Source organism: Daucus carota, chromosome 1, assembly GCF_001625215.2.
Source record: "Daucus carota subsp. sativus chromosome 1, DH1 v3.0, whole genome shotgun sequence".
Taxonomy (NCBI): Eukaryota; Viridiplantae; Streptophyta; class Magnoliopsida; order Apiales; family Apiaceae; genus Daucus; species Daucus carota.
The window spans coordinates 5,493,539-5,565,627 of NC_030381.2; the positions used below are offsets into that span (position 1 = coordinate 5,493,539).

At 35.7% G+C, this 72,089-nt stretch overlaps 4 protein-coding genes across 5 annotated transcripts; all 4 read left to right on the forward strand.

Annotated features, from left to right (window-relative positions):
• Nucleotides 1-2,306: 2,306 nt before the first annotated feature.
• On the forward strand, nucleotides 2,307-3,104 carry LOC135147131 (uncharacterized). Its single transcript, XM_064079979.1, has one exon. It carries the CDS (start codon nucleotides 2,307-2,309, stop codon nucleotides 3,102-3,104), a length of 798 nt encoding a protein of 265 aa, XP_063936049.1.
• Nucleotides 3,105-3,645: 541 nt separating this feature from the next.
• Nucleotides 3,646-11,274, forward strand: LOC108198036 (uncharacterized). 2 transcript variants are annotated; one of them, XM_017365819.2, is made up of 13 exons: nucleotides 3,646-3,795; nucleotides 4,310-4,937; nucleotides 5,749-5,933; nucleotides 6,483-6,563; nucleotides 6,645-6,686; nucleotides 6,795-6,839; nucleotides 7,663-7,749; nucleotides 8,060-8,186; nucleotides 8,277-8,357; nucleotides 9,406-9,528; nucleotides 10,154-10,218; nucleotides 10,540-10,645; nucleotides 10,993-11,274. In XM_017365819.2, the coding sequence occupies exons 1-13, from the start codon at nucleotides 3,754-3,756 to the stop codon at nucleotides 11,091-11,093; spliced, it is 1,713 nt and encodes a 570-aa protein (XP_017221308.1). In that variant the 5' UTR covers nucleotides 3,646-3,753; the 3' UTR covers nucleotides 11,094-11,274. The 2 variants fall into 2 exon arrangements, with proteins under 2 accessions (XP_017221308.1, XP_063947332.1); XM_064091262.1 differs by lacking the exon at nucleotides 3,646-3,795 and adding an exon at nucleotides 3,958-4,058.
• Nucleotides 11,275-23,772: 12,498 nt separating this feature from the next.
• Nucleotides 23,773-43,682, forward strand: LOC108203711 (vacuolar protein sorting-associated protein 54, chloroplastic). The gene is made up of 19 exons (XM_017372829.2): nucleotides 23,773-24,697; nucleotides 26,766-26,828; nucleotides 27,311-27,390; nucleotides 27,959-28,085; nucleotides 29,885-29,959; nucleotides 30,851-31,007; nucleotides 31,511-31,599; nucleotides 32,523-32,779; nucleotides 34,230-34,401; nucleotides 34,514-34,597; nucleotides 34,707-35,101; nucleotides 37,785-37,938; nucleotides 38,418-38,499; nucleotides 39,856-39,935; nucleotides 40,052-40,213; nucleotides 40,841-40,908; nucleotides 42,230-42,310; nucleotides 42,414-42,651; nucleotides 43,427-43,682. Exons 1-18 carry the CDS (start codon nucleotides 23,930-23,932, stop codon nucleotides 42,550-42,552), a joined length of 3,033 nt encoding a protein of 1,010 aa, XP_017228318.2. The 5' UTR covers nucleotides 23,773-23,929; the 3' UTR covers nucleotides 42,553-42,651; nucleotides 43,427-43,682.
• A 3,979-nt stretch (nucleotides 43,683-47,661) lies between these two features.
• LOC135147264 (uncharacterized) lies at nucleotides 47,662-50,007 on the forward strand. The gene is made up of 3 exons (XM_064080299.1): nucleotides 47,662-47,854; nucleotides 48,584-48,781; nucleotides 48,938-50,007. Exons 1-3 carry the CDS (start codon nucleotides 47,662-47,664, stop codon nucleotides 50,005-50,007), a joined length of 1,461 nt encoding a protein of 486 aa, XP_063936369.1.
• The last annotated feature ends 22,082 nt before the right edge of the window (nucleotides 50,008-72,089 follow it).

Consider the following 72,089-nt stretch of genomic DNA (forward strand, 5'->3'; position numbering starts at 1 on the left):
AAGAATATCTGATCAGCTCTCTCGTCGGCCAATTACTAACTTGTACTAGCCAGCTGCCTAGATTCTCCTGTGAAACATGAAAACAACCCGAAAATCTTACAAGCATGCAAGTGTGCAACAGTTGAATAGAGTATATGAATGGGAGTACTTGTTACGATTATATTCTCTGCTTTACAAAAAGACAGTCAATGTTGACCAGATGAAATGATGAAAGTTTGACGACACAAACATAGAATAAAAAAAAGGTTGATGGAAGAAGCGCCTGGACTTGTTTGTGTACCCAACTTCATCATTGTGTTTTAGCTTAATCCCATGTATTACGCTTTAATTAGGACTATCTTAATCATAACTACTGATTACATACGTTGGTAATTAACAAGCTTGGGATGATAATGGCAAACAACTATCATGCAACTTAGGAGGGCCGTATTGGATTGGAATTTTAAAACATTTTTTTGCATTCATGAAATTTAAAGATATTCGATTTTAAATTTGTAAACAATATTTGATGACGTAAATTGAGTGCATCAATCTAAAAGAGTTAAAATAATCTTTTGTGAATATACTCCCTCCCTCCCCTCAATTTTTTACATTGAATTTGGGCACGGAAGTTAAGAAATATGTATAAAGTAGTGGAAAAGCGAAAGAAAAGTGGGTGAAGTGGTGGGACACATTGATTTTTAATATATAAAAGAGAGATAGTAGAGTAAAAATAGTGTGAAAAGGAAGAAAAATGGGATAATGATGGGATCCATTAGCTATTATAGGAAAGTTTTGTAATGTAAAAAAATGAGTGCAACATCTAAAAGAGGAAACCGTAACAAATCCAGAAAGACAGACAGAGTATAAAGAAAAAACAATCCTTAATTTTAACCTTATTTGGGCTCTCCAAAAAGCCCAACAGTTTCTGAAATTGTTTGTATGTAGAACTATCACAGGCTTCACACAAGGCCATCGGCGATAAGGCCCAAGAATTATTGCGCGTGTTTTCCTTATTCTATTTTCAGGATTCTTGGAAGAAAACCGGTTTTCTTTTCGGACATTAAAGTTTTATTGTCTAAATTTCCCCGGTCATCTTGCATGTCCGACGGTTAGATAATAAGCTTTCTTGAATGAAAGAATTATCACGGTTAATTGCCGAGTCATATTCGTTGAGATTTATTCTCATTATCAAAAAAAAAAAAAACGTACATTTTCAAAATGTCAATATTGACAGGCCTTTAAGTTGCAATCAGAAAATGAAATCACTGAAATTGAAGGGGGTGTATTCGATTGGGATTTTAATAGATTGTTTTTAGTCTATGGATTTTAATGGATTGTATGGGATTTTGATTTTATGCGGATTCTTGATAAAATGTCGTAGAGTTGATGGGATTTAGGTACAATGCTTCAAAATCCCATTGATTTTGATGGGATTTCAAAAAACTTAAAATACACTGAAGAATGCCACAAAATCCATCATTTTATGAAATGAAAAAAAATCCATCAGCATTTGAATACCATCAGATTTTAATGGATTTTAAACAATCCCAATTGAATACCATCGGATTTTAAAGCATAATTTAAAATCCCAATTGAATACCACCAGATTTTGTAGCATAATTTAAAATCTCAATTGAATACCTCAAGATTTTAATGGATTTCAAACAATCCCAATTGAATACCCTCGGATTTTATGAATGCAAAAAAATGTTTTAAAATCCCAATCCAATACACCCCTCTGAGTTATTGTATTAGACGACATGATTCAATAAACTAATACTAAATAATTTCGATTTATCAAAAATTTAAAATACTGATTTGTTTACTTTTTATGTATTAATAATCATTATTAAATATGCAGTAACATCTATTTATTTATTAACTTATACTACAAACACTATTGTTTAAATTTAATAACTTATATTACAAACACTATTGTTTAAATTTATTTGTGATTATATATTTTTCTGAAAATATTCATAAATATACGGGTAAGCTACCGAATACTTGTTTCTTGAGAAAAGGTTACAATTATTCTTTTCAATTACATTTTTGATTGATTTCTATTATATTGTTTTGTAAAGTAGTTTTCCTCCGTTTCACTCAATTTTGAACACTTTTTTAACATAACTTGACACATAATTTAAGATTTTTATAAATTATTCGATAATTTATTTTAAAAATATAAAATTTTATAAATTATATTATTCATTGAAGAAAAAAATAAAAATAAATTATGAAACTACGATCGCACTCAAATTCAGACCTATATAATTGTTTTGGATGTGATTACCCGTGACATTCAAGCTCCGGTGCCTTGGTGTATGCTTTTTGCTGATGATATTGTGTTAATCGCCGAGTCTCGAAGTGAGGTTAATGTGAAATTGGAACAGTGGCGTATATCATTGGAGGGTTATGGATTGCGTCTGAGCCGTTCTAAAACCGAGTATCTCTGGGCCAATTTCAGTGAGGAGATTCATGAGGCGGATGTTGCTGTATGTATTGCGGAGGCTCGTGTACCACAAACTAATACATTTAAATACTTGGGTTCTATTATTCAGAGTAATGGTGATATTTCTGCGGATGTTACACATCGTATTTCTACAGGATGGCTCCGTTGGCGGGCTGCTACAGGGGTGTTGTGTGATAAGAATGTACCTTTGAAGTTGAAGGGTAAATTCTATCGTGTAGCAATCAGACCATCATTATTATATGGTTCCGAGTGCTGGCCATTGAGAAAGGCTCAGGAGCGTAGGCTAGAGACAGCGGAAATGCGTATGTTGCGTTGGACCTGTGGTAACACCATGACAGATCATATACCGAATGATACTTTTCGACGTCTTTTGGGTGTTGAGTCTATCTCTAAGAAGATAAGGGAGGGACGTTTACGTTGGTATGGACATGTTCGGCGTAAATGTAACTCAGCACCGGTTAGGAGAGTAGAACACATATCAGTTCGGGGTAAGAGAAAGAGGGGTCGGCCTCGGCGGACATGGGCTGATCAATTAAGTTTGGACATGGGATCCTTAAATCTCACAGGTGATATAACAGTAGATAAGAATGATTGGAGACGGCGTATTAGAGTAGTTGAGACTAGGTCTCGTGGCTCACAGAGATTATGAGGGTTATGGTGTATGTTTTAAGGGAGGGTTCAGCTGAGTCATTACCAGATGCATTAGCGCCAATTAAAAATGTTTGGGTAAGTCCCATGTGAAGAAGGCCATGGGCTAAGGTATTCTATTCTTATTATAGCACACACTATTTTATTTGTTGTGCACTAAGCCGGGGGTCTTCACGGAAACAGCCTCTCTACTTTAAGGGTAGGGGCAAGGCTGCGTACATCTTACCCTCCTCAGACCCTGCTCTAAGCGGGATATAATGAGTATGTTTGGTTTGGTTTGGTTTATAATCCAGGACAGAGACGGCGGGAGTATATCCGTTTTTAGAAATCAAATATTAGAGGAGTAAACCCCGATTTCAACGAAACCTCCGTGACTATCATGAATCATGATGAAACTACTCACTTGTGATTTGTGAAGATCCGATGGATTTTAAAGTATTTAATATTAATAAAATACCGTACGCCTGTTTAAAATGGGGGTACGAAATTGGCAAGGAGATGAAGACAAAGAGCTTAATGGCGGAATGAACAATTAAAACAATAACAAGAAAAAGGTGCAACAACAGGAATAAACTGTTTAGTGTTTGTTTCTTATTAGCTATGCCGACTCTTACTTTTCTCCTTCTCTATTATGCCCATCATCTCTCACCATGGACTCGTTACCCTCCATTCCATTGCCTCCTCCTCCTCAGGTACCCCAAACTTTTCTTTGCTTTTCATTATATTCTTTGCATGCATGTTTGTTGGTATTAGTTGGTATGTTTAGAATTCTCGACTTCTCGTAAAAGTAGCGTGAGAGATATTATTGGACCAAGAAACCGTCTGTTTACCTTTTACTTTGTGTGGTTTGAAGCAAAGTAAAGTATTTGTGTTTGGTTATTAGTACTATGTAATTACAAGCCAAAGTAACTCATTTGGATAATAAATAGGATCAGTTGTCCGAAAACCTCAAGGTGTAAGTGTTGGGTTACGAGTTTACTAGGATCATATCATTTTTTCTTATGAGATTGTACTTTGAGTTTTTATGTCCAACTTGGAATTCAGTAAACTTAAGATAGTATAATATATAGATAACACATATAATTGCGAAATTTGTGGGGTTTTAGAGTTTTGATGCACATTTTGGCAGCTTCACATAATGTTCTTTTTTTCAGGATTATCAGTGATTATATTTTTTATGAATTCAACTTTTAATATTTTTTGCAGGAACGATATATTCGATCTCGTGATCACCCCCTTTTCGACGGGATGAGAAAAAGCAATGCTAATCGAGGCACTCTCTTCAACTTTCTAGGAAGAAATAGTAAACAGAGCATTTCACGGTCAGTATCAGAAATCAGTGACATTAAATCCAAAAAGACCCTTACTGATTTTTCCGAAAGTGCTGCTTCTGGTCCAATCAAAGATTCACTGTCCGATATTATATTGGAACCTTATCCACGATCTTCATCTGGGAGATGGTCGAAGGATTCCAAGAGAACTTCTGCATCCGTAAAAATTCAGTCAGAATTAAGTATCGACCTTGGGGAAGAAGACGAGTTTGGAAATTTTAGTCCAAGGGCCTCCAATGATGAGTCTTACACTCGAACTAGCATGGCATCACCTACAACTGAAAGATCATTTAGCATGAATTTTGAAAGCACAAAACTCTCCAAAATTCCATTGCCTCCATCTGCAGCATCCTTCTATAGTGGCCATTCACCACAAATGGAAGTTGTGGAATTGTGCAAAGGCATTCAGTTGATAAATACGTATTTGAAAGCTTGCAAGGATGATGTCAGTGCCGGTGTACCTGGAAAATTCTTGCATGCTGTACTCGGACAGGATGCTTGCGGTAATACCAATTTACAAATTTCTTTGACAATTTAAATGGTTTCTCTCGTTGTTTGTTTCCTGTATCTGTTTGTCATTATTAGTTCCTTTTTACTTCAGTTCTTTATTTAAAAACGCATATATTTTGAGTAAAAACCTGCACTTGTACATAGTTCAAATTTAAGATAGTGTGTGTCTGAACTTTAATCTCTGCCTCTTATTAAAAAATTGCAGGTGTGTTACATACTGTTCTAGAAATTCTTTCTAAATGAGTAACATTATTAACCAGATCAGATAGCAAAAATAAGTGTGCTTAATTGATCTTTTAGGAATTTGAAAGCTTTTACACTATTGTAGACATCTTGATGTGCTCAGATCATGCGAAGTTTACAATATGTTCAATCCAGTGCACAACTATACTTATAAAACCAGTTAACTGTTAGTGCACTGGAGTGGTGTGTTTTGTAAATTTGGCTCTATATTTAGGATATAGAACCAAGTATGGATATGCATTGGACTGGCTCCAACATTATTCTGAAAGAAGCATGTGGAATGTTTACCGAAGCTGTTTGATATGTTTAAGAATTTAAATGCTCAAAGAAAATATACAGAAATAGAAGTCTGGGAAATGATAATTGATGTTTGTCTCATGTGGCAATCAACAGGTCTGCTACAACCAGAAAACTCAGTCCCAGCTCCATATACATAATTTTCTTGAACAAAAATAATTATACAGAATCTAAGAAATTTGTATCTTCTACTTTGTTAAGAAGTTGTGAATTAGTTTTCCAGTAAATATGCATCTAATAAATATGGATTTTTTATTTATGCAGATGTCGGATCTGTTGTTTCAACTATCATGTATTCCTTTTACTTGCATTCATCACTTAAGAACGACCAATTCTGCACTGTTCCTGTTATAAACATGAAAAGGGCAGACTTGAACTCTCATGCTGAGTTAAAATGGCTTCTTGAGACATGTAATGTGGACCACTCACAATTGATTTTCATTGATGAGGTATGTTCTGCTTGACTTCAGGAAATTCTACCTGAAAAATAGTTCCTTGTCTGCTTATTCTTTATCCTGATGCATATCTGGTCAAACAACTGTACATATCAAAAGAACTTAAAATTTTTGCATTTTTCTGAATACACCAACAGAACACAGCACATCAAAATATGGTGTAAATAATTTCGGGAAGAATGTGTCAGTTTATCCTTGGGGATTATAAAGCTTTTGTCACAATTATATATTCTTTAATAACTGATTACATTGTAATTCTTTCCACAAATGAATTTTCAGTCTGAGGTTTGACAATGTTAGATCCCTTGTTGAAATGCTTCATCTAACCACACAATTAAAGATAGACTTGTTGTTTTCTGCGCCAGTTCACTTTGTCATCTCATGCATTAACAGATGCTATTTTTAATCCTTGTTGCAGGTTAGGATGTTTCTGTAATACAAGTATACAACCCTTTAGTTTGGAAAATTAAATTCTTATTCTGCTAACAATCTGTAATCCCTGCATCCTAAAAATACTTTTATTTTTGTTGGAACGCTAAACAGATTGACCTCTCATATTATGATTTATTTGGGAGCCTCAAGCTAGTTTTCCTGAACGGAGACAATCTTCCAGAAAAGCAAGAGGTGAGATATTATTAATGTTTTTCTTGCTAGCCACTTAAGAGTCACTTGTAATTAGTTGCTGCCTTTGAATTGTTGGAACAGGCGTTAAAAGGTGCCCTTGTAGAGATTTTCAATTGCAAAAAGGTATACAGTACATGGCAGCAGTTGATGCACTCATCTTACTAGTATCTACTTCAAGCATCCGTCTTAAATACTAAAAGCTTGTGTAATGATTTTTGTTTTATTTTACAGGGTGATTCAGCATACCGTTGGGTTGATAATGTCACTGTCGGAGAGGTACTGTACTTTCAGTTTGATAGTACTCTGGCTTTCTATAATTTTCACTCCGGGCTCAAAGTTACTTTCTCATTTCTAGTTCTTTTGAAGTATATTGAATGTAATATCTCCTATTTACCGTTAATTGGAGGAGATTTGCGTTCTTCCTTCTGGTCGCATATTTCTAGGTATAAATTGATCTAGCACTGCAGCAGCATGAAAGGCCGTAGATAAAACGACATATCGAATGAACTGCAGCCCGTAGGCTAGTATATTTTTCCATAATATAAGTTTGAAAATTAAGATTTTTAAGCAAATTCTTCACCGCAAAATGGTGCAGACCTTATTTTCCCACAACTTTCCCCACTCAAGTTTGACATCTTACTTTTCCATTTTAAGCTTTATAGAACATCAAATTATTAAATTAATACAACTGGAAAAGTTGTGTATTGCTCAGTGTCGATTAGGAGAAATTAAAAATATTTCCATATATAGAAGAATATTATTCATGTATCTTTAAATTAGAGCACCCTTCTCTGGAACTCTTTTCAGATGATTAGTTACATAAGGAGATTTACAGGACAATACCAATTTTGCCTTCCCCTCACTTCACTTTTGCCTAAGTATAGTACAAAATATTAATCCATAAGATTGTAAGGCCTTCATGCATGGCTTTCAGCATGATACATTTTGTTTTGTTCTTCATCCTTCCTTATTGTTAACACTCCACGACCCTTTTTCTCTGTCAAGTTTTTGTCCATCTTATCCTGATAAAAACACTGGTCATATATACATCAAGGTTGCTCCTTCGGTGTCTTATAAACATGCTAACATTCCGTTGCAGGACTGCTCATGCTGTACAGTGATTGCTGAAAAATTTGTGCATAACTCACCTGAGATATTGGCTGGGAGGGGATTCAGTCGGCTGCTGGTATTGCTACTTCTATATACTGTTTTCTGAAGACCTTGTTCAGTTTTATCAATATTAGTAATAACTAGAAGTACAAAAACTCAAGCTCTGCTTCTGTTATGTTATAAGTAGTAGATTAAACTGGCGTGACAACTTTGTAAGCCACTTTTGAGACTATAATATGAACCTTTTAATTGCATATATAATATATTTCCCTACTTCCCGCTTTGACAATACTAATGCACATATGCACTTTTACTGTCATATCCTCCCTAGACTGATTACTATGTCTTGTCAATTTCTTTTTTTTATTAAAAATATAAGCATGCAGCTTGCAGGTATTCTCTTGGATACCCGAAATATGTCTAGCCCTCGTTGTACCGACAAAGATAGGTACATGGCAACCTTACTGATTAATGGAGCTGGCCGTTTTGGATGCACTGGTCTCCATCAAATTTGTATGCTCCTCAACTTCAATCTCACTGTATTAGCTAATATTCTTTTTCCAAATATATTTCATATCTGAATTTAACATCTTTGTTCTGCAGTGAAGTATAAAATGTATGATGTAACTGATCTAAAAGTAGGACATATCTTACGCAAAGATTTCAAAAAGTGGACAAGGATAGGTAAGGATGTAATATTTTATCTTTTTATCTCTTACATGTAGCTGGCTTTTGTATCAGAGTAAGATCACATTCCTTCCAAATATAAGAATTGATGGTAACATATGAACATGAAACTAACCATAAAAGATTAAATTAAAATTATGAGCGTATCTTGAATACAATGCAAATAACCAAAAAGTCTTACTATATTATGTTATGCATTTGTAGGCTTTAAGATTAGTCATTCAACCTGTCTGCCGTTCCTGCGTGAACAGAATTTAATACATTCTCGTGGAAATAGAATTCTCGATTTGACTCGGAAACTGTCATCAAAATCAAAATATCCTTAAAACAACATATTATATTACATTCATATCCACATGTTAATTATACATTCATTTGCGCTTCTCATCATCTTCACCTTTGAGTAAAAAAGATTCCTCCTGATTTTCTCCTAATCCAATTTTTCATCAACTATAATTTCTGGCAACTGCATCCACAATAATGTAATGGCAAGGTAAAGTGGTGGTGGTAGATATTACAGAGAAGAGTATGCATGAGAAAGTTAAATATTAAAATAGGTTGAACCATTACCATCTTGAATCACTTGATAATTAATATTATCGATGTCAATGTATCTTTAAATCTATCTGGAAAGGCGGTTGGTGATATTCAAGACTGTGTTGTCAACTGGAGTAAGGACTTGGATGGTTGAGTATCTAGCGAGATCTATAGTAGAAAAACACATGGGAGTAACAAGATGGAATAGTTTTACTAAAAACTATAAGCTTGTTAGTAAGGGCTAAACGCTTATAGCTATAAAACACATTCCCCCTTTTAGTCTGTTTAGTATAGGTTAGTTTAACCCAGGTATTAGGGGCACTTGCATTTCTGACACTCAGGCAAATTATTACTGAAGTTTACTGATAGACATCTTATCTGGTTTTGTAGCTAGTTATCTACTTATGTTACACTATTTCGATGATTGTGCATTTCACTGCAAGATACATCAGATACATGCTGCTTCCTACCCTGTTCAGGTAACCTAGCTTCAAACTTTTGTCAACAGGAAAGTCGGACAATGTTGCAGCAGAAATGTTATCATATGTGGGGTTGACTTCGATTGGAATATCAATCGCGCAACTTTTGGCACATGATGAAACTTCAGCAGAAGAAATTATGCAGTTTCAACGTGAGTATCTTCCAAGTTCAATCTTTTTCAAATTTCATAGATATGTTGCAAATTTGAATCATTTACGGCCTACGGGGGGATATAACAATTTCATATCCGTTATCATATCTTAGTTGAAAGCTTCACCCCCGTTTAGTTTTCGTTTCAAGCTAATGTAATATGATAACTTACTGAGAGCCATTTCCTTGGTTTTTGCATACATGAATTCTTTGGTTTATATCACTTTGCTACTATCCTCTGGATTTTCCTACAATCACTTCAAGCCTTTTATTCACTTCCTAGTGTTCTAGTAAATAACACATACATCAAACATCAATTTGCCTATATTCTGAGCTCCATCTCCAAATGTTTCAGATATGTACTTTCTAAGTTGTGTTACTACTAGCTTGTACATTTGCAATGTTCACAAAAGGTTATTCAATACTAGACATTTAGACGTGACTATGGCAGGGAAAAGTGGTTCTGCCTGGTCTTTTTCTTGTGTGCTTTAAGAGAATAATTATATTACATTTATATAATAATCTGGTGCATAACTGATTATGCATAAGATTGTAAATTTGGTAGATTTGAATGATGATTAGCTTCTTCTTATTGAATAAGTAACGCCTCTGGTTTTAATATGTAGAGGTGGAGAAACTTCGCCTGTTTGTGATCGTTTCTGGCTATTATGATTCCCAGAAGAACTTCAAGGTTAGACTTGCATATAATTATATCTAGTTATATTAAATCTATCTCCGGAAATTGTTGATTTTGATTTTGCAAAAATTTGTTGAAAATTTCAGAGGAAAATATATTAATGTTGTATCTTAAAGTTAACTTCAGAATCTTATATAGAAAAATGACAGAGGCCTTGTCTGAAAATGAAAAGCACTTGATCCAGTAAAATCATGAGTGAAATTTTGCTTATTTGTAATGAATCTTGATCTCTCTGATATGTCAATTTTTGTGTTATAGAGAGAAATCGTGAAATTTTGCTTACATGTCTCTGACATGTCAATTCTTGTGTTATAGAGAGAGATCCTGGTTTCTGCTGAATCCTCTGAACTTATGAAAAACCTTCTTCAATTTTTTAACTCAAATGCCTCCCAGCTGCCCCTTAAAGAAATGCAACAGCCAGGTTTGATCATTTTCTGCTTTAAAATTTTCTACTGCTACTATGTTGTACTTTGTGATTGTTTCCGGTTATTAAACTTTGACAAAAAACTATCCCTTGGGAAGTCAGAGGACTAACGGACCAACAATATTTGATTGAATGTTGCACTGTACCTCCATATAAGCTTAACTTTATTACCATTTTAGACATTTAGAGTAGACGGTATAGGTTAATTTGCAGGCAAATTAGCTATTCATATCAAATATTGTTTTACTATTAATGTCTTATATGAACAGCCAACTAATTAGCTGACTACTATTAGCTTAGTATGTGAAAAATCAAATAAGTAACTACAATGCTGGTGGCTTCAGGTCTGCTAGGCGAGATGAGAGCATTTGGGATCGACAAGGTTACTTCAAGGAGGACCATTGAGCGGCTGCTAGAAGAATTTGGTAAATTGGTGAGACGCTGATGTTAGAATTATCAACTACCACAAAACTTCTCTTTGGATCATTTATGCAATAGGCTGTTGAACGAAAATAAAAGCTTTTGATTCATGATATTTAAGGAAGCAACAATGTTTGTTAATTTTTTTAAATCTTTGTGTATAACAACATTATATATAGTGCGAATGAGTTTCTAATGACTACTGAGCAGTTCCCAAAACAATAGTATTTAAGGTGCTAAGAGGCCACATGTGAGTTTAAATTTGTGACTTATGTTTAAGGCGACTTAATACTGTAAGTTAATAGTTTAAAATGTCTCTTTAGTTAATTTTGACTTATTAATTATTTACTAGCCTTTAACCCGTGCAAAGCACGGGCGCATATATAACTCGTAATTTATTAATTATAATTTAAATCTCAACACCATTTTATTAGTATTTTAGTATTAATAATTTGGATTTTAGTTAAATTATATTAATCAACTGATTATATATTCTAATGGAAATTTAGCTTTCACAAATTATTATCTATCTATAATTATTTTTCTGATATTAATATGTGATAGTTTATTATTCAATTAATTTTAAATCAAAATTTTCATATTTCATATATCTTCATATGTTACGTAATGGTTCGTGTTTGTAATGAAATAGAACACGTTAGAGTTAAATTTCGAGTAGAATACGTTATAATTAAAAAGTAGCGTCTCTAATTATTTATATGTATTTTAGACAAAAGATATTCAAAATTGTATATTTATAATTAGTTATACATTTATCTATAATTTTTTTTTAATATTAATATATGTTATTAACAGTAGTTTCATCTTTTTCAACTAATTATAAATTATATTTAAAAAGATATTAATATAGAATGTTTTTAGTATATGAAACTGTTTAATAGCTATCTACATGTTGTAGACTTTTAGTTTTAGAGGAGAGTACCAAACCAAAATTTTGTACGACTACAAATTATACCTATGTTGGCTTTTTATAGTATAGTATAGATGGGTTATTCGTCCTTAGGCTGGGGAAGAATCTTTCCTTGTCTTTTCTCTCTTCTATTTTGAGTTCGAAAATTCGATTAGGGTATCGCGAGCAGTTCTCACTACATAGGCAGGGAGTAGCTCGACGATAAGTATCAGAGATGAAGCAAACTCCTCATAGCATTCTCAAACAATAGAGAATAGAAGAAATCATACTTTCATAAAATACCTTAATTTAATTATATGTAATGATCAATGAATTTGGTTGAATTCTATATCTACACGCGGGAAAATGAGGAAGATGAAGAGAATCCAGAGTTCAATGCAAACTTTGTTCCTGTTTAGTCCCCTTCGTTTAAGAAGCTGTTTCTATTTCTACATCTGTTTCTTTCTCACTTTCCCACCCTTCTTTCGTTTGTGGATTCAAACAGTAAGAACTATAGCATTCTTATTGAAACTATAACTCATAGGGAAGAAAATATATTTATGGATGGAATCAAATATGCAGTATTTACAGACAAAAGTATTCGGTTATTGGGGAAAAATCAATATACTTCTAATGTCGAATCAGGAACAACTAGGACAGAAATAAAGTATTGTAAGTACTCTTATTATTAAGTATATATAAGTATATTTTAAAGTCTATTTTAAGTATATAAAGGCTCTTCCGGTCTTTACACAACTAAACTGCTAATTTAATTAGATTTCGTATCTGTCTATCCAACGAAATTCAAGACTCAGCCAGTATACACGGTTCGAACAGGAGGAGTACGCCATGCTAATGTGCCTTGAAAAATGTAATGTTACAAATAAAATTTATTTACGGATAAATAATGACTTATGAGTAACTTTTATAAAAATCGAAAATTAAGCTACTGAAAAAAGTATTTTGAAATAATTTTTGACTTTAAGTCAATTTCCGACTTATTTTTGATTTTAAGTCAATTTTTGACTTATTTCGTACTTAAAAATCAGTTTCCGATTTATTACACAAAATAAACATTTTTCAGTTTAAGTCAGAAACAACTTTATATTACGACTTTAAAGTCATACAGACCGTAAATTTAATACACATTTCAAAGTTGATCAAATAAAAATTTAGTAGAGTTTAAAATTTGGTAACATTCATTTGGTGGGCAATCCTGTAAACAAAGGTTGATGTCTAAAGATGTATATAAAATATTATTATATTTATAACTAATCGGTTATGTGCCTGGCGATGCTGATGCGGCTTAGAATCTTATAGAAGCATCTGGTTAGAGATTAGTGTTTTTTTTTTTTTTTGCTAAATAGAGATTAGTTAGTTGTAACCGCTTTTGTGATCTCTTTTGTTATTTCATCGTTTGATTATTAGGCTAAACTCATCTTCTTTTTGTATTCTTTTGGTGTAATATCTAAAGTTTGCTCTAATATCTTCATGCGACTTTTCAATTTACAAAAGTTAATACTACACATTTATCCTATTAAAAGTGTGCCTTGTCCTAAATTTCAATTAGTTAAATAATTAAAACTCATAAATATAATGCACAAATGATTTATTCATGATCATGCCTCTGCCGTACTATTTATGCGTTTTAGCCATTAAGAAAAACTAGCACTGTAGCCCGTGCGAGGCACGGGCATGTTCTCGTATGCGGGGATGGATGTTACTATTCTTGTTAAATTCTGAATCCTTGTTGCAATGCAGTGTAAACATATCTTGATTTTTTAGCATGCACTAATTATTGATTTGAGTTAGATATAGTTATCCTTAAAACAATGTAAGTAAAGTAGTATAATCATAGTCCTATACGAGTGGAGTATAAACTTGATATTCAACTGGTTGTTACATATCTTCCTGATTCAACTTCGATAGTGGAGTATCTTATGGGTAGTTAGGGTCCCTTTCAACTGACTATTTATGTTTTGATTAAATATTTTTGAACGGTCGGAAATTCGCCTGAGAATTTAATTACACTTATAAATATGTTGTTTCGCTCCCAGTGGATTATCACATTAATACTCCTCTACCCATGGAGTATCTCCCTAATACGTAACTGTTTTTGACGCATCATCATGATAATCCTCTTATAGTAAAATTTTTGTGAATATTTAGGACCCTCCTTAGCAAAGTTTCATAATGATATTCCTCTACCAGTAAAATATCGCCTTGATATTCAACTGGTTGTGGCATATCATCCTAATACTCCTCCGATATTAGAGTATCTTATGGATAGTTATGTCTAATTAAATATTAATATCTTGATTAAATATTGTTAAAAATTGGCTATTCCGGCAGGGAATTCACCCACGAATTTGATTAAGTTTTGTAAATATGTTGCTCTACAACCGGTGGGAATTACACTGATAATCCTCTACCCGAGGGGTATCACCCTGCACTCAACCTATATCATATTAATCCTTTTAGAGTCAAAAATTTTGTGGGTATTTAGAATCCTCATTACTGAATATAAGTATTTTAGTTAAATGTTGTTGAGGTACGAGCATGTTGGGTGTTTAGGGCCCCATCTTACTGAATATTCATTTTAGTCAAATATTGTTGAAAATTGGATATTTTGGTCGGGCATTCACCTAAGAATTTAATAAACCTTTTATAAATATATAAGATGCTCCACTCCGAGTGGAATACGGATATCACACTGATACTCCTCTATCATTGGAGTATCACCCTCATACTCAATTAGTTGGACGTATCATTATGATGATCCTCTTATAGTTAAATATTTTGGGAATATTTAGGACCATTCTTACCAAATATTCACATTTTGGTTAAATGTTGTTAAGACCATGTTCTCATACGCGCATATGGATGTTACTATTCTTATCATTGTCCAAAAATGCAGTTGATATATAGGAGTTTATTGTTGTGATAGGTTTGGGTTCGTGTTGTTGTAGAGTGGTGCACTAACCATTAATTAGAAATAGTTGTCCTTAAAACAATATGAAAAAAATGTCACACTAATATTCCTCTACAAGTGAAGTATCACCTTACTATTAAATTGACTGTTGTGCTTTATCATGATACCCCGACAGTGAAATTAGGTATTCAGGGAGTTTCTTACTAAATATTTATATTCAGGTCACAAGTTGTTGAAGTTTGAGTATTTTGATTCGGCATTCACCCAAGACTTTAAATAATAATTTTTTTGTTAAACGTTGTTAAAAACTGGATATTTTGAATTTTTACCAAGTATTTTGAAACAAATTTATATATATATATATATATATATATATATATATATATATATATATATATATATCAATATGTAAATATAGGCTGTAAATCCAATATTGTATTATAAATACTTTGATAATGTAATTAATTACATAGTCATTAGTAATCAACATATTAATTAGATATCTAATCATGAATAAATAATTATGCTAGATTTTAATTAAACATATTAATTACAAAGTATTAATGATATGTATTAATAAAACAGACAAGTGCATTAATGTAATCATGCGTATTAATTACAAACTATTAATCATATGTATTAATGAAGTAAGAGGGTTAAAAGTGTAATTTTAAATGAGGAATAAAATGTTGGTGTTTGTAATCATGCGTATTAATTACAAACTATTAATCATAGGTATTAATGAAGTAAGAGGGTTAAAAGTGTAATTTTAAATTATGAATAAAATGTTGGTGTTGGGCTATTATATATACTAGATTTTCTTACCCGCGCTCCGCGCACGGGTGTCCTAATATTGTAGTTGTTTTTTTTTGGCGTTGTGAAATAATTTTTATGATTAAGAACAGAAAATTAAACCATCAAATAATCCCAAATTAAAAATTAAATTAATAAAATAAAATGTCATTTAAAATCAACATAGCCCGGATGAAAATACTTCGTCCATGATACGAAAACATCAGACTTACCACCCATCATTTCTTCATGCATCATATTTGTATTAGTCTTGCAATTCGTATTTTGAGCAAGTCAAGTTAGACCGTAAGCTCCGAATCTGAAGGTACCTGAAGAAACAATTTCACAATCAGGTGGTTTAGTACCTTATGTGGTCTTCGTTTCTTCAACCATTTTAATAAATTATCGTTTGAAAATATTTTAAATAAATTTAAATTTTAAATGTTTTGAATTATAGCACTTATTGAATCAATGCTTACGTATTAGTTAAGACAGTTAAAAACAAAAATTAGAATGAATGCATAATTTATGGGATTGTGCTAGAATCAATGCTTTGAATTATCGTTTGAAAATATTTTAAATAAATTTAAATTTTAAATCCTTTTTGCTATGAATTATAGCAGTCTATATCCATGTATCGGGAAATATAAAAAAAATTAATATATAAAAATTTCATTATCAAGAGCTAAATTGTAGTGTTAAAAAGTGTTCCATTGATCAGGAAGTATAACAAAAAGTCTTGATTTGGAAATTAAATGTGTTGAATATGGAAACCAGTATATATTATACAAAAAAGTATTGTAATAATAACAGCCAAAATCAGTTAAATCAAATAAATTTTGACTGTTTTTCCTTATTTACATATGGGTTATAGCAGGCTAGACCCATGTATCAAAAAATTTAAAAAGTCAAAATATATAAAACCTTCCTTATCAAGAGTTAAAATTATGGAGTGAGATTTTATTCGAAATTATGACAAAAAGTCTTGATTTGAAAATTGAATATAATGAACATGGAAACTGCAAAAATTTAATAGAAAAGTATTTTAGTACTTAATGTCAAAATCAGTGGAAATCAAATAAAGTCTGACTTCCCTATTTGCATATGAGCTATAACCGTCGAGATCCATGTATCCGAATATTTAAAAATCTAATATATAAAAACTTCCTTATCAAGAGCTAAAATTGTGGAGTGAAAAAGGACTCCATTAATTTGAAATTATAACAAAAAGTCTAGATTTGAAACTTGAATATAGTGAATAGGGAAACATCTTCATATTATACAAAAGAAATAAATGCCAAAATAATTGAAAATCAATATTTTGACTACTTTTCCCTATTTACATATGAGTTATAGCAGGTTAGATTCATGTATCTGGACAAAAATTGCGTCATATTCATTCTCGGTGGTTCTTGTCAAACAACAATGACACACGATAAGATGTAAACAAAAAGTCTAGATCAATAAGCAGATGTTGAGGAAAAGTGAATATAAATCTTCACACGATGAGCATCCGATAGTTGCATAGACGAATCATCTTCATTCAGCAGCTGCAAGGAAAACTCAATAACAAAAAGTGGCTCAATAATGCATTAGAGTACATATGTGCATCCTAATCACTATCAATACGAAAGGAAATTATGCAAAAATAATCATTAGAAATCAAAAATAATCTCAAATTCCTGGAACATGAAATCAATAGAAATCGTGAGGACGGATTTCTTAGCTTTTCTCTGTAGCAAATTATCAAACACGTTAAATACAAAATCATATACTGATTATGATACCTGCAGCGTTCAAACAACAAACTTCAGAACCCGTTCAACAATAATAGAATAAACAAATATACACAATGGAGCAAATATTGTAAATTAAGCTCGAAATAGTGCAAACCTATTTCACGACCAATGGTGTTATTCTCTTTTTGACTTCGAGACGTCATCCCTTGTCGAAGCATCGTCGCAAAAGAACTTTGACAGATACTACCTGATGGATACACGGATCAACGCGTTTTGTGCAAGATAAGTAGAATTCTATTATTAAATAAAGTAAATAAGCGCAAAGCAAAGTTCGTAGGTAGAAAAATTAATGTGAAAAGAAAGCCAAGATCAGTAGTACTGTAGTAAAATCCAATCGAGGACACAAATCAGTTCGAAAACTAAGCAAGAAAACATACTCGTCACGATTAGAGGCTTGGAAGAAAGAATGGTTTTGAATGTGAAATTAAAATTATCTACTTTCATCTGATAAGAATATCATATGCAAATAAGTAGTAAAGCTTAAATCTGAACTGACGTCGTGATCAATGGCACGATTCAAGGATGCGTGATTAATGCTATTTTGAAATTCTAATCTTGATATGATGATCGTGATATGATTTGAATGTGCTCTCAGATCCAACGATACTCGGGTCGGGTTTCTTGAAGATCCGAAATGTTTCATCACAGTGTTAATTTGAATAAGAAGATGCGGGGTCGAACCGGAAGCTTGATGGGTTGATCCACTCCAATGTGAAATTACCATATCAGCCTTAAAAAAGAAAAAGAAAAATAAAGATGAATACAAACAATCAAGGATATGAGGTCTTGATGACGGTTATATATATATATCCACTCTCTACCAAATATATAGACATATAGACATATACATATATACATATATAGATATGAAATCAATCAAACAAATTAGCATAATATATATATCCACTCTCTACCAAATATATGGATATATAGACATATACATATACATAGATATGAAATCAATCAAACAAATTAGAATAAATAAAATCGTTGTTTTAATTCTTGTCATACTATTGTTTAACGAAAGCTATAATCAAGGAAATTTGAATCTAAAATTAAAGAGAGACAACCATATGATTCCAATTTTGCAAATTTTTAGATGGTAATGGAAAGAATCGAATGAAATTCACTCCATTCCCATTCTGAAGCACCAATCATGCATATAATCAACCAGAGCTAAATATTGACCACATGTGCCTTCTAAATTGCTTACAATTTCTGATCCTCAAAAGATATTATTTTTCAAATAAAATTAAAAAAAATTCAAACCAATTAAATATATAAAAAGCATTGATTATGCAGCTGATTGAACATGCTTAAATATCAACTAAATGCTGCTTCACACACCCTACCATTGCGACGCTCTGTTAGTGCTTTAGTATATAATTTTGAACTAATTTCATATTTATTTTAAAATAAAAAATAAGAGAGTAAAACATATATAATGACACATCTCACATTTTTTATATATAAGAATTACTTTATCAAAACTATAAAATAAAATAATGAAGAAAACAATAACACATAAATAAATTGAACAAAATAATAGTCAAATCATAATTTTTTAAAGTATAACATATTTATTCGTGCATTAATACCTTATTCTTTTTAATATAATCTTATGAAAATATTTTAACTTTACTTTATTTTTAAATATTTTAAGAAAAGACGATTAGTAGTTTAAGAGGTAATCACTCTTTCAATCTATTGAATTTCTTAATGCAATATCATACAAAAATCTTTTAAGTGCTTAGGAAGTCTTTACAAATTTAATTCGAAATAGATAAGCAAAAAATTATAATCAAAAATAGGTAAATATACAAAAATATATATATGTAGATGTGAAATATATTAAATGTATAAAGATAAGAAAATTATTGTTTGAAATTTTCATAAATATATTATAATTTTAAATATTTTAAGATAAGATGATCAACAATTTAAGAGATAATTCAATTTTTGAATTTTTAATTTTTCATGCAACATCGTATAATAAAGTCTTCAGAGTGCTTAGGATGTCTTCTCATATTTAATCAATGAGAAATTGGAAGTAATTAATTACAATTATAGATACGCAAATATATGGATATACACACACATATGAAATCAATTAAAAGAATCAAAATAAGTAAAATAAAGTCTGTTACAATTAGTAAACTTCCCGTGCAAGTTATACTAATTATTCAATTAACATACTTGAAACCGGAGGAGAAAAATAAAAAAGATGAGAGAGATACCGATGAATTTGAGTTTTTAAAATAGATGATAAGAATTGATTTGATTTTGAAAAACAATCAATGCTTTACATATTAGTTAAGACAATTAAAAATAAAAGCTGGAATGATTGTAAGGAAGGAAAGAAAAAATAGGATACATACTAAAAATGACAACCATTCAACACGAATTAAATGTGTCATAATGACATGGAAGGAAGAAAAGGAAAAAATATCAACCATTCAATAGGAATCAATTTTGTTTGTAGTGTGCAATGAATAGGAAGCACAAATTAAGGCTGAAATTATGAGATTACATATTTATAATAACCAATGAGCTGGATTTTACGTGGCATTTACGTGGCATTTACGTGGCTTTTACGTGGCTTTTAAAAAATGAGGTGGACTTTGTGACTGGGCATCATTCAGGAATTATTATATAAATAGATAATAGATAATAGATAATAGATAGATAAAAGATAGATATAATTCATGCGTTGTATATATGATGAATATGCAAGGAAAGTCAATTTATAGCTCAAGTATATACAAATCACGGCCCTTGAAACACGAGTTTAGTTGATTGTTCCACCGCCAACGGAAAAGGAAAGGTGCTTTTAATTACTATTTTTTATAAAACATAGATAGTTTTGGATACAACATTATTAGTGTAATTCTTTGATCTTAATATTTGAAATTTTTTAGAGTATTTCTAATCATCAATCATCAATATACTTATATAAAGGAGAAGCGAGGGGCGTTGGTGGCGCCTCTCCCATCGCTCCGTTCTATTTTTCTAATTTTTTTGAATTTTTGGATGAAAAATATCAAAAATTAGAACTCCCTTTTTTAGTTTCGGATATATTAGAAGCAAGTTTCAGAATCTGATTTTGTTTCAGATTATTTTAGTTTCGAATATATTAGAAGCAAGTTTCTGAATCTGATTTTGTTTCAGATTATTTATGGAATATAGTAGCTTGAAAGTTTTAATCTGATTTTGTTTCTATATAAAGGAGAAGCGAGGGGCGTGTAGGTGGCGCCTCTCACATCGTTCCGTTCTATTTTTTTTAATTTTCTAATTTTCTGGAATTTTCGGATGAAAAATATCAAAAATTAGAACTACCTTTTTCAGTTTCGGATATATTAAAAGCAAGTTTAAGAATCTGATTTTATTTCAGATTATTTATGGAATATAGCAGCTTGAAAGTTTTAATCTGATTTTGTTTCAGATTATTTAATTATGGGAAAGAGTAGCACACAAGTCTCACTGCACCTATAAATACCCTTATAGGTTGTAGGGTTTTGGATCACCTAAACACAACCTACCCTCTCTCAATACCACAACCCTACCTCTCTACGGTGATAGTTCTCTTGCTCGATATCTAACTCGGTGGAGCAGTTTTTCTGCAACGATAAGTGAAGGCTGTTTATACAGTATTAAAAAAAAATTAAGGTTATTGCAAGCAAAGGTAGTTATAGACTGCTATGTGAGAGTCGACAAATCCAAACACGGGAGAAGAATATAATCTTGACATGATATTGATGGATGATATCAATAAATTAACTATCAATGATATATGTTTGTTGGTTCTTTTATAATATTTGTTTTGTTCATCGGACATGTTTGTTCAAGCAACTTTTAAGTGAAGATTGTTCATATAGTATTAAAAAATAAAGGTTGTTACAAGTAAGGGTAGTTATAAACCGCTATCTCACAGCTCTAAGTTAGATGTTTTTGTGCACAATCAATCCAAACAAATTGGAGGAAGGTGATAATGTAAGAACATGATTATTTTTTAAAAAAACACAAATAAAATTAAGATCCGTCGTGCTTTAAATTGTTAATTACGTGTAGACATTTATTTCATTTTTTCAACATGAATTATAGTCCAATTTTGCAATTTTGTATATTAGTATTGGTATTACATCAAGATTTTTATAATATAAAATTTATTTTATCCTACAAATATTAATTTTTGATAATTAATATACTTTTTATAGACAGTCACAAAATTATTGCATTATACAAATATTATAGGCCGCCGCATCGCGCGGCTTCTCAACTAGTATGATTAAAAGATAATTGACTAAATTAAATTTATAAAATACAATGCAAAATTTGATGAAACTGCAAAACATTTTGTTTTGATAATTTTGACTATTTTGATTGGTTAGTCCAACCGGGTAGTAATTTTTAGCTAAAAATCATTAATACATATTATAAAAAAAAAATATAGCTATTACGTAGAAAAACACAACTCTAAATATTATGTATAAGTATAGCTAAAGATGCATGATGTGTACTTTGTGATTGTTTCCTATATTAAACTTTGACAAAATACTATTCTGTGGGCGGTAAGAGGACTAACTGACCAACAATATTTGATTGAATGTCGCAGTACCTCCATATAGGCTTCACATTATTATCATTTTAGACATTTATAGTAGACGGTATAAGGTTAATTTGCAGGCAAAATTGCTATTCATATCAAATATTATTTTACTATTGATGTCTTATATGAACAATCATGGACGTATCTATATTGAGGCGATGGGTGTGCTTGTCCCCACTGCATAAATTTTATTAGTTAGTACTACACAATTTTCAGCAATTAAGGATTGTCCCCATGATTTTGGTGTTGGTGTGTTAATGTAGTATTTGTCAGGATTTGACTCTTCACAGTAGCACTTCATTTTCCTAAGCAGCAGCGCCAGAGGTATATCAAATATTCTTTTACTATTAATGTCTTATATGAACAGTCAGGGACATATCTAAGTATAGATTTTATTAGGTACTACTACACAATTTTCAGCAATTAAGGATTGTCCCAATGGTTTTGGTGTTGGTGTGTTAATCTATTTGTCAGGGTTTGACTCTTCACAGCTACAGGAAAGCTCTGCTCTCCTCTTTTACAAAATAAAAAAACAAAACAAATATATAAATCCTATAAAATATAGTTTGTAGCGAGGTCTCGGTACACATTCGAATACTCTCAAGATATAATTTGATAAAATATTTTAATTTTCTTCTTATGAATATATATTTATTATCTAATTTTATAAAAAAGAAAATTCTGAGATTAAAAGTTATGGAATGCGTTTTAAAATATGTGTCAAATAATGAAAAAAATATATAAAAATGAGAACATATGGAGGGTATCCATCGCCCCGATAATTTGCAAATCCTGGATACGTCCCTCTGAACAACCAACTAATTAGCTGACTGCAGTACTCTCAGCTTAGTACGTGAAAAATCAAACAAGTAACTACAATGGTGGTGGCTTCAGGTCTACTAGGCGAAATGAGAGCAAAATATATCCTATTAGTTAGTACACTAAACTCTCTTTGTATGTTCTTTTGCTGTAATATCTAAAGTTTGCTCTAATATCTTCCGACAACTTTTCGATTTATAAAAGTTAATACTACACATTGATCCTATTAGCGGTGTGATTTCCTCTAAATTTCAATTAATTAAATAATTAAAACTCATAAATATAACGCACAAATAATTTATTCATGATCATGCCTCTGGTGTAGTATTCATGCGTTTTGGCCATCAAAAAAAATAAAATTCATACGTTGTATATATGATGAATATGCAAAAAAAAGTGCCAACAAAAATGTTGGTGCGGAGTTGAGCTCTGATACCTCTGCGACAATTAGCAAAAAAGAATATGCAAGAAAAGTGCAGTCAATTTGTAGCTCAAGTATATGCGAATAACGACCCTTGAAACACAAATTTAGTTAATTGTTCCACCTCACACGGGAAAGTTATTGTGTTTTCATATCATGATTTATTAAATATTATGAATTATAAAAAAAAATAATAATTACAGCTTGCAAAATTAAACTTATTTAATTTAAATTATTATCCAAATTTTTGTTTAGATTTCGAAGTTGAAAGTTCAAAATTGAATCAAAAATTAATGGACATACCCTCCCTCTTTTATATTAATTAAATGTCGAGTTTATTTTAATAAAATAAATAATTACGTGCTCTAGAGATGGTTCTCCGAAAATTTGATTTTTTTTGAATTGCAGTTGTGAGGTAAGGTTCCAAGATCGAACCCAATCAAACAATAAATATTACTAATAATTTCCAAAATTAACCATATTCATCCCCCAGCTCGATTCTTAATGTTTTAGATCCAAATCATCATACAAAAACACACCGAAACACACACACATTGCTTGCTGAGATTATTAAAAATAATAATGGAACTGGGGAGATACTCACTAGACCTGAAAAGAAGCCCCAGAAAATCATTCACATCATCCCCACTCTCTAAATCAATCTCCGATGCTTCTACACAAAGCCTCTCCGCCATTCTCAACAACCCCACCGACGCCACGTGGACCGCCTGGTTCTCGTCCCCCGCCGTCTCCCCGCCCGATTTTCTCGCTGTTAACACGACCCGACCCGGGTCCGAACTCACCCGACCCGACTTTAAGCCCTACGTTTCTTCCATTTGTGAACAATTCAATAGATTTGAGGATATAAGGAAGCATGGTAGTGAGGAGGATGGTGTGGAATTGGACCGGAGTGGCGGCCAGGGGGAGGCGTTGGTGGCGTGTTTACGAGAAGTGCCTGCATTGTATTTTAAGGAGGATTTTGAGTTGGAGGATGGGGGGACTTTTCGTGCCGCGTGCCCGTTTTCGAGTGTGGGGGAGAATTTGGTGTTGCAGGAGAAGTTGTCGCAGTATTTGGATGTGGTGGAGGTGCATTTAGTTAAGGAGATTGCGTTGCGGTCCAATTCATTTTTCGAGGCGCAGGGGCAGTTGGAAGGGTTGAATTCGAGGATTGTGGAAGGGTCTAGTAGGATTAGGGAATTGAAGGAGACAATTTGGGTTTTGGATTCTGATTTGGTTGATTTGGCGAGACAGGTTCAGGAGCTTAGTTCGAATAAAAGTAATATGTTGGTCTTGCAGCAAAAGTTGCGGTTGATTATGAATGTTAATCATGCTCTATCTGCTCTTAAATTGGTTAGTTACTTTATCTTTCGGTGATGGATTTAGGGCAATGAATAAATGGCTAATACAACCGTGAATTTATCAAAAATCTTATGAATTGGTTACTTTACTAATAAAACTTGCAATATAAAGTCCTAAGAGCATCTCCAACCCAATAGACCCTTAGCTAAAAATAACGAATACATACTATAAATAAAAAAAATATTGAGATTATGTAAAAAAACCTAACTCTAACGGGGCATATCCTTTATATAATTTAACCAACGTCTTGAGGTTGACTATATTTGTCGAACGTTTAGAAACATGCAAGAAGATTCCGCATCATGTGTTATTATATTCAATTAATATATTTTATTTATAACAATCTAAGATAATAATAACATACCATTTTTAAAATATAGCCAATCAGTATATCCAATACCATCGAAGCAGAATGTCTTACATGTTCAGGAAATTTTACATAATCAGTAATTTCTATTATTTTAGCCAACCCCATTGGAGGTTCAAGAGACTATTTCCAAACAATCTACAGGGTTCGGAAATCTGATAGTTGATTTCTTGTATAATTATATTGTTATGTTAGTTATCTTGGTGATTATCTTTTGGACCAGGATATTAAGGAACTATTTTAGCCAACCCCATTGGAGGTTCAAGAGACTATTTCCAAACAATCTACAGGGTTCAGAAATCTGATAGTTGATTTATACTATAATTATATTGTTATGTTAGTTATCTTGGTGATTATCTTTTGGACCAGGATGTTAAGAAACTTGCATTTAGAATTTGATTGTGTCTAGGAAATTATTGTTTAGTGTAAGAAAGACATATTGTTGGCCAAGCAGAACAATGAAACAAAATTGGCCACAAGAGGCCTTCTCTTAAATCCTAGGCCACCAACTGACCACCGCCAATATAGTATTATTAATCCTTTTTTAAAAAATTAAATAAACATGTAATGTTCTACCTGGTGTTTTAAAAATCGGAATTCGGTTTGACCCAGTGACCCTACCGAGTAACTGAGTACTCGGGTTAATAGGGAGTACTCGGTAAGTACTCAGATTAAAAATTAGATGTATTAAAAAATTGTGTTTATAGATTAAAATTATTAATATGTAGATTTTTTAGATTAAAAAATTGTGTTTATCGACTAAAATTATTAATATGTAGATTAAAATTGATATAGATTTTTTAGGATTTAAACGCAATGCTTCAAAATCTCATGGATTTTGGTGGGATTTCAAAAAACTTAAAATACACCGAGAAATCCCACAAAATTCATCATTTTATGAAATCCAAAAAAATCCATCAGCATTTGAATACCATCAGATTTTAATGGATTTTAAACAATCCCAATTGAATACTATTGTATTTTTAAGCATAATTTAAAATCTTAATTGGATACCACCAGATTTTTTAGCATAATTTAAAATCCCAATCGAATACCCCAAAATTTTAATGGATTTTAAACAATCCTAATTGAATACCCTCAGATTTCATGAATGAAAAAAAATCCTTTAAAATCCTAATTGAATACACCCCTAAGTATGTATTACAAATTAATGTTAGTTTTGTAATTATTTGATCTTATCCCTTAAATTGCATAAATATCCCCCTGCATTCACATTAAACATCCCCAGTACTCACTTAGGTGAATACGTACTTAAGAGCATCAACCTCTTATATTAATATAAGGCTTTCAATGAAACTGACAACCCTGAATAGGTCCTGTGATTTGTTTTTGCACAGTCACATGATTCGTAGCTTTGATGATAGCAAAAAATAAATTTGTTTGTAACATTTTGTGCAATTGAAGATTTGGAAAGGCAACATGCTTAACTTTTAGGTTCTTAAACCTTTATAACGGTCGTCCTGCATAACAAGCTTCTCTTTTTTACTCTTAAACATTAAGTCATTGAGAGAAAGATGACTACGTCTTAACGATGATGCTGTGTTAATTATTGGATTTGTTTATAAAAGAGCAAAATTTTTCGTTTCTGTTGCCCCTGTTAATTCTGGGTTCAAACTTAAAACTGATGTGGTCTAAGCAAATATGGTATTTGTATGGTATACTTGTGTGCAGCTGGTTGCATCAGCAGATTGTGCTGGAGCTTTGGACATCACTGATGATTTGCGGCAATTATTGGTACTTGCTAACAAGAATCTTTTGTATTGCTTCTGTACAGAGATTTCTATATTAGACTGCCATGTGATGCTCTAGTTTTCTCTGATTTTAGGGGACCACACGATGAAGCATTTTTAGTCTTTCAACTATATAAAATTTTTGATCTTCTACAATTTTTTCTTTATTGAAAATCTCGACACTTGTTTTCTGTTGGTGCCATTATAGAGAATTGATGGTAGCCACCACTTTGCAAGTCAATATATAATTATGGGCATCTTATTTATGAAACTTAAACCATAATGATCAAAATGAAGATGAGAGGAAACTAAGGCAGCATGGCCACAGTTTGCATTTAACTCATTCCCTAATCCCAAGGATATCATTCTATTACTAGTTATCCAAATTGAATGTACTAATTACTAATGCAATCCTGAAATTGGGACTTTAGATTGATGTAAAACATTAAAGTATAGAACCTGTATTATCCCCTATCATGTTTGTAGGATGGGGACGAGCTGACTGGTCTGCACTGTTTTCGTCACCTTAGGGATCATGTAAATGGTGCAGTCAATTCGATAAACAGGTTACTTAATTCATGCTTCTCAATTTACTATTCTTATTGGTTTATTATTGATATTCTTTATCTCATTAATTTCAAATCGTGGCATTATATATATATATATATTCCGTGCTTATAGTCTTGCTCTAAAATCTTAATTTTTTATTTTAAAAATGTTGCTGCCAGCTCCCTACCAATTTATTTGTTAAATGTGGTGCACCGCAGCAAATAATAAGATTCTAGCTTTTTAGTAGATGGTGTTGACGGTTGCCAGTTCCCTATAATATTTCAAAGAAATTGATATCTGATCTGAAGGGGTAAGTTACATTTAAAATATCTGTCCAGTACCACACTGCTACTGCATACCAGTGAAAGAAACAATTTAATAATTTAAGATAGCTCCAACTAATGCCAGCATAAACCGGTAATTGCAGTACCAAAGCTTATGCAAGAATCTGACAAGTTAAATATCTACTTATGCAGGACCTATGTTTTTTTCCTAGGCTTATGTGTATCTTCTTAAAAGTAAAAATTGTATAAACATATACTGGTTTGCTGATCGATCCGGTGACTTATCAATACATTCTTGTAGCATTCTTTCAGCAGAATTTATGCGTACATCCATTCAAGATACTCGAGATGCAGATTCTGTAATATTATTGCAAGCAAAAGAAAGGGCAGCATCGCTTACAAATGGAGATGATGATGAGATAAGCATAGTGAGTTATACTGTTCTGTCAGTACTTATTACTTTAAAATGAGTTTAACCGCTAGTTTCTTTGTTTATATCTTAGTCTTGTGGTTTTTAACCACATGATGCTGGACAACATAATTTGGACAAAACATATTTAATATTTTTAAAACACGAAAAAATAAGTTTTTTTTTTGTCAGGCGAAAAAAATGAGTTTAAAGTGGATTAACTGTGGAAAGTTCTCTGCCCTGAAGATTTTCCAATCATGACAACTGATAGTAGATCACACATTAAACCCATAATTAAGAGAATATTTTGATATTTCAGTAGTAAAATTGATAAGCTAATGTGTACAAAGGAAATCACAATTTTTATATAAACCTTGAAAACCCTTATTAATGTATCTTTAAGACTAAAAAATCAAGGTCTCCCACTTTTTCACATTGATCTTCAATGGTGGTGTCGGTATTTGCAATATGCTTTAGTTCAAAGTGTCATGGGCCGATAAATTTGTTTGGGTTTACAAGTTCTATGTCTTTACTGAAATTATCAGATCCTCTTGACAAAACTTCAGTTATTGAGAAATGATCACCATTGTTCCCATTACCAAGTTAGTTTTTATCCTGCAAATATATATATATATATATATGTATATATATATATATATATATATATATATATATATAATGTAAAAGTTGTATAGAGACCACTGTTTCATCGGAGACCGTGGAGATCATATAAGTTTTTTCAATTAAAATGTACAAAATGCATTCTTTCACTAAGCATATTATATAAAGGATTACTACTTTATTGAAAAACATATAAATCATGTATGTTCTATGAGTAGAACATGTTTTGTAACTTGCAAAACATGTTTTGCAGAACAATATGTTTTGCTATATTTTGCTTGCAAAACTTACATAATTTTCAAGATATTTAATGAAGATATTTAATGAAGTGTGGTCTTCCTAGCATATGTTTTATAAGATGATACATTTTGTAATGTTTTTCTCGCAGAACATACATGATCTCCACGATCTCCAATAAAATAGCGGTCTCCATAGAACTTGACCTATATATATATATATATATATATATATATTATGTATATAGGGTCTTGCTCCACTAGAAATAAAGTTAGAATAGAAACTAGAAACAAATTCTAAATCACATTGAACAAAATATTCTAAAACAAAGCTCTTGGCATCATCATCAACCCCTTCTACTATTGTCATCGACCACGATTGTCCTATCGCCGCTTGCCACCATAATCTGCCATTACTAGTGACTATTTACCACCACCACGCACCTAATCTCGTCACTTGCTACCATCACGGACCTCCTACAACTAATTGATCGTATATTTTCTCAATTATGAAAAGAAATTTTGATGCTTTTTACTGCATAAAATAGTGATTAATATTGTATAAACGGGTGATTCTTTCTATAGTTATGAATGTTGTTACAGTTTCTTTTTAAACTATCTTCTCGTTGTCGGTGTTTGTAAAGTTTCGACATCGAAGCCAAATGAAAGCTTACAAATTTTATGAGTGAATTTATGGGAATATTAAGATTATGTAAGGATGACTGTTATAAATCTCTACTAACAAAATCCCGAATGATTTTTTACTATTGTAAGTGATAGCTGCTATTATACTTTCGATTAGTAAGCCTTGGCTTTGGCATCGAGGGCCTCAATCTTGATTTTCATGTGGTAGAGGGTTCAAGCCTCCTTAGAGTCATAGAAAAAATAGGTCAGTCTGTGGACAATTAACAGGTTTGCAGATGGAGCTGCCAATGTAACTTATGGAGCTAACATGATGCAGGTTGAAACTGATAAAGTAGAAGACTCTAATATTCGAGAACAGCTACTTCCTCCTATTATTGGATTGCTTCGAACTGTAAGTATAATCTGTAGCTTTCACATTTTGAACGTTAGTTATGTGGCCAAAATTTTATTATGTGGTATTAATATACAGTGAAAGGCATCATGCTGGTAGTGTTGAAATTTTAGTTGAAAAATCCTAAAAATAATCTGTTAATTGGGAGTGAAAAAGACTAAAACAAAATCAACGAAGATCAAAACGCAAAGATTGAACGTGGTTCACTAACAAAGTGTTAGCTACATCCGCTGGCAGAAGATATATTTTTATTGATCTTGTGGAATTCAGATTAGAGTATGTTGTAGCACACAGGTAGGGTATATAGTTTTAGAGGTTTACACGCTACTCTACTGGACACATACAAAGTAGGCCCATTGATAAACCTAGACGAAACGCTACTCTACTGGACACATACAAAGTGGGCCCATTGATAAACCTCGACGAAAAACTGAACCCAATATGATCAACGATGTATTAGGCCAGGGAGGCCTATATGACATATTCAGATTCAAGGCTGTCTAACATTAATGAGTGAAGGGACTCCCCCTCCCTGCTCACACTCTCTGGGCCAAATATTGCATGTAGCATACTTTGGTTGTGCACGATTTTTTGTAAATCTTCCTTCCATCCCTTTCTGTTAGAAGGCTTACCTTATATTTTGATCCGATAATTGTTACTTAGATAGAAGGGCTTCCTCCTGACCAGCTGGAATCTAGTTTAAGCAAAAACCTTTGTCAAGTTTAATTCTATTTTTACCTGTCCTGAAAATTGGTCCTATGATCCTATAATTGTTCACTCCTGCTGCTAAATCTGTATCTCTGCTTCGTAATTTTTTTTTTTTGAGATATCTGTTTGACCTGCTTTGATAAGTTCTTTTTTGGAAATTTTCATATATTTGATTCTTTGCAGGCGAAACTCCCAAGTGTATTGAGATTTTACCGTGAAACACTTACTGCTGAGATGAAATCTGCAATCAAGGCGGTGGTTGTAGAACTTCTTCCAGTTCTTCTTTGTAGACAATCAGACTTGGTTTATAATCAAGGGGAAAGAGTTGCGGATGCAGATGGTGTGTTAGCCTGAAGTATATTTTATAGTTGCATATAGTTTCTGCTTGCTCTTTCTTTCTTCTCAAAAGGTTGTCTTGATTAAAATTAAGACACACACACACAGATATGATCCAATGAAGCCTTTATCGAGTTTGATTTCCTATCCCCAATATTCTTAATAATTTAATTTGGACATCGTGGGTGAAAGTTGCTCCAACAATTGGCTCGTAGTTATCCACTCTCGACCCAAAAATGGGCTTTCGAGGGAGAGGGACTGTTAAAATATTATATAATCCAATGAAGCCCTCCTTTTCTTACGTCCTAACACCTTGAGATCTTAGGAGAGCTAGTAACTCTTACAAGTACACCCATAATTTTGAATGGGTTGGACATTTTTTGGGGACATCATTTTGTGCTTCTAAACTTTTTTGGAACAGTGGAAGTATTCTTATAATGATTTATTACTGTCATGTTAACAAATGATTTGTTGCATGATATTTTGTATGTATGTCATCTTGGCTAGGCGGGGGCTCATCACTCGCAAGTAAGCTTAAAACCTTGTCATCAGACAACTTTGTTCAGCTTTTGCGGACTTTATTTCGGATTGTATGGGTAATGTATATTCTACTTCTTCCCTTATTTGATAGTCTATCTTTAATAATTTATTTGATATTTGTATCCGGTATCATGTTTGTTAATTAATCGCACAAGTTTCTCTTCCCGTGGTAGATTGATTAGAAGTTGTAGTTTGACTAGCAGTGAGAAGGGTGGGGCATGATACTAATTTGGTCTAAGAGGGACAGTGATGAATGTGAGAGAGTGATTACTAAGTAGGATTGCACGTTAAAATATAGTAGTTATGTGATTTGTGAACCTTGTATTCTTCAATGGAATTCTTAAGTGTCGTCTTAAAATAAATTTAGCCTAGTCTCTTGACTGGAAAGTATACTGTCGAAAGTTAATAAACCGCAAGTGACTTTTAGATGATGTTGGTACAGTCTAAATCCTAAATCCGGACTACGGACTAGGGCCTCAAAGATTGTGATTGTAACCCACTTGAAGTGGATGTCTAAGTGGTGGTATATTATGTGGTACTGAATTAGTCCACCAGATTAGGTAGGGAGCATATGGGCTTTTGAGGTGATGAAGGAAGACAAAAAAGGCATTGAAATTAAATGTATATTAGGAATCGTTCTTCTTCTACTCTCTTCATCTTAGATTTGTGTGCTGCTGTGTGACTGGGATTGAGGTAATGAAACAAGAGAAGCATTGAGTTCATATGCATCCTTAGGGCTCCCCCTCCCCCCTTATGAATTTTTTCTATTGTCCCCATATTAGGTCTGCATCTTGGTGTGCATCATAAGAGCTGGCATATTTTTTGGGTCGTATCCCTTTTTTCTTCATTACTGGTTACACCTGAACAATCTAGTAATGCATGATTTGGTTATATGTAAGCTAAAATCTTGTTAGCATCTCTAGCTACTGTCAGTCTCATGGTATGAAGTAACATGATTTTTTTCTTTTAGTGATTGCAGGCACACTTGGTGCGGGCTGATGAAGTGAAAAAAGTCATTGAATGTATTATGTGCAATCTCGATGGTCACTATGCTGCTGACTCAGTTGCTGCTGCAATTGCTGTCGGTACTGCAACTTCAGAAGCATCTCAAGAAACTGATGCTCAAGTTTCTCCCTTCCTCTCCTATTCTCTTCACAGAAATACTGCAATGTCTCCTTCAAACCAAGGGAGGGGAAATGATGCAAATTATCCATTAAATATATCAAGAAATTTCCGGTAATGTGTTCTCAGTAACTGAATGTATACTTTTCAGTTGTCATTTTTTGTGTTTATAGGCTCACTAAGTCACTATAGAAGTTAACATTCTGTCGAAGTTGTGGTTGATATTAATTTTCTTCATACAGTTAAGTAGCATAGCATATTTGGTTGCCGTAAAACTTGTACATCCAGGAAGTATGAATTTGGGCACTCTCTGTCAGGTGGGAACTCATACTTCCCGGAAAGTTCTACTTCCCTTGTATATACTAAGCAAACAACCTTAATAATAGTCACTTCACAGGAACTTCAACTTTCCGGGTATTTGTATGCTAACTAAACAATCACTTCGTCTGTCCTAAGCACTCTTTATTCTGGAAGTTGGTTACTTAACTGTCATTATATTTTAAATTAGGCTGGATCAAAGTTTGTTGAAGACCTAGAAGGGCAGCCAGTTTAGGCAATTTTCAATATTGTTCAATCATTTTGGTCCTCTTATGTCTAAAGTATGGAGGTAGCTAATCAACTACATTGTAGTTGTAGTTACTGAATAACTATCTGAACAAAGTAATGCAGTGTATAACATCAGAAGGCAAGTTTTTGTTATGTCATTATTTGTTTAAACTTGTCCTGTATGTTTCTGTTTTTCTGCAGTGATTTCATTGGTTTGAAAAGTTTAATCACAAATTCTCTCCATTTGCGGCGATTAATGTTTTTGATTAAAATAGGAGAATCATATGAAATCAGAAATGTTCATTTTCTTTCAATTATGTTCAGTTATCTAGTGAAGTATATGGTAGCTAATTAGTTGCTATTTGTGGATATGCCTTCATCTCTATACTATCTTTACTCTGTCAGACCTTGAAAAATGACTAGGTGTCTAGTTAATCTATTTTTCATCTTCAGACTTTAGTTTCTAGGTGGTCATTCTCAGATAGTGGATTAGGTCATTAATATTAATAGATTACGTCACTAATTTAGTCCTAGGCTTTGGCCAACGTGTATTAAAAATTTCCATTGAACTATAGCCTTAAACTATAGCCTTACGGCTTACACTGATGGTGAACTTTAATATTTTGCTAGGCTAGGTGATACTTCGCATGAACGATTGGTGTTACCTCAAATGTCTAGAATCACAAAATCTACCTCCCCTGTGGTGCATTGCCTCGGTTTTATCTGAAGTCCCCTTTTGGACCTTGACTAAGAAAATGGATAGTTTGAGGAGCGGAGTATTGGACCCCTTTATGGTCCAACAGAGTGTGAAGTGATAAATTTAAGGGGCCTTGTCGAACAATTGTCTGCTTAGTTCTTATCATTTCTTGGATATGAATATGAGAATGGTTTATGTCGTTAAAGCAGAATAATTAATATTGATCTTAATATGCTTGGAAATCCATTTCCATAATAAAACTCCACATACTTGGTGAATTTCCAATATTTGTATAACTTTATCGTTCGTGTTTCTCCTCAGAGCCGATGTTTTGAGAGAAAACATGGAAGCTGTCTTTGCTGCTTGTGATGTGGGACATGCAAAATGGGCCAAGATCCTTGGTGTTCGTGCAGTTCTTCATTCCAAGTTGAGGTTGCAAGAGTTTTTAAGTATTCACAAGCTCACTCAGGATTTTATTACTGCAACGGAGATGGTATCTTTTGTTCATTAGCAGTACTTGTGTGTTTATTTCTTTCTTTCCGCATTCCACTAAAAATTTCTTTCTCTATATTGCTTGTTCTTTTCATATTATGCTAACACAACAGATTGGTGGAAGGTCGGCTTATAGCATTCGTGGAACAATGCAATCACAGACCAAAGCCTTTGTGGATTTTCATCATAATTATCGAGTTAGTTTTCTGTTATTTTTTTTAATGAGATAGAATGTAATAATGTTCTATTCTTGGAAGAACAGCCAATTTATATTAGCTAGTTAAACAACTTCTTTTGGTTTTGTAGATGGATAAAATAAAAGCAGTACTTGACCAGGAGACGTGGGTGGAGGCAGATGTTCATGATGAATTCCAAAGAATCGCGGCTTCACTGTATATTGAGGAGCCTGTTGATGACGGAAATGCGGATGATACATATAATAGTCTTGCAGGAGGCAAAAATGAATCAGTCTCTAGCAATAGTGTTTCTGTAATGGCAGACAGCCAAGTAGCAGATTCTGTTAAGCCCATTGACAGGACTGACTCTATCGAAGTATCTCCAGATATGACAACACAAATAACTCTTTCATCCTCAACTAGACCAACAGACAGTAATAGCAGTGATGTAAGATTATCAGCCCAAAGAAACGGTGCTACTCGGACGATTTCTTTTAGAGGTGTTCACTATCACATGGTAAACTGGTAAGTTTTTGCCATTGCTCCTATTAACATTAAATTCTCAAATGTTCCTTTATTTTAATTATATGACGTTTTTTAGCTGCCTATGTTTCCTCTGAAAGCACATGCTCTTGTCTTTAATAATTTTAGTCCCGATTAATCTGATAATTGCTAAACTTGCCTTTAAAGCAAAATACTGCTAATCCTAATTCCCTATGTCTCCAGTCTCTTGTTTCTGGAGATGCAAACCATTTTAATGTGTGGATCAATGTGATCTGACTATCAATCCAGTCCATTTAAATTATGTATCCAGAACCATACTTATATAGGCAAGCCAAGGCGCAGTGAACCTTCTAGACGAGAAGCCTGTTTGGGAATAATATAAATTAGTGGCCTAAAGTTATTTCTGGCTTTAAGCTTAAAACTGTGTTCGTGTAATTAATCAGAATGTACTTAAAAGTTAGAGATAAGACTTAGGGTTGTTTAAGAGTGCTGTTAAAAATTGTTGTGCTTTCCGTGCTTTGTTGTAGAAATCAGATAATTGTTTGGTAATTGTTTTGATATTTGCTTATTTTGAGTTATAATATATAAAAAAAATGTTTTTGGTGAGGTTTGATTGTGAAATCTGTGACAGCTTCCCGCAAAAGCTAAAAAACAACTTTTTTCAAATGCATGGGAGGAGCTGATTTTTGCAGCTTTTTAGCTAAAAGCTGCTTTTAGATTTATCAAACAATTTTCACCTGCTTTTTAGCAAAAAGGTGCTGTTGCTGTCTGCAACAGCAATGCCAAACAGGACCTTAAAGCGGAGGTATTTTTTTGAATTAATTTTTTTTTTTACTTTTTTTCTCAATACAAGTTCAGTTTTTGTATTTTTATTCAATATTTTTTTTGAATAAACATTATAAAACTATACTCCCTCTCTCCCATCAAGTTTACGTTCACTATTTGCATGCATTTTGAGGCTCCTATAAAGTATAGTTTCATAATGTTTTTTTAATTTTATTTATTTTTTGAATAGAAGTTTAAATGCCAAGCTTTTATCCAGTTAAAAAATTTAAAAAAAATATTATGGAACTATACTTTATAGGAGCCTCAAAATGCGTGCCAGAAAGTAAAAGGGATGATCAAAGTGGGACGGATGGAGTAATATTTAAGTTAACATAACAGGAATAGCCGTGTAGGTTAGTGCAGTATAAAATTTTAATGAATATAAAGTTAAAAGGGTGAACTTAAAAATTAAATTGTGGATATATCAAACATTTATATTACCATAACCTATAGTATCATAAAACAAAGTATTAACTAAAATTTAGTACTTTAGGTGACAATTGAATTGATTTAATTTATTTAAAAAGTATAGATTAATTGTATTTCTTAAATTTCTAATGGAATTTTATTTACTAATGAAGAAAATAAAAATAAATAATTAAATACTGTTAATTACCAAATTTTGGTATTTTGTATTTTAGTAATGGAACTGAAAAAATGTTTTGGGTAAGTAATAAAGATATTAATAAAGAGAATAGATGATAGGGTATTTATCAAAAATACTGTTCTTTGTAAGTTTATTTGCAATTTTACCATCTTCTAGAAATATTTGAGAAAACCCTTTCAACTTAATGCAACTAAATGCAACTTCTGTCTTCTGGTTTGTTTTTAGTTGATTTTCTTTTTTGGTTACTTTTGTGAAATTAATACCGGGCCCTGCAGGGGCACTCATCTTTGCGACCTTTGCAACCGGTTGCAACTTATTATGCAATTAAATATAATTTCAACAGTTTTTTTTAAGTTGCGTTTGTGGTTGATACTAGGTGCATTTTAATGGGTTTCAGTTATTTATAAAGAGTACATAAATTATTATTATTATTAGTAATAAGTAGTATAGAGTTCTTTGAACAATTTTAGCAGGATTGGTAGTAGTTTTAATATTTTGATTAATATTATAAAGAAATAAAAGTAAATAAATTTTGGTCTGGTTGGAGATCTAATAGTTTATTAATATTATGAGTAAATAAAAATAAATAAATTATGATAATTAAATTTTGGTTTGTATCGCGTGTCCCACTGAAAGAGGGTATCACTTATTGATAAAGAGTATAGATGCGTGATGAGAGTAGGCTTGATTAAAACTGTATGTATGTATAGTGAGTGTATAACGGATATATTTATGTATTGATAAATGGTTGTTTGAACTTGATATATCTATTCAGTAAATAATATATATGGGAATTGGAACTTTTGTTGTGAGAAACCAAGTATATAAAAATATATATGTAATTATTGTCTTATTATTATTATTATTATTATTATTATTATTATTATTATTATTATTATTATTATTATTATTATTATTATTATTATTATTATTATTATTATTATTATTATTATTATTATTTGTTGCATAGTCAACCCCTAGACCCTAGTCGCTCAACCGGATCTCTGTCAACATGACTCTACGTACCGCTGACAACCATGATGCCTAATTAAATCAATGGACACCTGGTCAACACTTTTGAGCACCCAGAGTTGACCAGGCGTCACAATTAAAAGCAAGGCGGGATATAATTCTCCCTATAATATTAATTTATGCCTGGGTTGTGCCTTGACAAGTATACGTGGAAGCATCATTTCACCACCTCAAATGTGATATTATTTTACGTGGTAATCTGGAAGGTATGACTTCCTTTTATTTTTCTTTTTCTTTCAGTGGCTTATTCGTGCTGAAGATGCTGTCAGAGTACATTGATACAAATAATTCTTTGCCTGCATTGTCTTCTGAAGTTGTGCTACGTGTTGTCGAGCTTTTAAAATTCTTTAACACAAGGACTTGCCAACTTGTCCTTGGTGCTGGAGCCATGCAGGTAAGATTGGTTATTTGCCTTGTGAGTCGTGCTTAATAATAACATATTTTAAGGGCTATGATAGCTGTTAGAAAATGATATCATTTGAACATGTTTGTTCTGTTATTTATCTTTTAGATAGACTCATTGATGACATCAATTTTCAGGCAATTGTTTTGTCTTTCATCTACTGGTCCCTTTTTAATGTTGCTCATTGGAATATGTGTTTTTTGTATGCGTTACGTGTAATCTCCTTTCAGAAGCAGGTTTTAGTGATTAAGCAAGATTGTAAATTATGTGATTCTTTTGAAGTGACTGACTATAACAATCTTACATATTTGAAAATATAGTACTTTGTATATATCCGTTGGATCTTTCTACCTGGTAATATATTAATTTAAAGAGGCACTGTGTTGTTTTCTACCATTTTAATTATTTTTTAAGTGTTAATTGCAATCAATGCTCCGCTTTGGATTTATTGGATGTTTTTGGTTTTGCAGGTATCTGGTTTAAGGTCTATTAATTCCAAACACTTGGCTCTAGCGAGTCAGGTTATCAGCTTTACTTATGCCATTATACCTGGTAGGTGATGTATTAATTCTCAAGAATTTTATTATTTGTTTGGTGGAGTATTATTTGGTGAGTTGGACTATGTTATTCCTAGCTTTTTATAACGATCATCAGTGCTCTTACTGACTAATAGATTGTTTCCTATTTGTTCTAATAGGCAGGTATTTTCTTTTATATGTAAATTCAGCATGTACCATATGCGCACTTGTACAGGATTCTGTATATGTGCTTACATGTGGAATACCCGTCCGTGACTACCAAAAGAGCTGGCCAGTGCTTGAGTTGATGGTTTTCTGCATTCAAAATCTTAAGTTACTATGAGAAGGGATTAAAACGGTGCTCCTAGAACTACTTGCTAGAACTACAGATTTCTGAGAGTATCACAAGCCTGTACAGTGTTTCATTTGAGTTTAAGTTTTGTAATATAAACTGATAATCCACACCAAAGATTGGGAAGGACTAGGACTGGTGCTAGGACTTGCACTGAGAATGATTTTAGTTAATAGAAAAGTGATAATCTGCACCAAAAGTTGATAAGTTTGGACTGATTTATCAGCATAAGTTGTTTATTTCATCATAATCACCAAACCAGAAGTCAAGAAAAGTAGGCTGGGGAAGCAGAGAGAGAATATTTGGCTAGTGACCGACTATGTTGATGTTTTCAATGGAAAACAATGCCTCCTCTTTCAGCGGTTGGATATTGTATCTGGGCTTATACGTGTTACTGGTTCAAGTCCACAGACCACTGACTTTCTGAGTAGAGTTTAGTATAGAAGTATCGGAGTTAATACATTAACGTGTGTCAATGATAATAATCATTATAAATCCTGTAACATCCTTTTAGTCCTCCAGCGCTGTGAAGTCATGAGTTTGTGGGTCTCTTTGTTAAAGTTATCCAATCTCTTGTTGGCAACGGTAAAAAGCAGGAGCTTGTTGCCACATTTTTTGAGAAGGGATTGACCAGGTCTGTCTTATTTTTTATACAGTTGGCCCCAATTATTAACAACCAACTTTAATACATCCATTAGTGTATTTAATCCATGTTAGGTATGTCTGCTGGTTGGCTCCCCCACCTTTCTTCTAATCAATTAATCAATGATTATGAGCTTTGAAATAAGAAGTTCAGATGATATAGTAGTTTGAGAAAGTTCATCCGATTATTTGTTTGTTAGAAAATATGTTGGACTTCTGGTGCTATGCTAGTATTTGTATATCTAGAGAGGAAATTTACATTCTCATCAAACTTGTAATGTAGAGGATTCTTGAAGTGTAGTGTGTATACTTTTCTAGTTTGGTACTTTGAACAATGTAGTGGTCCATCACTTTCTGATCAGATACTTTTGCCTTATTGTTGTGTATAAATCCAAGAAATCAGGAGGATTTTGTTCTACAAAGTGCCTGAGACACGACAGCCATTACTACTGAAAGAGATAGACCGTGTAGAGCATGTAAGTTTGTCAGAGCAGTTGCAACTCTTTTTAAAGAAATATTATGCGTCAGCCTTAAAATTACATGCTGACTTTAGAATTTTGGTTAAATTTATTTAGCATATTTTTCTTTATAGGATTATAAGGGTCATCGAGATGAGATACATAAGAAGCTTGTACAAATAATGAGAGAAAGGTTGTTATATCATCTCCGTGGTCTGCCACAAATTGTTGACAGTTGGAACAGAACGGAAGATACTGATCCACAGCCAAGTAATTTTGCTCGGTCCGTTACAAAGGTGACTGCTATATCAACTTTGTAATTTGTGGATTCTGTCATGCATTTCCTTGTCAATCCTTAGCCAGAGTCTTTGCTTACCTCTGTACAGTTTGACAATTTGAGAATTTTATTTTCTTTGTTCCACTAAAACTTCCTTTTCCATATAAAAAGATGGGAATGGTTTTGATTATGTCATCAGTATTGGTGGCTCCAATGATTTATTTTATTCTTTGAAAATTAAATATGCCAGATTAAGTGAATTTTTTTTTTTTCAGAATATCCTCCTTTTGTTAAAGTTGAATACAATATAGTCATGGCGATGACTTTATTGTGTTGTAAAGTATCCCGTAAAACCCTGGTTGCTACACGTATACAAACATCTTTCCTGAAATGAAATCCAGGCTCATTGTTATGGTATAATATTAAAATAATTTGCATGTTCTGCTCTTTTTTTTAATGGAGACCGAAGTTGATGGATAATAAATACAGCTGATATGTCCTTATTATAAACATCTGTTTTATTGAGTTAGATAAAAAAGCTTACTTGGGCTGTAGCTTTTTCTCTATGTTGCAACTTGTCATTGTATAATTGCTGCTTTACCTGTTTATTATTTCCTAATACGTGAACTTCATGGAATATTTGCAGGAAGTTGGCTATCTTCAACGTGTCCTTTCACGAACTTTGCATGATGCGGATGTTCAAGCCATATTTCGGTAATGCTACGAAATATACATTATCATGTGATCATGTATTCATGTGTGCTTAACGGGAAGGATCCTCTGTTTTAAAATAAATCGAATTTACAAAGTAATTGGACTTATATTCTAAGATAATTTGACTTGTGAATGAGTCCATTCGTCGATTTGAGCTAGTTAACTGTCATGATCTCAAGGTCCTGTAAGAGTTTTTTGTGTATATTTTTGGTGTTTTCAAGGTCTTAAATGATAGTTAGTAGCGAATAAGCAGTAAAGTAACAGAGTATAGCGGAGATAAGAGATAGATTCAAAGAGATTAAGAGAAAAGGAAGAGAAAGGAGAGAGAAATGGAGAGATTGAGCTGAAAGTGAGTTAAGAGTGTAAGAAACCTGGAGAGAGAAAGATAGAATCACTTATAAAGAGAGAAAGAGAAGTTTGCTGTAAATGACTTTGCTTTTCATGTCATTGCATCAATTGAAATTACAAGACTGAAGCATTAATAGAACTCTACTACTGCGACTACAGTGAAACGACACTATTCCTGACATTATCAGAATCACTACATATTGGGATAGTACATATTTCGGTTGTCAAGTCTAGAATTATTGACCATATGTTCTGTGTTGGCTTTTCTTCTGCAGAAATTAGAACTCTTCGTACTGACTATTATCAGATAGATATTTTAGGGATCTGTCCACTTAAAAATTGTTCAAAGAGCTTTAGTTAATCAACGATTGTTAGAGTCAATACTCCAGTGAAATCTGACAACCAATCCATCATGTTTGTTTATGTATATATTTTCTAGTGTATCATGTTATATACCCAGCTTATCTTTTAGTATTGTTCAGAAGAAAAATATAGTCAGAATTACGTAGTAGGCTGATAGCAGGAGTCTGCCTTAAGGTATTTCATGGGTCGGAATTACAGAGAAATAGAGATAGAAGTTGCTCGCTAATGGTCTCAATAGCTTTAAGTCTATATGCCTCTACTGCAACTTTGTGAGTATTTTAGCACTTTAATTAATATTCAATACCCATACTAATTTTTATTACTGCTATTTCTTCTTCCAAGCCACAGACTTGTAAAAGATGCCAAATTATTGTGTTTCATCATGTAAAAGTCACTACAATATTTATCTCAACTCTAGGGGAGAAACAAGAAAAAAACCAAAATTTATATGAAGTTACTGATGATGGCCAAAATTTAAAATAAGTAAATATTGATCTTCGTTGCTAAGTGGCATTTGTAGCAGTTTTTCCTTTGTTGCTGCATACAGATTTTTAAGTTTGAAATAGAAAAGTTTGCTGTAAGAGATTGGCCTGTGGTGTTTCATATGCAGGCAAGTGGTTGTAATCTTCCACACTGAAATTTCTGAAGCATGTTCTAGATTAGAGATTAGCACATCTCAAGCCAAAAATAGGTACACTATCTGTTGCTTACTTACTTTTTCACTTGTTTTGAAGTTGCAAGTATCATTATTAAGTTATGTCATTCTCTGGTTTGTGTGCTGCTTTCCGTGCCAGGATGTACTGTGATCTTCAGCACGTTCTTGGATGCATTAGATCACTGCCTTCTGATGATCTGAATAATTCTGAGACTCCAAACTGGGGAATGCTTGATGAATTTGTTGTACAAAGATTTGGTGGCGAAGATGGTCAATAGAATTTAATGTATAGCTGTACACTGGTTAATATCTCTGACTAATCATTTTTCACAGAGATGTATTACTATTGGAGAAGCAGGCTTTAGCATGTCATGAAGGTACGGAGCTATTATATTTTTAGCATAGTTTGTGTGATTGTTAATTGCCAAAATGTGCTTTTTTACATTATGGATAATGAGAAGAACAAATCTAAATATGAAACAAGAGAAAACTAAAAAGGACAGAGAAGCTAATTTTGCTTTAGAAAGTACTGGTGTTATGTATATATTATCCAGGACAAGTACTCGTGTAAGCAGAAAGTTTGGTCCTTATTTCCTTAACAGAGCTGTTGTGTGTTGGTAAGGACTGGCATGAGTTACTGCTGAAATTAACTTTAACTATACTGGAGAACCTCTGACAGATAATATTGATCTGTAACTACTTAACTAGAATTAATTCTGGAAATTCGTAGGTCGTGATAAATTCTTAATGTGCTTATTGCATGCTCTTTATTTATCATCCACTCCCTCTGTCATTTTGACTTTTTGCACGTATTTTAAGGTGTAAAAAAGTATAACTTACTTATTTCTTTTTAAAATTTTCTTTTTTTGAAACAAACTAATAGTAAACTTTTATTTAAAGAAAGAAATTTTGAAAAATAATTTATGGAGCTATCTTTTCTATGAATCTTAATAATACTTGCAAAAAGTCGAAGTGACTATTAATCTTAGACGGAGGGAGTAGTAATACTAATTAGTGTTTAGCTTGTGCTATTTATCTACTTATTGGATGTAATTTTAAAGGATGCCTTGAAGAGAAACTTTGCGAAAGCATGTGCTTTCGCAAAGTTTGTGAATATGAGATATTTACCGGTTACCATCTATACTATTTCAGGTGTTCAGTTTGTTCAAACGAGGGACTCATTTATGATTTCTTTGGCGGCAGTCCTGTAGGCATACACCAAAAGCGGAAATTGGGTCCTCAATATATAGTTCTTGTGATTGTAGTTTTATAGCACATCTAGGCCTAGTATAATTTGTTTTGGAAAGAACAATTCTGGTGATCTTTTTAAACTTTGCCTATTGTTCTTTTTTATTCTCAGAAGTAGCTCAAACCTTATCATTCTTTAAAAGTGCCTTAAATTCATCAATGAGGTGTTGTGTTTATTTTCAATATTAGTTGACACCTTGAAAAGTAGGCATGTAAGCGAGTCCCCTTCTATTAGAAAATATTCCCCCACACTTTTGACTTGGGCACGTAACTTTAGGTGGGTTGACCGGGTAGTAAAAATTATTATTTTTAATTGATTTTTTATGTGAATTAAAATTTTGATTTCATATTTTTATTCAGAAAAAGAAAATTTGGAAAAAAATGTTTTTAACTATCCGGTCAAAGCACTTAAAAATGTGTGTCAAAAAGTTAAACGTCGTATATTAAAAAATAGAGGGAGTACTAATAAAGCAATCGTTAGTATTGAGCAACTAAATTACAGTTGTCTTGATATATTATTTTCAAATTTACATCAACAAATATATAATTATATCCCAAAATATACAATCATATCATTTATTTTATAATCATAAACCTTCAATTTCGTAAATGATTATAATAATAACTTATTTATAATTAGATTCAGTATTTATATATTCAATGACAAAAAGACATAAATTAAATATATTTACCCAATTTTAACCACTTTTTTTGTAAACTCGGAGTAGTTACTTGAGATATACAAAGTTGGATCATATAAATCATTTCACTGATTAGAAATTAACTATGATATACTATTAATTTTTCATCAATTAATAAGTTAATGTATGTAACAATTTTTCAATCCGTTAGTAATTAAATATGTTTTGCAAGATTGTTGTTTTAAAATATATTTCAATAATTTAGCTAATTAAAAAGTGATACCAATTAGATGTTATTAGCATTATAATTTTAACACATTTGTAGTATTAAAACATTTCAAAATTTATTTTAATGTGCAAGGTAATAATTACATCTACATATTTTATAAGATTTACCAAATTTCATATAATTATTTAAATTTTAAATCAAGAGAGTAATTATTTTAATTATTCATTGTAAATAAAACATGCATACTATTATAAATTTCTTAATATAAGTTTGAGAGTTTTCACGAAAAAGGGGTGACGACCATGTGTGATGATTGTTTTCTAATAAAAAAACATCTCTGCGGTTTTTATAGAGTTAAAAATCTATGGAACACATGATTGTTTTATGATCACACTTTCAATGATCGCACATGATACACATTCAACAATTGCACATGTATTTTACTTACATACAACCAACTATTTAATCTTAAAATCTATCGACAAATCTTAATTAAAGAAAACTATCAAATTTTTGTGTTACAAAGAAAATTATCGAACAAATCATAACCATTCACATCTTGTAATTTCTGATAGTCCTAGACAAGTAATATTATCAAATTTGAACTAACAGAAATTTATTGAAGCTGTTATAATAAATAATTTAATAAGATATATAATCAAAATGCTTTACAAATTAAGTAATTCAGCGACTTAGCTAATATTAAAGGAGTTTTTATAATCTAAGTAAGGTATACATTTTTTTTATTAAATATTAATTATAATATAAAAGAAACAGTTTAAGATTTTTTAAATAAAAAAATTTATACATTAAGGTAAACAAATAAATACTGTTGTGAGAGGAATTGATACAACACCCCCAGAACCGTATTGCACAATTATAGGGATATCCGTTACAACTACGAAAATCACGGTTAGCTCTTAGGGGCTACCGTTAACATAAACTAAGAAAAACAAATGAGAAACAAGTGTGTTTAAGGGCTGAGCTTGCAAAGAACCAAACAACGAGGTCGGAATTATGGAATTCCGTCCTGCAATCGCCCGGAAATATCTGTCACAAAGGTTACACGTGCCTCTCTTTAGAGTGTAGAACTCGTGAATATGATTCTCGTCCCTTTGCAAGGTGCCTACATACCCTATATTTATAGGGATCAAGCCCATGTAGTTCTCGATTTAGGACTCTGAAGAGATAAGCTCTTATCCCCTCGAGTTTAAGATAAAACAGCCTTCTTTCAGTAGTTATCCAGCGGTATCCCACTCCAAGTAGGTTACTTGGAGCCTTCATCTTGCATAATTATCCGAATATTCTTGAATTATCTTCCCCCGATCATAATTATCTTCATAATAGATGTATTTATCCCTTAATTCGTGGATAAATAATAGCTGACACACTCCCAATATGTCTCCAATTCGTCCTCCTAGAAACAAGGAAGAAGAGTCCTGTTTGGAGTCTGCCTGCCATTCTGCCCAGGCGGCGGAAGCCCTGCAGCGGCATCCCCTAGCTGCAGCCCCATAACTACAAGCCAGGATGCACTTAGCGGTAACCCCTAGCAGCGGTAACCCCTAAAGCGCCTTCAGGTGCAACCCCATTCTGATGGCAGCCTTCATTACGCCTCCAATGCAAGTCCATACACCTTCTTGTACACCTTCAATGATCCACCCAGCCATGGCGAAGCCCATCATTCTTAACCAAATGATTCCAATAAGCCTAGGTGAAGCCCAAATAATATGATGGGCTGTAAAATAAGCCCAGGGAGATTTTATGGCACAACAACTACCCCCCGGTTCCTTGAAGTATTAAATACGAGAGGAACCTAAGAACGGTAACCCCTTACTCATCCAACTGCAAGCCCTTAAATTATGTCAGAAATTAATCGTAAATTATTTCTAAGCTTACGTGGGCGTAGCCCGGTGTAAGAAACAAGAAATAATTCAGACGTAATTCCCACACATAATTATAAAACCAACTATATTAATTGAGTACAACCACCGCAAGCCTTGAATATTTATTCCCAAAGATAATTAAAATTATCCCCTAAATGTCACTGAAATTTCACAATTTTTTGCTCCATCTCTCCAGTTTCCCGCGTGTGTCATGTCAGTTTGTGATAAGGCTGATCCTAATTATCTAGGGATTTAATTTGAATTCAAATTAATTTAAAACCCAACTGAACTCCTAATAATGTGGCTAGTTGTAGAGTTCCAGCTAAACTCTCCCTCTTCACCTGCCTAGCTTCTCCTCGGGAAGCCGTGCATCATCAAGGCTATCTTCACGCCTTTCCAATCCAACCATGCCACCTGGCGCGTGTGTCTCCCACTTACCACTACTATAAATTCATGCCTCCGAAGCCTTGTTTTATTTTTTACTTTTAACTCTCACATCTTCCCTCTTACACTTCTCTCACACTCAAGGCACTCCAGACGCTAGTTTACTTCTTCCGGCGACCCTTCGGCTTTTCTCCGACTTTCAACCAAAGGTATGTTTCTCGACCCCCAGCTTTCCTTTTCGTTACATTTATCCATGTTTATGACTAGATGCTTGTATGATCCATGCCTGTCTGCCTCTTTTCCTCTTGATTGTTCACCTCGGTATGCGTGCACACACACCCACATTTGCCTTGCTTGATGTTATTATGCCCGATTGAACCGCTAACTTGCCCTGCATGCCAGTTTTAGTGAAACATGTACACTTATCCTTTAAATATACACACACCACTGGTTTTAATTGACCCCAATTAGGCCCCGATTGTTCCCCAACTGGGTTATCGCCCTTTGTGTTGTCGCATCGCTTTGAGGCCATGATCGTAACCCTAGATTGTAAACCCTAGGTTCCCAATTGCCTCCAGGGGGAACCCCTCTTTCACAATCGAACCCCAGTGTTTGTGCCCTTTGTCTGCTGTGAATGTATTGTTTGTGTGATTTGTTTGCTATACTTGTTTAGCTGGTATCTTAGGGTTGTGATTGGGCGTTGATTGTTGTGGTTGAGATTAGGGTTAGGATTAGGCTTCCCGCTCCGGGTCCCTTGTTGGGCTTCCCGAAGAAGATGAACCGTCCTCCGTGGCCTGTGCTACTTCCCGTGAGGGATGTAGTCCTCTTACACCTCAGGGCTCCAACTGAAGCCTTTTCATTCCTCCTTCACACCCGTAGGGCTCCACCCTTGCAGCCCAGTCTTCCGCAAACCCTTTCTCCTTCTCCCTTTCTGTTTTTCTTTCTCTCGACCTTTCCTCATCTTACTGTGTCCTTTCGTTAACCCATCCTTTCCTATTGTAGATGTCTCAAGGATCCATGTCCTCACACTCCTCTCAGTCTGCCACCAGCAAGGCTCCCGTTGTCGCGGTTGATACGGGATCCTCCTTTAGCCAGGACCTTCAACCTGCCCGACCCAGTTTAGGGGTTAGCTCCAGGACCCGCTCCAGGCGCAATTTGGTGGTGAAGGAGCTCAACTGGACCACCTCTGAGTCCAGTAAGGCGGATGGGACCTCGGGCCTCCCGCTGGACCCTGCTGCTGAAGCCCTCGAGGGGAGCCCCGAGGAGGCTGAGCGGGAGGCTGAGGCTTCCGTGGAGGTGATCGAGCCTCCAGCTGTAGTCCTGGCCTGCGAGCATATGGACTCCATCATGACTCCTGTTCGGCTGCAGTCCCTATTGGAGTCCTGCAACCCTGGCTGCACCTTGGGGATCCCGAAGCCAGGAGAGAGGTGTCACCGCTTCGACACCCTCAAGCCAGGCACTGGCTACCCCAAAGCCGTGCTTTCCGCCCAGTTCTTCAGGCTGGGTTTGTCTCTTCCCCTCCATCCTTTCATCCTGGAGGTCTTGGACTTCTATGAGGTCTCCCCCATGCAGCTCACCCCCAACTCCTACCGCATGGCGGTCTGCCTCTACATCCTCTATGACATCCACCATGGGGTGAGGATGTCTGCTTTGGAGTTAGGCTGGTTCTTCCAGCTGAAACTTACTGGCAGGACCCCAGGGTTCTTCTACCTTACTGCCTGGAACACCCACCACAAGAAGGGCATCAAGGGTAACCGCCAGTCGATGTCGGACTGGCAGAAGCTCTTCCTTTACTGCTATGACTGCCCAGTCTACAGGAAGGACTTCAACCTCTCCCCCAGTAAGCCAGCTTTTCCTTAATCCATTGTCTAGTTTAATCCTTTAGGGTTCCCGTTTAGTTTCCTTATGCTTGTATTTGTTGTAGACATGCCAGTGCAGACTCCTCTGGCGGGAGAGTCCCTTGAGAGAGCAAAGCATGTGTTGGGGCTATCCACCGGGCTAGGTGATGGCTCCAGCCTGCTTACTCCAGAAAATCTGGAGAGGCTCGGTTTTTCCACTACGGTGGTAGATGCATCCCCCGTTGACGAGGGGGGTGCAGATGTGGAGGCGACGGGAAGCCCAGGTTTCCTCTTAGCTTGCACCTTACATGATATTTGCTTTATAAATTCCCTTCCTGCATGCTTTATGATTTTTATGCCATCTGCTATGCTTGTATCTTCCCATATTCCCATATATGCCTGAATATTGTCTAATTGTTTCTCCTTGTCTCTTTCCACAGATATGGCTGCCAACATTCCCAAATTCATCAAGCGCTCCACTAAATACGAGGATCTGTTCGGGGAAGCCTCCGATTCTCAGGCTCCCCTCTCTGTAAAGCCACTTTCCCAGCTCCCTTCCCCCTCTCTGGAGCAAAAGAAGACCTCCTCCGGGGGTCGCAAGCGGGACCCCTCCAAGACTGCTGAGGCGGGGTCTTCAGCTGAAGGCCGTACGAGCAAGAAGCCCAGGTTAACCCTGGCCCGCAGCTCTCCCGCTTCCTCCTCTTCTCAAAAGACTCAGCTCTTTCAGCGGATGCTCTCCGACCAGGTCCCCGAGGCTACCGTCCGGGAGTGGGACAGGCTTTCAATAGCCGAGGCCACCCGTGACAAGGTGGTGGCCAACGCTAAGAGCCTGTTCCTCGATCTGAAGATGGGGGAGCATGTTGCCGACACAGCCCGGGTCAATGAGAAGATGAGGGCGGATTTGAAGCAGGCTAAGGCGGACCTGGCTTCCGCTGTTAAAGACAGAGATCTTGTTCGGAAGGCCAACCAGGAGCTGAAGGAGGCCGAAGCCAAAGTCCGTGAGGAGAGGAGGAAGGAGGACGCCGTGAGGCGTTCCTTGGAGGAGGAGACAGATGGCCTGGGGGAGATGGTGAAGAGGTTGGAGGGCCAGGTGAAGGAGCTGCAGGAGGCTGCCGTTGCTGCAAAGGCGACGAGGAAGGAGCGGGAGGCCGCCGTTTTTGAGGCCGGAGTTGCCGCAGGGGTCAAGGACTGCGTGAAATCGGCCTACCGCTTCTTCCCCGACAATGATTGGGCTAAGTTGGGGCCTGATGCTGCGGTAGCCCTGGAGGAGGCGAAGGCCGAAGATGCTTCTGGCCAGGAGAAGGTTCCGGCGACTTCCCAAGGTTTCTCCGGGGGTGGTGTTGAGAAAAGGGGTGTGGCTGAAGACGAGCCGAAGCCCGTGGAGCCAATCTCTGCGGGAACTGAGGTGACGCCCCCGGAAGGGGTTCCAGCTACAACCCTAGCGACCACCCTGGCTCCGCAAGACATCCTCCCTGCTGACGAGAAGGGCTCCTCCTCTCCTGCTTCCTGATCTTCCCTCCTCCTTGCTAATCAAACTTTTATTTATTTTCTTTGTTAATCCGAATTTGTGCGTGGCGCTTGTCGTCACGAATTGATATTTTTTGGATGAGGGTGCGGGCACCTCAGAATGCTCCGCCAGATATTTACCGCTTCAAGGGACCTCCCCCTGTTGGTGTGGGGAGGAATTTTCCCTTGAATTTTATTATTTTTATAACAGCTGCACTTTTCCTCCATTACTTGTCTTGTATGATTTTTCTGCATTCCCTTGGATATTTTTGTGTTGGTTGCCTAACTTTTCCATGCAGGTAGAAGGGATGAATATAGGGGATAACCCTTGTACTGAAAGTGTACACATTGTCCACCTTCTGGGGGGTTGCGACCCCTGGGGTCTTGTTCTTCAAAGTTGATTCCTGGCTTTGTAAATGTATACTGATGTGTATGTCTGTGTTAACTCCCCAATGGCGTATATAAAAGCACTTAGTCTCTCCTTGCAATAACCCATTTAGGCACAATTGAATTTGATCTCACATGTGTAAGAATCTAGGGACACCATTGGGTGTAAGCCTTAAAATGACCCCTTGGTGTAAGCCTTTAGAGTAGTCTCCAAATATAAGTTTTGAGATAATTTTACAACGTAGGCCTTGTAATAATTCCTCCAAATAAGTTCCGAAGTAATCCCACGAAGTGAGCTTTTTAGTGATCCCACAAAGTTGGCCTTGTAATAACTTCACCAAGTAAGCCTTATGAGCCTGGATAGGCTTTAAACTCGAAAGCTGCTGTTGTGCCATAAAATCTCCCTGGGCTTATTTTACAGCCCATCATATTATTTGGGCTTCACCTAGGCTTATTGGAATCATTTGGTTAAGAATGATGGGCTTCGCCATGGCTGGGTGGATCATTGAAGGTGTACAAGAAGGTGTATGGACTTGCATTGGAGGCGTAATGAAGGCTGCCATCAGAATGGGGTTGCACCTGAAGGCGCTTTAGGGGTTACCGCTGCTAGGGGTTACCGCTAAGTGCATCCTGGCTTGTAGTTATGGGGCTGCAGCTAGGGGATGCCGCTGCAGGGCTTCCGCCGCCTGGGCAGAATGGCAGGCAGACTCCAAACAGGACTCTTCTTCCTTGTTTCTAGGAAGACGAATTGGAGACATATTGGGAGTGTGTCAGCTATTATTTATCTACGAATTAAGGGATAAATACATCTATTATGAAGATAATTATGATCGGGGGAAGATAATTCAAGAATATTCGGATAATTATGCAAGATGAAGGCTTCAAGTAACCTACTTGGAGTGGGATACCGCTGGATAACTACTGAAAGAAGGCTGTTTTATCTTAAACTCGAGGGGATAAGAGCTTATCTCTTCAGAGTCCTAAATCAAGAACTACATGGGCTTGATCCCTATAAATATAGGGTATGTAGGCACCTTGCAAAGGGACGAGAATCATATTCACGAGTTCTACACTCTAAAGAGAGGCACGTGTAACCTTTGTGACAGATATTTCCGGGCGATTGCAGGACGAAATTCCATAATTCCGGCCTCGTTGTTTGGTTCTTTGCAAGCTCAGCCCTTAAACACACTTGTTTCTCATTTGTTTTCTTAGTTTATGTTAACGGTAGCCCCTAAGAGCTAACCGTGATTTTCGTAGTTGTAACGGATATCCCTATAATTGTGCAATACGGTTCTGGGGGTGTTGTATCAATTCCTCTCACAATAGCTGCGGTAAGCCTTCGGCCTTGAAAGCCTCGATGGGCTTTAAACCTTGAAGGGCTACCGCAAGCCCAACACCATGAAAGCTTGAAAAGCTTTAGCCTTGAAAGCCTTGATAGGCTTGAAACCTTGAAAGCTTGAAAAGCTTTAGCCTTGAAAGCCTTGATAGGCTTGAAACCTTGAAAGCTTGAAAAGCTTTAGCCTTGAAAGCCTTGATAGGCTTGAAACCTTGAAAGCTTGAAAAGCTTTAGCCTTGAAAGCCTTGATAGGCTTGAAACCTTGAAAGCTTGAAAAGCTTTAGCCTTGAAAGCCTTGATAGGCTTGAAACCTTGAAAGCTTGAAAAGCTTTAGCCTTGAAAGCCTTGATAGGCTTGAAACCTTGAAAGCTTGAAAAGCTTTAGCCTTGAAAGCCTTGATAGGCTTGAAACCTTGAAAGCTTGAAAAGCTTTAGCCTTGAAAGCCTTGATAGGCTTGAAACCTTGAAAGCTTGAAAAGCTTTAGCCTCGAAAGCCTTGATAGGCTTGAAACCTTGAAAGCTTGAAAAGCTTTAGCCTCGAAAGCCTTGATAGGCTTGAAACCTTGAAAGCTTGAAAAGCTTTAGCCTTGAAAGCCTTGATAGGCTTGAAACCTTGAAAGCTTGAAAAGCTTTCCTTCCCACCGGTGTGGTCAAGTTATCAAGTTGTGTTTACGAGTTTTAGTGTATTTAGCATTTTCGATTTCCAAATTTATTTGAATTTTAAGCCAGATGAGTAATGTTAATGATACGCCTACTACCCCCCGAGTTCTTTAGCATAATTTTAATTATGGTGGAGAACTAGATGCAATTGAAGCCTTAAATATTTTTTAAAGCATACATGAAGTATTCAATTAACAATCATGGTAAGCAAGTAAGCATACACAACATTTTCATAACGGAAAGCTGCGAAATTTTATTGAACCACATGGTAGAAATTGACATAGCATAATATTGGGGGGTGCAACGACACTACCCCCCGAGCGTCCTAGCAAGTAAAGCAAATAGTAGCCTGATAATTCTCCTAAAAGCATAGCGATTACAACTAATAAATCGCCTTTATTTCCTGACCCTTAAGCCGTAGCCTACAGAAATACTACCCGGGTGAAGCTACTGGTAATACCTCTTTAAGTGTTGGGCGTTCCATGCCCGTGGTATGAGTCTTCCATCCATGTCTGTGAGGTGATAGGTACCTTCCCAAAGCACTGTTTTGATGATATATGGTCCTTCCCACTTTGCACCGAAGGCCCCATGAGCGGGAACCCTCATGTTAGGCATCATTTTTCTGAGAACTAGGTCTCCCGTTTTGAGGGGTCGAGCCCTAACTTTCTTATCGAAGTATTTACGGGTCCTTTGTTGATATGCAGCAAGTTTTAACTGAGCCGTATCTCGTACTTCTTCAATCAGATCTAAGTAGAGCCTGTGGTTGACTTCATTATTCTCAGGGTCGTAGTTATCCCTTCGAAAAGATCCTGCTCCAACTTCCACGGGAACCATGGCTTCACACCCGTATGTTAGGGTGAACGGGGTTTCGCCGGTGGTTGACCTTGGGGTGGTGTTGTAAGACCACAACACCATGGGAAGTTCCTCCGGCCAGCATCCCTTTTTCTCTTCTAGTTTGGCTTTCAGGGTGTGCTTAATAATTTTGTTTACGGCCTCCGTTTGACCGTTGCTCTGAGGATGGCACACCGCGGAGAAGCCTTTCTTTATGCCAAGGTTTTCACAGAAATTCATCATTTCATTGCTGTCAAACTCTTTCCCATTGTCTGATATGAGCTTGTAGGGAACCCCGTAACGACAGACGATCGCGCGACAAACGAAGTCTACCAACTTCCTTGCAGTGATGGAAGCTAGGGGTTCAGCTTCAGCCCATTTAGTAAAGTAATCTACAGCCACGACTGCATATTTCACCCCTCCTTTCCCTTTTGGTAATTCACCAATTAGGTCTATACCCCAAACAGCAAACGGCCAGGGGCTTGTCAGGGTCTTCAGGGGTACCGCGGGGCTCTTGTTTGTATTGGAGAACCTTTGGCAACTGTCACAGGCCCTGGCGAAGGCATGAGCATCCTTGTGGAGGGTAGGCCAGTAGTAGCCTTGACGGAGGATTTTGTGAGCGAGGGAGGCACCCCCCGAGTGATTCCCACAGATTCCTTCATGCACCTCGCGCATAATGTACTCGCACCTTACCCCAGCAACGCACCTGAGGAGGGGCCGATTGAATCCCCTTTTGTAAAGGATTCCATCATAAATTACATACTGGGCTGCCTTGTACCTCAATTTCCTGGCCTCATCTTTGTTTGTAGGCAGGGTTCCGTTGGCTATGTATTCATGGATTGGGGTTGTCCAGAGGTTAGTCTCATCAGCTTCAACATCCATGACTTCAATTTTGGGGATGCTAGGCTGATGCTGGATTTCGAGGGGGATCACCCCGAGCATGTGTGCATCCCTCTGAGAGCCTAATTTGGCTAAGGCATCAGCATTTGCATTCTCAGACCTTGGTATTTGCTCTAGCTTGATTTCTCTGAATTTCCCAATTAGTTCCTGGGCATACCGCATATAGAGATCAGTGCGGGGACCCCTAGCCTGGAAGCCTCCTCGGATGTGCCAGACTACCAGCATAGAATCACTGTAAACATTCATATTTTCCACTCTCATTTCCAGGGCCAGCTTCAGGCCAGCTATTAGGGCTTCATACTCCGCGTCGTTGTTAGTGGCATTGAAGTCGAAATGAATGGAGCTTTGCAGCTTATGGCCTTCCGGACTGACTAAGACAATACCAGCCCCGGCCCCATTTCCATTTACAGCCCCATCGACGTACAGGTTCCACCAAGGGGAACAATTTTCAGGTATGGCTACTGAAGACTGGGGTTCAGATATGCATTCCATCCCTTCGACTTCAAAAGTGGGTGGAAATTCCAAGATGAAGTCGGCCAGCGCTTGCCCCTTTATTGCGGTTCTAGGCTTGTACTCTATGTCAAATTGGCCCAGCTCGACCGCCCATTTCATAATTCTTCCCGAGGCTTCCGGCTTATGCAGGACCTGTCTGAGAGGGAAGGATGTTCGTACTTCAATCTTGTGAGCCTGAAAGTAAGGCCTTAATTTGCGGGAAGCCAAAATCAGTGCATAGGCTAACTTCTCCATGTTTGAGTAGCGGGTTTCAGCATCAAGTAATCTCTTGCTCACATAGTATACTGGCTGTTGGGCTTGCTCTTCCTCCTTGATCAGGACAGCGCTAATTGAGAACTCGGAAACCCCTAGGTAAAGGATCAAGGCTTCACCCTCCGTCGGCTTGGCCAACAGTGGCGGGCTTCCAAGTTGCTCCTTCAGCTTTATGAAAGCAGCCTCACATTCTGTCGTCCATTCAAATTTTTGCCCCTTTTTTATGGCTGCAAAAAATTCTCTACATTTGTCTGAGGATTTTGAGATAAACCGGTTTAGGGCGGCGACCCGGCCTGTAAGGCATTGCACCTCCTTTACGTTCCTAGGCGACCTCATTTCAATTAAGGCCTTGATCTTCGCAGGGTTAGCTTCGATTCCCCTGTGATTGACAATGAAGCCCAAGAACTTGCCGGATTCAACCCCGAACACGCATTTTTGGGGATTCAACTTCATCCTGTAATCCCTCAGTATGTCGAACATCTCTGATAAGTGTGTAACATGATCGTAAGCTTCCTTTGATTTTACTAACATGTCATCTACATACACTTCCATAGTTCTTCCAATCTGATCTTTAAACATCTTATTGACCAGCCTCTGATATGTAGCCCCGGCATTTAGTAACCCAAACGGCATGCCTATATAGCAATAAAGCCCCCTGTCGGTGATGAAGGAGGTGTGTTCCTGATCTGGCTCGAACATGGGGATCTGATTGTAGCCCGAGTAGGCGTCCATGAAGCTTAACAGTGCATGCCCCGCAGTGGAATCTACCAATTGGTCAATTCGAGGGAGCGGGAAGCTATCCTTAGGGCAAGCCTTGTTCAGATCAGTAAAATCTATGCAAGTCCTCCACTTTCCGTTAGGTTTTTTCACCAACACTGGGTTTGCTAGCCAGGTGGGGTAAAAAGCTTCTTTCACTAGGCCTGCCTTCAATAGTCGGTCTACCTCTTCTTGAAGAGCGGTAGCCCTTTCCCCGCTAATTGGTCTTCTCTTCTGTCTGACTCCCTTCCTGTCTGGGTCAATATTGAGGTGGTGGCACATGACTTCCGGGTGAATCCCGATCATATCCGAATGGTTCCAGGCGAAGACGTCCAGATTATTCTTTAAGAATGCGGTCAGGGTTTCCCTTAGGTCCGGTCCCAACTGTTCCCCAATTTTTAGTTCTTTAGTGGGGTCGGACTCATCCACCAAGATGGACAGGGTATCCCCAGCTGCTCCAGTCTTCACCTGGGTTTCCGGCATCCTTGGGTCGAGGTCGATCTCAACGGTAACCTCTTTGTTGCCACCCTCTTGGGGTTGCGTACCCAGGATTTCATGAACGGGAAACCGTGTTCGGTTTCCGAGTTGATAGGTTACCATAGCACTATTGAAGTCACAAGGTGCCTCGCACTCATTTTCTTGCTTTTTATTTTGGGGCTGTTTTTGACCATCCCCTTCAAAGTCACTGTCAGTAGCATCTTCCACAATCCCTTCGACCAGGGTTTCAGCTGTATCAATATTCTTGGTTGGGAGTGCATCCGTGGGTGCAAGCCCTTCATGCACGGCATGCGAGGCTTCTAGATAAGGATCTTCCCCCGGATGTTGTACGATAATCACCATGTTGCAGGTTGCTTTCACAAACTTTATTAAAACCCTTCCCTGAGCCTTGGTTTCAGGTTTCTCTTCTATATCCACCTGCTTGTAACAGCTCTCCGGGATATCTTCATCCATTTGTTGGGCTTCTTTACAGGCTTTTACTGCAGATCTCAAAGCCTTGCTATAACATTCCCGGGAGTCAGCCTGACATCCTCGTACACATCCTACCCCATTGGGGGTTGGGAACTTCATGGATAAGTGGTATATTGAGGTTACAATCCGCATGTCCCTTAAGATAGGTCTGCCCAGGATCCCGTTATAGGAGATGTCTTCGTTTACTACCATGAACTCTGCAACCTGAGTGACAGCCCGGGGTTCCACTCCAAGGGTGATTGGGAGTCTTACCCTTCCAACAATCTGGACAGCATTCCCCGTGAAACCATACAACTCATTATAGCAAGCCATCATATCCTTATCCGCCATTTTCATTCTTTGATACGCATTGTAGGCCAAGATATTGACAGAGCTTCCGTTATCGACGAGAAGCCTGTGTACATTGACATTTCCGATCACGGCTGTTACCACCAGGGCATCGCTATGAGGATGGTGTACCGCGCGCGCATCCCCCTCAGTGAAGGTAATGTCCATAGTCTCCCCTTTGAACATTTTGGGAGGCCTTTCAGACAGATGGCACACATTGGTTAAGGGCGGCCCTCGGGCTTCCCGTACATATCTCTTCATAGCACTGCGTCCCTGGCCTCCCACGAAGGGCCCTCCGATGATCATTCGTACACTACCAGCACGGGTGTTACGGTTGGCTTCCTGGTTATTTGTCCTTTCAGCTTTCTTTTCCTTATATTTCTTAGCCTCTTGGGCTACAAACTCCGTCAGGTATCCTGTTCTGATAAGATCCTCTATGTGGTCTTTAAGATGAATACATTCCGCCGTGTCATGTCCGTTCAAATCGTGGAAAGCACAATATTTTCCCTGGTCTTTCTTTCCAGGGGGTCCACTTCGAAAGGGCTTGCGGAAGAGTCTCGCCTTGTCTCCGACCTCAAAAATGTGATCTATAGAAGCCGTTAGTGGCGTGTATTCGTGGTACCTCGCTTCTCTTGCCTTTCTCATTGTCAACCTTGACTTGTCGAAGCCCTGCGTGCTGGTTGTGTTCACGGTAATGGGTGAGGTCTTGCCGTCTCGGCTCGAGGGTTTTTCACCAGCGGGCCTTACGTAGGGATTCCTCTTGTAGGTGTTCCTCCTATCCGTGCTGTAAGACCTATCCCTCTTGTTTTTCCAGCTGCTACGGCTTTCAGACTTTGACTCCTTCTTCAACTTAGCCAGGGATTCCTCGATCACTTTATGGGGTTCAGCCCTAGCAAAGAAGTCAGCTAGGGTTTCAGGCTCCCGCCCTTGCAACTCCTTCCAAAAGTCTGTTCCAGGCCTTACCCCCGCTATCAAGAAATTCTTCAGGGTTTCCTTTGAAGTCGGCCTAACCCGGGGTACCTCTGCGTTGAAGCGCTTGAAATATTCTCTCAATGTCTCGTGTTCCTTTTGCTTAATATTGGCCAGAGTGTTGGCAGGTGGGGCGTAAGTGACGGAAGCCCTGAATTGTCCCACAAATAGTTCGCACATTTTCCTCCAAGAGCTGATGGAGTCGGCGGGAAGCCTCTTGAACCAGTGATGAGCGTCATCCCTGAGGGTTGCAGCCAACAAGCGACATTTTGTGAGGTCCGGAATCTGGTAGACCTCCATCTCAGTGTCAAACCGGCTAAGATACTCCACGGGATCCGTGGTTCCGTTAAATCGCAGGTCGCCAACCCCCCTGTAGATACGAGGTAGGGGTGACTCCCTAACCTTCTTAGTAAAGGGTGACTTTACGGTAAGCTCGGCTTTCGACTTCTTATCGGCTTTCACCTTCTTTAGGGCTTCCAGTAGTTCTTCCATCTTGCACTTATCATCCCCATCATTGAGTGCAACCTCGTAGTCATCATCCAGGGGTTGGTCTTTCTTCTTGCTCACTTCATTATCATTGTGCGACCCTGAGCTTTCCTCATCGTCATGAATGGATATAACCTTTGACGGCCGTTGGGTTTTATCCTTTGACCGAGCTTCAGACACGGGCTTCTCATGTCGCTGACTGGGAGGAGCCCTATGTTGCGAGCCTTCAGGTCCATCCCCGTTAGGGGCCTTGTTGCCAAGCCTGTGCCGCAAGTCTTGTTCGGTCAGTTTCCTCCCAAGGCGATCGAACACACTAGCGGCCTGTGAGTGCTCTCTATCGTCCATTTCGGGGTTAGCTTCTTTCTCAGGGTTGCCACCTTCTTTCCTGCCGCCTTCTGCACCGAAATCTAGCTTGGTGGGAGTCACCTTGCTAGCCTTTTTCGACCTTGCTGACTTTCTTTTCAAGGAGGCAATCCTCCTACTCATTCTCTTCATTTTTGCCTTCATCTCCTCGCGGGTCAGTTCTCCGCTTGGAAGATCACTTTCATCCTGCGTAGCGCCTTCCGGCGTCTTGGGGTTCTCAGTATTTTCGGGAATTTCTGACATCTCTCCTCTCTAAGATCAGTAATCCCCTCCTTCTAGCGCCAAAAAGTGTTGTGAGAGGAATTGATACAACACCCCCAGAACCGTATTGCACAATTATAGGGATATCCGTTACAACTACGAAAATCACGGTTAGCTCTTAGGGGCTACCGTTAACATAAACTAAGAAAAACAAATGAGAAACAAGTGTGTTTAAGGGCTGAGCTTGCAAAGAACCAAACAACGAGGTCGGAATTATGGAATTCCGTCCTGCAATCGCCCGGAAATATCTGTCACAAAGGTTACACGTGCCTCTCTTTAGAGTGTAGAACTCGTGAATATGATTCTCGTCCCTTTGCAAGGTGCCTACATACCCTATATTTATAGGGATCAAGCCCATGTAGTTCTCGATTTAGGACTCTGAAAAGATAAGCTCTTATCCCCTCGAGTTTAAGATAAAACAGCCTTCTTTCAGTAGTTATCCAGCGGTATCCCACTCCAAGTAGGTTACTTGGAGCCTTCATCTTGCATAATTATCCGAATATTCTTGAATTATCTTCCCCCGATCATAATTATCTTCATAATAGATGTATTTATCCCTTAATTCGTGGATAAATAATAGCTGACACACTCCCAATATGTCTCCAATTCGTCCTCCTAGAAACAAGGAAGAAGAGTCCTGTTTGGAGTCTGCCTGCCATTCTGCCCAGGCGGCGGAAGCCCTGCAGCGGCATCCCCTAGCTGCAGCCCCATAACTACAAGCCAGGATGCACTTAGCGGTAACCCCTAGCAGCGGTAACCCCTAAAGCGCCTTCAGGTGCAACCCCATTCTGATGGCAGCCTTCATTACGCCTCCAATGCAAGTCCATACACCTTCTTGTACACCTTCAATGATCCACCCAGCCATGGCGAAGCCCATCATTCTTAACCAAATGATTCCAATAAGCCTAGGTGAAGCCCAAATAATATGATGGGCTGTAAAATAAGCCCAGGGAGATTTTATGGCACAACACATAACAAGACAAGAATTATGTGGTACAGCCATTTAATATAAGATAGTACATTATATTGAAAACTCTTACGAGAATAAAAGAAACCAAGATACGCAATTGAAGTTTGGTTCAATAGATTTAAATCAAAGTCGAGATTTGCCAAACTTATTTTTCTTTTATGGTTTTAGTTGATCCCCGAGTGCAACTTGGTAATTTTATTATAACAGCTTCAATAAATTTCTGTTAGTTCAAATTTGATAATATTACTTGTCTAGGACTATTAGAAATTACAAGATGTGAATGGTTATGATTTGTTCGATAATTTTCTTTGTAACACAAAAATTTGATAGTTTTCTTTAATTAAGATTTGTCGATAGATTTTAAGATTAAATAGTTGGTTGTATGTAAGTAAAATACATGTGCAATTGTTGAATGTGTATCATGTGCGATCATTGAAAGTGTGATCATAAAACAATCATGTGTTCCATAGATTTTTAACTCTATAAAAACAACAGAGATGTTTTTTTATTGGAAAACAATCATCACACATGGTCGTCACCCCTTTTTCGTGAAAAGTCTCAAACTTATATTAAGAAATTTATAATAGTATGCATGTTTTATTTACAATGAATAATTAAAATAATTACTCTCTTGATTTAAAATTTAAATAATTATATGAAATTTGGTAAGTCTTATAAAATATGTAGATGTAATTAATACCTTGCACATTAAAATAAATTTTGAAATGTTTTAATACTACAAATGTGTTAAAATTATAATGCTAATAACATCTAATTGGTATCAATTTTTAATTAGCTAAATTATTGAAATATATTTTAAAACAACAATCTTGCAAAACATATTTAATTACTAACTGATTGAAAAATTGTTACATACATTAACTTATTAATTGATGAAAAATTAATAGTATATCATAGTTAATTTCTAATCAGTGAAATGATTTATATGATCCAACTTTGTATATCTCGAGTAACTACTCCGAGTTTACAAAAAAAGTGGTTAAAATTGGGTAAATATATTTAATTTATATCTTTTTGTCATTGAATATATAAATACTGAATCTAATTATAAATAAGTTATTATTATAATCATTTACGAAATTGAAGGTTTATGATTATAAAATAAATGATATGATTGTATATTTTTGGATATAATTATATATTTGTTGATGTAAATTTGAAAATAATATATCAAGACAACAGTAATTTAGTTGCTCAATACTAACGATTGCTTTATTAGTACTCCCTCTATTTTTTAATATACGACGTTTGACTTTTTGGCACACATTTTTAAGTGTTTTGACCGGATAGTTAAAAACATTTTTTTCCAAATTTTCTTTTTCTGAATAAAAATATGAAATCAAAATTTTAATTCACATAAAAAATCAATTAGAAATAATAATTTTTACTACCCGGTCAACCCACCTAAAATTACGTGCCCAAATCAAAAGTGTCATATAAAAAAAACAAAGAGAATATTTTCTAATAGAAAGGGACTCGCTTACATGCCTACTTTTCAAGGTGTCAACTAATATTGAAAATAAACACAACACCTCATTGATGAATTTAAGGCACTTTTAAAGAATGATAAGGTTTGAGCTACTTCTGAGAATAAAAAAGAACAATAGGCAAAGTTTAAAAAGATCACCAGAATTGTTCTTTCCAAAACAAATTATACTAGGCCTAGATGTGCTATAAAACTACAATCACAAGAACTATATATTGAGGACCCAATTTCCGCTTTTGGTGTATGCCTACAGGACTGCCGCCAAAGAAATCATAAATGAGTCCCTCGTTTGAACAAACTGAACACCTGAAATAGTATAGATGGTAACTGGTAAATATCTCATATTCACAAACTTTGCGAAAGCACATGCTTTCGCAAAGTTTCTCTTCAAGGCATCCTTTAAAATTACATCCAATAAGTAGATAAATAGCACAAGCTAAACACTAATTAGTATTACTACTCCCTCCGTCTCACCCTCCGTCTAAGATTAATAGTCACTTCGACTTTTTGCAAGTATTATTAAGATTCATAGAAAAGATAGCTCCATAAATTATTTTTCAAAATTTCTTTCTTTAAATAAAAGTTTACTATTAGTTTGTTTCAAAAAAAGAAAATTTTAAAAAGAAATAAGTAAGTTATACTTTTTTACACCTTAAAATACGTGCAAAAAGTCAAAATGACAGAGGGAGTGTATGGTACTTTATTTTTTGTTGATGTGGAATTCAGATATTTACCATGTACCGTATAATTTTAGTGATACTTAATGTCTAGTGTATAATTTGATTATATAACAACTAGACGGTAAGTATCACTCGAATTGTACGAGACACGGTATATATCTGAATTCCACATCAACAAAAAACAAAGTACCATATATCGGAATTCCACATCAACACCTGATAGCAAATGATCACTATTGCAGAAAAACAAGAAATCAACAAGAAATCTCATGCTTGGATGGACCGGGTTCTGATTCAGAAGCTCCCTGAGTCTCGCCTTCTCCTGTAGCAGGGACAGGGAGGGAAGTTGGTGCAAATTGTATTTGGGTTTAGTTGATAACGGGAGAGATGGGATAACACAAAAGAGGGAGAAGAGATTAACGCAATCCATGACATGCAGACGCCGGTAAGGACCATTAAGCTAGGCCCAAAGTTCAAAGTCCAAACTAGTCACTTGGCCCAAACTAAATTTCTAACTGTATTTTTATTTTTGGAACATGCCAGACAAGTCTATTAAAAGAGTATTTATTTGTTTACCTTAATGTATAAATCTTTTCATTTAAAAATTCTTAAATTGTTTTTTTATACTATAATTAATATTTAATAAAAAAAATGTATATCTTACTGAGATTATAAAAACTCCTTTAATATTAGCTAAGTGGCTAAATTACTTAATTTGTAAAGCATTTTAATTATATATCTTATTAAATTATATATTTGACCTTTTAACTGTATTTTTATTTTTCGAACATGCCCAAAAAGTTTATTGAAAGTATTTATTTGTGTACCGTATAATTTTAGTGATACTTACTGTCTAGTGTATAAATTGATTAATTTATATTCTTATTTTTAAGGTGAAACAATAATTTTGTAATCATTCGGTTGACATTCCAATTCCTATTTCAAATATATAAATTCATAAAGAAGTTTCCAACATAATTCGACAAGATGATGATTTGTTGGTATAGGTAAAATTAGTATAAATACTTGACCATGTAACTAAACTAAACAATTTTTCCCATTATGAACTAAACATCTAAATCAAATAACAACATAACCATATTAGTAATAACTAAAGTGACATTAATACTAATATTAAAAACTATAAATTAACAATAAAATCGAAACACTAAAATTTTTTAGCTATAACCAATTATTAAAGGGTCAAACATATAATTTAATAAAATATGTGATGGAAAGACTTTACAAATTAAGTAATTTAGTGACTTAACCAATACTAAAGGATTTTTTATAATTTTTGTGAGGTATAATGTTTTTTTAATAAATATTAATAATATAAAATAGATAATTTAGGAATTTTTAAATAATAAAACTTTATGCATTTAAATACTTTAAATAGACTTGTCGGTCATGTTCCAAAAATAAGAATACAGGTAGAAATTTAATTTAGTTCAAATGAGTAGTTTTGTTGAATCCCATCTCTCCCGTTATCACCTAAACCCAGACAACCACTTGCTTATGCTCCACCCTTCTTTCCATACAAAAATCCTCATTTCACCTATCAACTTCTCCGGAGTTCCACACATTTCTATATTTCCAATTCCAGCATGTGGAACCCAGATTGATGCAAGTGAGTCGCTAAATTTTCGTGATTCCATGGAAACGTTGGTGGGCTCCATTAATGGGCTGGCATGTTCCTTTAGACCACCTCTCAGGCCTACTAATGTTATTATTTGGAACCCTACAACTCGTAGATCTAAGAAAATCTTGATTCCCCGTATTGATATTAAATATGTGTGTAGGATCCTAGTTTGTTTTGGATTCGGTTTTGTTGTAAATGATTATAAGATTGTCTGCATCTATGAACTTGGACTTGGGCTGCAGACAGAGCCGTGCCTGAGATTTGGAGTGCCATGTTCAAAATTTTAAAAGTGCCCTTATAATTTAAAAATAAATTAATAAATACATGATATAATAATAAAATATTAAAGATTATAATAAAGGTATTACAATTAAAGTACATAAAATAAATTTTGTTACATATTTAAAAATACTAATAATTATTTGAACATTAAATTTTACAAAGTAGGAATTCATTTAAAAGAAACCAATTATACATCCAGATTTAGTTTATATGTATACTTGTTTAAATTTATATAAATACATTGTTCAAATTTATATAAACCCGTTTCTCAATTTATTTTATATTTGAATTGACTTGTTTCTTTTAATATATATATATATATATATATATATATATATATATATGTGTGTGTGTGTGTGTGTGTGTGTGTGTGTGTATATGTATATATGTATACATATTAAAATTAAATATAATTAAAAAAAATCAATTACCGCTGGCAAAAAAAAAAAATTCAATTACCTAAAGATGAAATGACTTTCTTTGAATCTACTATTTTTAGCATTCTAGCGCAAACAAATAAAATAAATTTTTTGATTTGTCGTCATTCTTTAAAGGGTCAAATAAATAATTTAATAGGATTTGTTTTAAAATGCTATATATGTGGAGCGAAGAACCACCGCCTAGAATTATATCTCTCATTCCGAGTATTAGATCACGCCGTAACCACAATAAAAGTAATTAAAACGACATTAAATTTAATATTAATATTAGAAAATATAAATTAATAATAAATGCTATCACTAAAATTTTTGGTCTATGACCATTCATTAAAGGGTTAAATAAATAATTTAATAAAATATGTGTTGAAAACGTTTTACAAATTAATGTAAAGCATAATGTAACGTAAATGTAATTACGATAACTCAACACATCAAAAGACAGGAAACAATACGTAAGTATAATACAGGAATCTACAGGTTGGAGATTCGATACGAACAGACAAAGACAATCAAGATATCTGAGACGAGCATCCGTCCACTGAAAGAAGTTCATTAATATGTTCAAGCCTCAGTGAAGAATAAAGTTCAATGTGTCTTCTATCAAGATTGCCTGAAGATCAAGTATCAAAGACCAGAAGATTCCAGTATATTTAATTTGATTATTTATAATCAAATTTATCGAAACAACATCTAACCCGGAATGACTGATCAAGTATATTATCAAGCAAAGGATTCAAGGAATCATTTCAGTTCGAGTCGTTCGTGAACCAGACCAGTGCACAGGACGTCAGGACATACGAAAGAATTCAGTGGATTCGATCAACGGATTAATTGATCAAGTCAATCGAGCTACTCCAGGATTTACTGCCAAAGGAAATCTTCAATTAGATATATATATATATATATATATATATATATATATATATTAATTGTGAATTATTTTGAATTTAAATAATTCAAGTAATTAATTAAACACAATTAATTATATATATATGTATATTTAATTCCTATGCTAAATGGGAAAACTCCTGAATATTGTCTAAGTACTCCACTGTATACAGGAGAAGCACAAATCATGTTGAAGCGCAAACTTTGACCAAGTCAAAGTTTGCGCCTCGACATCCCACAACACTTAGAATATTTCTAAGTACCTCTCTTTGTCTACTGTGAAGAAGAAGTGCAACCCAGGTCAAAGCGCAACCTTTGACTTAGTCAAAGTTTGCGACTTTGACCTCTCAGTGAAGAAGAGCGCAAGTTTGCCAAACTCTTTATTTGGCTAAGTCTCAGGCAACACAGTGGTGCTCGAGCGCAACCTTTGACCAAGTCAAAGGTTGCGACTCTGATTTGTCCAAAGCGCAACTTCAGCAAATTCTTCTAAGGCATGTATATGGAAGCACTGTAAAGCGCAATGTTTGACCTGGTGGGCGCCAACTTTGACTCTCACAGGTGGAACAACTATTATATGCATATACATGTATATGGAGCGCAACTTTCATATACATATACTTATATATATATATGTATATGAAAGTGGCGCCATCTCTTGTGCCTATTGGAGTTAGTTTTATTTTTATAAAACGAATCCGTCCAGGACGAACTCAAGTCGTCCAGGACGAACTCGTTAACCATGGTTAGATTTTGTAAAGCCTATAAATAGAGCCTTGTAGTTTCATTTGAAACTAACTACACACTTTGTAAGTGCACACACTATACACGTTCTCGAGAGTTAAATTAGAAGATCGTATTTATCGAGAGTTTGTAATAGAGTGATTGTAGTCTCTGCAGCCGACACTTGTGTTGGAATTTGTAGCACCCGAGGATTATTTCTAATATAAGAATATTCCCCGACTTGCTGGAGTTATTTATTTACGATTGATTTAACATGGACTGAAACAAAGATTATCCGCAATTAAATTAAATCGAAGAAATTGGTACGACGTATTCAACCCCCCCTTCTACGTCTGATTGGACCTAACAATTGGTATCAGAGCTTAGCTGATCGATATACAGATCTGAGATCCGTAACCAATCTGAAAAGCTAGCTGTCCGTACAATCGTAATTTTATCTGATAACAATGTCGACACACAAGTTAGGAATCAAAGTACCTCCATTTGACAAGGATGACTACAACAACTGGAAGATGAAGATGTTGCTGTACATCAGAGTTGCTAATCCCATGTTCATTGGGATTCTGGAAAATGGTCCATTTGTGCCTATGAAGATTATTCCTGAATCTGTTGAAAATGGTGTTCGTATTCCACAGAAGTCTGTTCCCAAAGAGAAAAGTGAATACACTGACACTGATAAGGAATATGTTGCACAAGATCATAATCTGCAACTCATAATTGTTGAATCAATGACCAAGACAATGACACATCTGATACTAAGTCTGAAAACTTCAAAGCAGATGTGGGACACTATTGAGGCATTGATGGAGGGATCTGAAGAAGTCAGGGAAAACAGATACGATATGCTAATTGCCAGATATGAAGCATTTCAGGCAATACCTGGAGAGAACATTTCTCAAATCTATGAGAGATTCATGTTGTTGTTGAATGAACTCACCCTGCATGGAAAGACTTATCCACAGAAAGAGATAAACAGAAAGTTCTCATTTGTGATGCCACCCCATCTAGTTGTTAAGACAGAGACCATCCGGGAAAGAAGCGATTTCAGGACTATGACTTTGGAAAAGCTGTTTGGGAAACTGAAGACGTTTGAGATGGAACTTGAACAGAGAAAGATTATATATGGTGGTGGATCAACAGAATCCAAGAGTATGGCCTTACAGAAGACCACTGCACTGATTGCTGATCAACCATACTTTGGTTATCAACAATTAGTTGAATATGGTATCAATGATCACACTGTTGCTCAGAGTGATTGTTCATCCATCAAAGCTGACTATCCTTCTACCATTACTGAGATTGTAGAAGCTGAAGTTGATGAAGTTTCTGAAGAACCGGAGGATGAGTTCTACACTCAAGAAGAGCTGGAGCAGCTGGAAGATAAGTCAATGGCTTATATGGCTGCAAGGTTTAAGCATATCAAGTTCATAAAGAACCCCCGGTACAAGAAAGCTTTAGGGAACAAGTTTCAGAGTAAAGGAGGATACTCAGGGTCAGGGTCAAAGAGTACTGGCAGTTTCAAACCAAACATGTATGACAAGAGCAAGGTCAGATGCTACAACTGCAATGACTTAGGGCACTTTGCAACAGAGTGCAGGAAACCCAAAGCAGCTCCTGTCAGAAGCAACTCATATGATAAGAAGAATTCTTATGAGGATCTGAAGAAAGAGAATGAGAAGCTAAAAGCTAAGTTGGAAGCAATGGTGGCCAAGCACAAAGGAAGGGCTTACATTGCTGAGGGAAAAAGATGGGATGACACAGATTCTGATGATGAACCTGTCCAGAGCAATTATGCATTTGCATTAATGGCTGACACTGTCGAGGAATCTCCATCTCAGGTATCTCCTGAAATTTCTGTTGATGACATGACTACTGCTGATTATAAAAAGACTATAAATGAACTAGGTCAAGAGATGTATAACTTGCACACTAGTTTATTAGCTTCAGAATCAGATAACTGTAGTCTTTCTCTAAAGATAGCTAAACTTGAAGAAAGAGTAGATGAATTAGCTTTAGAGAAACTCATGAACACTAACCTTAAAGATAGAATTGAATATCTAGAGAATAAGGAGAAGTGTAGTGCAGAAATTGAGGAGTCCCTTAGGTCTCAGATTGCTGACCTAGAAACTAAGCTTAGGGCCTATCAGAATTCTGCTTTTCTACAGAAAGAGATCTTGGATAGTCAAAGGGTTGATAAGAAGGTTGCTATTGGCCTTGACTATAGTTCTTTGGAAAGTGCTAAAAGAAAGAAGAGAAAAGAGAATGAAGGCATATTTGTTTCAGCAGGAACTGAGAAAGCTCCTGAAGGAACAAATATACCTAAAATTCTGAAGAACACCAAGACCCCTATCTTTAGAATGGCACAAACAGAACCTCTGATAGAAGAAGACCTTGTCATCAAGGAAGAGTTGAAAAATGAGGAAGTTGTTAAGCCTCAAGTAAAACAGGAATCACAAGATGTACCTTCTAATTCCCAAGTCAGAGATGACTCAGATAAAACTGGATTAGGAAGTACTAGTTCCAACAAAAAGAAGAACAATAGGAATGGCAAGTTAGATCCTAAGAACACCAATTCTAGGAATTCTAATACTAGAAAGGTTTGTAATAATTGCAATTCTACTAATCATCTTACTCATGCATGTAAAGTGATTAAAGTAGATAATTTTGTTTCTAGCATGCCTAATACTGTTAACATGAATGCTGTTCATTTTCCATGTGGAAGAGTAGGTTGCATGCTATGTGCTATGAATATGATGTCTGCATGTGTTTACCATGTTGAATGCATCTTTTTCTGCACCATCTACCATGAATATGAATATGCCTGCACCTTCTGTTGCCCCTGTGGCAAAGACTGCTAGTCCTTCTAAGAAGATGGAAACTCCCAACTCCAAGTCTAAAAGCACTTCTGCTAAGACTAAAAAGGAGAAGAGTCCAGTCACCCCTGAACAAGCACATGTTAAACCAGTTTCTGTTGATAATCCTGTTTCTACTAAATCTCCTGGACCCAAGAACGTCTGGGTACCAAAGAAAGTTTAATCCATTTGTGAATGCAGGGCACAGGAAGGAAAAGTAAAGTTGTGTGGGTTCTTGATAGTGGTTGTTCAAGACACATGACTGGAGAAAAGTCCCTGCTCACAGATGTGGTGATGAGAACCGGCCCAATTGTAATCTTTGGAGATGACAGCAAAGGTTTTACAACGGGATATGGTAAGCTGAAAGTTGGAAATGTCATCATTGAAGATATCTCTCTGGTGGAAGGACTCAAGCACAACTTACTGAGTATCAGTCAGTTCTGTGACAAAGGATACGACGTAATCTTTCAGAAGGAAGTTTGCTTAATCCAGAACCGGAAGAACAAGGATCTTACACTCCGTGGTGTAAGAAAATCAAGTTTGTTTATAGCCGACATAGACTCAGCAAGTAAGGGGGAGGTCAAGTGTTTCTACACCAAGGCCTCTGCTGATGATAGTTGGTTATGGCATCGGAAGCTCTCACACTTGAACTTTAAGACTATGAACTCTTTAGTCAAAAGGGAACTTGTGAGAGGATTGCCACAGAAAGAATTCTGTCAAGAAGGACTCTGTGATGCATGTGAAAAAGGGAAGTCAAAGAAAGCATCACACAGGAGCAAAGGCATGACTGATATTGGTTCTCCCCTTCAACTGATTCATATGGATCTGTTTGGACCAGTCAACATTCCTTCTATATCAAGGAAAAGATATGCTCTTGTGATCGTCGATGACTACTCAAAATACACATGGGTATTATTCTTACATTCAAAGGATGAAGCAGCACTCGTCATCATTGATCATATCAAGAAGATTGAAAAGGAAGCAGATCTGCCAGTAAGGGCAATCAGATCAGATAATGGAACAGAATTTCGTAATGCTGTTCTTAATGACTTCTGTACTGATAAGGGCATCTCTCGTCTGTATTCAGCTCCAAGGACTCCACAACAAAATGGTGTCGTAGAAAGGAAGAACAGAACCTTGATTGAAGCAGCAAGGACAATGATTAGTCAATCAAGACTTCCAATCTATTTCTGGGCTGAAGCTGTGAGTACTGCTTGCTACACTCAAAATCGTACCCTGATTAACAAGGATTTGGATAAGACTCCTTATGAAGTAATGGCCAACAGAAAACCATCACTGAGTTACTTTCATGTGTTTGGTGCAAAATGCTTTGTGTTAAAAGAAGAGCATTTGGGAAAGTTTGATGCCAAAGCTGAAGAAGGCATATTTCTGGGTTATTCTTTGGAATCTAAGGCCTACAGGGTTTATCTGATCAATGACGACAAGCTGATTGAAAGCATCAATGTAAGATTTGATGATACCAGACTCCCAAGTCTTCAAAAGGAAAATGAATCTGATTCTCTGGAGTTTGAGAATTTAGAAGACATCTACTTAGGAGAAGATGAACCTGAAGCTGATATAAGAGATCCTAATGCAAATGAAGAGAATGCTGATCCTGAACCATCTGGAGGAAGTATTGGCAACAATACAAATGATCATCATGGTCACAGTGGTCAAAGTGGAGGATCATCAAATAGAATCTACATCAGCTCAGGGGGAGTAAGTCAAAGTGGATCCACTAGTCATCACACTCAACACAACTATGATTTTGGTGAAACATCAAGATTGAATCTGCCAAGACAAAGGGTATGGAGTAGAGACCATCCTGTTGAACAAATCATTGGTGATCCAGACACAGGAGTGCAGACTAGAAGAGCAACTCAGAATGAATGCAACTTTGCTGGATTCTTGTCTCAGACAGAACCAAAGAAAGTTGAAGAGGCTCTAAGTGATCCAGATTGGGTATCTGCAATGCAGGAAGAACTCAATCAATTTGAAAGGCAGAAAGTTTGGAAGCTAGTGCCAAGACCTAAAGGAAAATCTATAGTTGGCACTAGATGGGTTTTTAGAAACAAACTGGATGAAGATGGTATTGTTACGAGGAATAAGGCAAGACTGGTTGCAAAGGGTTATTCACAAGAAGAAGGAATTGATTACGATGAAACCTATGCTCCAGTTGCTAGGCTTGAAGCAATCAGGATGTTCTCAGCATTTGCAGCACACTCCAACTTCAAAGTATATCAGATGGATGTGAAAAGTGCTTTCCTGAATGGTGATCTAGAAGAAGAAGTCTATGTTGAACAACCCCCTGGGTTTGAAGACAAAGAATTTGAAGACTTCGTATACTTTCTCTTCAAAGCACTCTATGGCCTGAAGCAAGCCCCTCGAACCTGGTATGACACTCTTTCCAAGTTCTTACTTGAAAATGGTTTCACCAGAGGTATCATCGATAAAACTCTTTTCCATAAAAAGCATAAGGATGATATAATTCTTGTACAAGTATATGTCGATGACATTATATTTGGTTCTACTAATGATCTTTTGTGCGAGAGATTTGCTAAGTTAATGCAGAGCAAGTATGAGATGAGCATGATGGGAGAATTGTCCTTCTTCCTAGGACTTCAAGTCATTCAGAAGCCTGATGGTATTTTTATCTGCCAATCTAAATACATCAAGGATCTTCTGAAGAAATATGGAATGGAAGAAGCATCTACTGCCAAAACCCCTATGCCAACTGCTGTCAAACTTGATCAGGACAAATCTGGTAAGTCAGTTGACATCACGAAGTATCGAGGTATGTTGGCTCTCTCTTATATTTAACTGCTAGTAGACCAGATATCATGTTCGCAACTTGTTTATGTGCTAGATTCCAGGCTGATCCTAAAAAGTCACATCTTATAGCTGTTAAGCGTATTTTTAGGTATCTTAAGGGAACCCCCAATCTAGGGATTTGGTACCCTAAAGATACAGGTTTTAATCTGATTGGCTATACAGATTCTGACTTTGCAGGATGTAAGATTGATAGGAAAAGTACTTCAGGAAGCTGTCAGTTTCTTGGACGAAGGTTGGTGTCAT

Coding starts and splice junctions, on each gene's coding strand:
- LOC135147131 (XM_064079979.1), top strand. CDS start 2,307: ATGCTTTTTGCTGATGATATTGTGTTAATCGCCGAGTCTCGAAGTGAG.
- LOC108198036 (XM_017365819.2), top strand. CDS start 3,754: ATGGACTCGTTACCCTCCATTCCATTGCCTCCTCCTCCTCAG. Junction 6,564..6,644: donor ATCTTCCAGAAAAGCAAGAG/GTGAGATATTAT, acceptor TTGTTGGAACAG/GCGTTAAAAGGTGCCCTTGT. Junction 6,840..7,662: donor ATAATGTCACTGTCGGAGAG/GTACTGTACTTT, acceptor ATTCCGTTGCAG/GACTGCTCATGCTGTACAGT.
- LOC108203711 (XM_017372829.2), top strand. CDS start 23,930: ATGGAACTGGGGAGATACTCACTAGACCTGAAAAGAAGCCCCAGAAAA. Junction 31,008..31,510: donor AAGAGTTGCGGATGCAGATG/GTGTGTTAGCCT, acceptor CATCTTGGCTAG/GCGGGGGCTCATCACTCGCA. Junction 37,939..38,417: donor TTGGTGCTGGAGCCATGCAG/GTAAGATTGGTT, acceptor TTGGTTTTGCAG/GTATCTGGTTTAAGGTCTAT.
- LOC135147264 (XM_064080299.1), top strand. CDS start 47,662: ATGTCTCAAGGATCCATGTCCTCACACTCCTCTCAGTCTGCCACCAGC. Junction 47,855..48,583: donor CTGGACCACCTCTGAGTCCA/GTAAGGCGGATG, acceptor TATTTGTTGTAG/ACATGCCAGTGCAGACTCCT. Junction 48,782..48,937: donor GGAGGCGACGGGAAGCCCAG/GTTTCCTCTTAG, acceptor CTCTTTCCACAG/ATATGGCTGCCAACATTCCC.